Source organism: Ictidomys tridecemlineatus, unplaced genomic scaffold (genome assembly GCF_052094955.1).
Source record: "Ictidomys tridecemlineatus isolate mIctTri1 unplaced genomic scaffold, mIctTri1.hap1 Scaffold_46, whole genome shotgun sequence".
NCBI classification, from domain to species: domain Eukaryota; kingdom Metazoa; phylum Chordata; class Mammalia; order Rodentia; family Sciuridae; genus Ictidomys; species Ictidomys tridecemlineatus.
Genome location: NW_027522984.1, coordinates 857,510 through 929,598, shown reverse-complemented (window position 1 = coordinate 929,598; position 72,089 = coordinate 857,510). Strand labels below are relative to the sequence as shown.

The 72,089-nt window shown below is 35.2% G+C and overlaps 1 pseudogene; it reads left to right on the top strand.

Annotated features, from left to right (window-relative positions):
* Nucleotides 1-31,366: 31,366 nt before the first annotated feature.
* On the top strand, nt 31,367-65,016 carry LOC144373709 (gamma-butyrobetaine dioxygenase-like; annotated as a pseudogene).
* Nucleotides 65,017-72,089: the final 7,073 nt, after the last annotated feature.

Below are 72,089 nucleotides of genomic sequence, written 5' to 3'. Positions count from 1 at the left end.
TATTCATCAGATGATGTTTAGATTTTTTCCATTTCTTGGCTATTGTAAACATTGCTGTAATAATCATGGGAGCACAGGTGTCTCTTTAACATACTGATTTCATTTCATTTGATATACATACCCAGCAGTGGGATTTTAGTTCTACTTAACAATATTTTTGAGACACCCTAAGAAGTCTTCCATAAGGTTTATACTAATTACATTCTCACCAACAATGTACGAGAGTTCCCTTTTTCTCCACCAGTTCTCATCAGTACTTACTATCTTTAGTCTTTTTGATGAAAGCCATTTTTTTTTACCAGAGTAAGTTAATATCTTACTGTGGTTTTGATTTGTAGTTCCCTGATGATTAGTTCCCTGATGATTAGGTGTTTTTTTTTTTTAAAAATATGCCTGTTGGACTTTTTTTATATCATCTTTTGAGAAATGTCTATTTAGGTTTATTGCTCACTTAAAATTTTTTTTTTTTTGGCATTGAGTTTTTGTATTCCTTACACATTGCAGATGTCAACCATTGTCAGATATAATCCCATTTGCTAAAATATAGCAACTTTTAAAATGTTCTGTTGGGTTTGCAGTTATTGTTTTTTCTTCACCATGTTATTAAACTCCTTGAGTGTAAAGGTTCTCTTATATGTCTGTCTTTGTATCTCCAGTAGGCTTGTCACACTGTATGTCCTAAATAACTAACTGATAAAGAATGGAAAATGATATATTAATGGAATGCAATGCCTGAAGAACTGAAACTAAGAAGAATGAGATCAACTCAACTTACAGAATAAATCTGTATATCTTTCTTTTATTTTCAGACCTTGGTTTTCCTATCTTTAAAATCATGCCTCTTGACTAAATACTCTCAGAGCCCCCTTCAGCTTTCCAATGTTCTAAGCATGTCTGTTTGAAATTGAGTTATGTTAATTTAGTTCTATTTTTACTGCAAAGTCCCAAAGCATGCCAAATCCTCTAGCTACCTGAGAAAAGTCAATTGTTTTCCAAACAGTGAACAATTTATTTCCTAACCATTGGCTGAAACACTGCAATCTTTTATAAAAAGAAATCTTCCAGTAATATAAACATAATAGATTGAACCCAAAGATTGAGGTTTTTGGAAAATATAAACAGCTCTCTCATCTTCTTTGGAAAATGAGTAGATTTTGAGAGGTTTCATCTGAAGTCAGCTTATACATGAAAAATCCCACTTTGGATGTAAATGGCACGCATGCTTGGATTCATTCTACTTAATCTCTATATTCCTTTGCTAAGTTCAAAAATATTTAGCAATATAAAATTTTTTGACAGAATCTTTGTTTCTCTAATGGCATTTGAAACTAAGAAAGTCTTCTTGCTTATGCTTATGATACCCTGGGTGCGGTGGCGGTGTGGGGAGCTCGCCTCAACACCCAGGTTAGAGGGGCCTCCCCCAAAGGGGGGGGGTGTACCACTACCCTGGGTGCAGTGAGGAGCTCCCCCCCAACACCCAGGGTAGAGGGGCTTCACCCCTAGAGGGGAGAGTGCCCTCCTATGCTGGGTGTGGTGGATTGTTCCCCCAAACACCAGGGTAGAGGGGCCTGCACCCTAGAAGGGAGAATGCCCCCCTACCCTGGGTGCAGTGGGGAACTCCCCCGACACCCAGGAGGGGGGAGGGCCCCTCTAACCTGGGTGAGGTGTTGGTGTGGAGAGCTCACCCCCAACACCCAGGTTAGAGGGGCCTCCCCCTTCGAAGGTGGAGGGTGGAGTGCCCTTCTACCCTGGGTGCATTGGGGAGCTCTGCCAACACCCAGATTAGAGGGACATCCCCCTGGAGGGGGGAGTGCCCCTCCCCTTGGGTGCGGTGGGAGCTCCTCCTGACACCCAGGTTAGAGGCATCTCCCCTCTGGAAGGGGGAGTGCCCATCTGCCCTGTTCCCCCCTGGAGGGGGAAGGCCCATGGAACCTGGGCGTTGGGGGAAGCTACCCACACCACCACCACACCCAGAGTAGAGAGGCACTCCCCACTCGGAGTGGGAGGCCCCCAAACCTGGGTGTCAGGGGTAGCTCCCCACACCACTACAGCTTCCAGGGTAGAGGCCACTCCCTGGTCTAGTGGGAAGGTCCCTCTAACCTGTGTGTATGTGGGGAGTTCCCCACACCAATACCTCACCCAAGGTAGAGACCACCCCCTCTCCAGGGGGGAGGTCCCTCTAACTTGAATGTGTGGGGGAGCTCCAATGCAAAAGCAATTTAAAACTTGCTGTAATCCAGTATTTCTAAATGGTAGCTTTTATTTTTTTATTTTTTAAAGAGAGAGTGAGAGAGGAAAGAGAGAGAGAGAGAGAGAGAGAGAGAGAGAGAGAGAGAGAGAGAGAGAGAATTTTTAATATTTATTTTTTAGTTCTCGGCGGACACAACATCTTTGTTGGTATGTGGTGCTGAGGATCGAACCCGGGACGCACGCATGCCAGGCGAGCGTGCTACGGCTTGAGCTGAATCCCCAGCCCTAAATGGTAGCTTTTAAAAGAAAAGTTTAAGTAAAAAATATCCTAATGACCCCAATTTATTTGTGTAAAATTTGTATTTCATTTGTTTTAAAACAAGGATAGGTTTCAGTACAAATCCCCTTTATACACACATAAGAAGTTCGGGAGTTGATCAGTCTGTTTTTCTGGGAGGTATCCTTTATACTGGCACAAGGTAATAATTTGTCACAATGTTAAAATAAGTGCATAAATGGATGGAACTGGATAACATCCTGCTAAGTAAAATAAGACTCAAAAAGTCATAAATCAAATGTTTTCTCTCATATGCAGAAGCTAGACAGAAATAAGAAATTTGGGAAAAAAGGAAATGCCATTAAATAGAAGAGATAACAGTGTAGTAGAGAAAGGGAATTAAGGAGTAGGGAGGAGAGATGTGAAAGGGGAGGAACTACAGAATGAAATTGAGCAAGTTATTTATATTCATATATACCACAATTAATTCCAGTTTTACATATATCTATAATGTACCAATTAAAACTGACTAACTAAATAAATAAATATAAAGAAGACCAACAGAGTAGAATAAGGGGATTGGAGACAGAGATGTTGTAGGGCAAAGGAAGGTAATGTGGATTGAAATGCATACTTAACTTATAGGCATGTAACATGAACACTACTACCATGTATAGCTATAGTGCACTAATAAAAAACATTTTTTAAAAAGGATGCTTCTCCTAATGGGAAAAGGACAGGGAAAGAATGGCAGGTGTGAGAGGTGTCAAGAGATTCTTAAGAAAGGATAAGCAGACATGCAGACGTGAGGGAAAGCATTCTCATGCAAAAATAAGAATCAAGATTTTGGTTTGGGGTCTTCATTATTGTAATAAAGAATTCAGATATGACCCATGAAATAGTAAAGAAATCTAAGTGCTTTGCAGTCAAAGATGAAAATATTTGCAGCTATTATTTATTGATGTTGATGAGAAGACTATAGCTAAATCTCAACAAGGATAATAATGACCTGGCTAGGATAGGGATTAGCAAGGATAGATCAGATGTAAGCAACCACAGAAAAAGGGGCAGGTAGTGGATGGAATGATTTAGGATGTTACATTTGAGGTAGATTGAATTTGAATTACTGATAGCACATGTTTATATGATAAAATATGAGACCAAAATTTTGGAACCATTCCTATAAAAAAATGGACAGCTCAAAGAAAGTTCTGAGCTACAAAATAGACCTGAAGTTTACATTCAAGTCTAACCCCTTAACCTCCTTGCCTGAGACTCTTGTTTGATCTCTGTATTACTTTAGAGCTGCTCATGTGAGAAGCAATCTTTTTCTGGGGTGATGTCTGAAACTTTCATCAAGTTCTCAAATAAAGTCTGTGACCCCAAAAAGGTTAAAAACCACTGGTCTCAGCAATGTCAGTGGAATGAAAGAAATCAGGTTTGTTTAACCTTTTCATTCTTGCATCCAAACATCTGGCTTAAAAAAATTCATAGAAAAACTGTTTGGTCCCATTGTTGGCGTTTGATATCATATTCCAACTCCATTTTTTACATTTCAGCTTCAGTCTCATGCTTTAGGTTCCAGATAATTTGGGCCTTGGCTATTATGGTTTCTATCCAGAGATAAACATCTTTTTAAATGCTCTACTGGTTTATGTTTAATTATGAAGAATTATACTCAAAAGAATTTCTAATCTGGAACATTTATGTTCATTGCATGGACACAGCTAAGACCAGTTTTTCTGGTGGCAAAATATTCTTTAATACCCAGAATGTCATATAAAGTAAATAGATTGAAAGCTTTTTTTTAAAAAATTGCACCCAGGCAGTTATTGGTCTATGTTACTAGCATAGATATATAATGCAAATTAGCTGAGAAAACTTTAAAATATTTTGTTTTGCCAAGAAAGGAATCCAAATATATAAAACAGCTCAGATGCTTTCGTTGACATGGCTCATTTTTCTTTATTTCTCAGTCTTGCTTTCTTCTTGAAATTATATAAAAACCTAAAAAATAGTTATGTGTAAAAGTATTTAAATTAGGTTGAGTGGTACAAATCATGGATCTGTGAGAGAAACACAGATGTTGGGGAAGAGAAACATACCCAGTTTTATTGCTTTGTTAGCAACTGCTTCATTCTGTACTTGGAAGCTCTAGAATTAGGGCCAACTGGAAGAACTCAGCCTCAAATAATTATTTAAATTGCAGGTGTCACATAATTGAGAAAGGCAACTAACCAATAAATTCAGTCATTTCAATGCTTTTACAGATTCATCTGATAATGGTATTTATCTTTAAGACAGGCCAATTGTTTATTGCATCCAGTATTCAGTAAAGATGAACTGTGGAGTGCCCATTCCTTCACCTTAGACCTTCTAGCTCTGGTCTGCAACAGTTTTCTGCATTTCCTTCTTGGAATACCTACTTGACTTTTGGCTCATTAGTTCCCACTGTGCACCCTTTTGTTCTATTGATCAGAATTCTATTTCTCCATCATCAGTACTCAATGAGACATCCTTCCAAGAGAAAATCAGGTGAGTAGGACTTCATTTAATGAGGTCAGAGCTGAACTCAAGAGTAGGCCTTTAGGGATGGGGCTGAGCAAATCCTTTAGCCAAATTAAAACGAAGGCAAGTCTTGTCTTTGATGGTTGTGAACCTCCTCAGTTGGGCATGGTTTCTTACTCTTCTACACTCCTTGGCTTTTTTCACTATCTTCCTCATCTCCACCTTTCAAAATCATACCTGTTCTTTGACTTAGTTACCACCTTCCCTGCTTTCCCCTGATAGTCAGCTCCTTTAAATGTCTTTATTACTTTATACTTATCTTGGGTCATCAGAGCCTGTTTTGTTTTGCTGATATTTTATTCTATTTTCAACTGAAATGGAACCACATCTATTCATCTCTCTATTCTATAAAACCAGCAATGCAGACCTTTGTATGTAGAAGGTGCTTAATTATAATACTCTAAAATAGATTATCAAGTTAAGTGGGGTGGGGTTATTTCTGAATCTCAACACTGTCTTTTACAAGCAAACAATTCACCTGTCTCTGAGTCTTCATTTATTTGTCTCACCCAAAAACTAGAGTAACAACAGTGATTTTTTATAGAACTGTGAAGATAAAAAATACTATACATATGGAAACACTAAACTGGAATCCATTTTATGGGGGGTACTCATTAAAAACTGACTATCCTTCCTTCTATCAATGTGGTTTTAGTAAATTAAAATAGAATGAATTTTAAAATGGTAATATTGAGAGGTATTGACCAGACACATTTTCCCACATTCTGCTTTGGTTGCTATCATATAGTTCTATTATTTAGAGCAAGTGTCTGAATCTGTTACACAGCTGATAGGCCAAATCTGGCCCAACACTTGTGTATTGGACTGGATTCTCTAGGGAAGATAATCATCAGGAGATATATATATATATATATATATATATATATATATATATAGAGAGAGAGAGAGAGAGAGAGAGAGAGAGGATTTATTAGATTGGCTTAGACAACCAGAAGCTAAATAGTCCACAATGATTTTCTACAAACTGGAGGAACCATTAGTTGATGATGAAACCTCAGAACAAGGGGGATCCATGATGCTACCCATCAAAGGCTTCTGGAAACGCCCTGGAGAATGACTGGCAGCGTCCACTTTGGAAGAGAAAAAGAGGGAGTGTCTGATGTCCTCAGGAAATCGAAGCATCAATCAGCATCAATCAAGAACCCCTTCAAGAAGAATAGAGCTTGAATTTGCTAATGCTCCCTTGTTTTTCCAACTTTTATTCCATCCAAGACTCCCACCTATTGGGCAGTGCTGCCACACTTAGGGAGGATCCCTACTTCAGTTTGGTATTGCACATACTCATCATTCCTAGACATACTCCATTGACACACCTTAAAGCTTGTTAATCTTAGGCATCTCTTAATACAATCAAGTTGACAATTCAAATTAACCATTACAGCTTTTTTTGGTAAAATTTTATTAGAAAATACACCATGCCCCTTCATTTACACATTTAAAAAGGCTTCTTTCACATCACACTTGCAGAGTTTACTAGTGGCAATAGAGATTATATGGCCATGACCAGTAAAGTCTAACATACTTAAACCTTTACAGAAAAAAAAATTTCTTCCTACTCCATGATTTTCAGGTACATTAGAACTCTTTTCACATAAAACCACTATGAATCTTCAAGCACATGCCCTCCAACAGATAACATACCAGGCCACTTTCACTGTTCCATGTTTTCATAGATAAAACATCAGATGAGTGAGAATTGAAGGAAGAGTCTACGGCAATGCCAAAGGTGGAAGGGAAGTTCTAAGATAAAGTGTCTGGTTAAGAAAGTAGAAAAGAAGTTTTATTTTGTGAGTTAAAAGTTGATAATCAGCCACAGAAGCAATGGCTGGTGAACCTGAGAAAGAGTAATCTGATCATGGAAATAATAATACTAGTTACCTACCTTCCCCAGAGTTCCCCAAAGGATAGACTAGTCAAAAGCATAGGTATCAACTCCCAGAAAATGGAAGTGAAGGAAAAGGGGAAAGAAGAACAATTTTAATAGAATCTCTGTAACAAAGAGTACTGAGTGCTTAAACTCATGGGGCATCTTCAGAGACTAGCCTGAAACTATTGTTCTCTAAAACTGTCAGGGGGCAAAAAGAAAGGCTCCTATTAGTGATAGTGTTCTGCACAGGACATGAGCTCCTCCTTATCCCAGAATTGTTTCTCTCCAACTACAGGAAGTCAGAACCACAGGTGCAAGAGCAATATCTATAGACAAACTCTGGTGAAAGGATTGGGCTGGCTGGTGCTCATAAGTCTCATCTTCAGCCTGTCTGGCTGATCTGAACAAATGAACCAAGGAACAAGTGTGGGAACCTCAAGGTCTGGAGAGTCCCAGGAATATGAGAGCAACATTGGGACAGGAAGCAAAAAAAGAAGAGAGTAAAGGCACTACCAGATTATGACTGCCAGTGACACAAGAGACCAAGAAAATTATCAAAATGCACTTGGTTGTCCAAGAAATAGAGAACCCAATAGACATGGCCCCCACCATGGAGGGCTGCCATGTGGGTCAACAGAAAGTAAACTTTTCCTGTGTAGCCTGTAGAATAGTTCACACCAAGCAATCATCATAGAAAGCAAGCAGTCACAGAGACCAGAAACTCACAGAATATGGGGAGGCAGTTTAATTGGATCTGGCATACCATGGTTTATTGAGCACCTACTATATACACTAGGAATATTCTCACCATGAGGTTTAAACAATAATCTCTGCTTCATATATAAGTAAATCCAGACCCAGAATGGCTAAGTAATTTGACCAGATATCTTCACAAATTTGGGTCATTTGGAAAAAAAAAAGATTTAGTCCATCCTAGGTGGTCCTCAGGAACTGAACTTAGATCAATAGGAAGAACTTACTGAAAATAAGAGCTTAGAGTAGAAACTTTCTATAAGTCTGAATTAGTTCCTCCATGATGCTGTGAACTATCATACAAGAGAGTGAGGTGACCATAAATCACATACTGAGAACACAGTGTGTATTGTGGGAGAAAGAGGCAGTTCTCTTTTGTCTGGCCAAAGTTGAATTACATGAAGGAAAAAACCTTCTAGGGTTTCTCTCAATGAAGAAAAATTTGATACCAACATGTTTATACTATTTCTTTTGTGGTTTTAATGTCAATGCTGAAGAAAAGTAAAGAAAAGTAAAGGTTATGTTGCTTTAAAGTAACATAACCAGTATTTGTATCTTAATACATTCCAAGCACTTGAGAAAGAGATTTATACATATCACATGATCTTCCTGAAAAGTATGAGTTAATTATTATCACTATCCCTAATTTACAGAAGGCAATGGAGACTGTCAGAGATAAAGCACAGAAATTCCCCCCTCCCCAAGTCCCCAGCTAGTAAACATCAGTAGTGGACATCTGGGTGCTAAAGCCAATGCCCCTGCCTGGTTTGCTTGGCTGCCTCCATTAATTTATATTTGCTTGTAATAAACTTGAAACTTTGTGAGACTGAGCTCCTGGGGTAGAATAGCTGCATGTAAAGAGACTAGATGGGGTGTTTGGGATTGTGGCTCAGTGGAAGAGCTCATTTTGCACATGTGAGGCACTAGGTTTGATCCTAAGTACCACATAAAATAAATAAATAAAATAAAGGTATTATGTCTAAGTACAACTAAAAAAAAATAATTTTAAAAAAAGATACTACATGGGTCCCTCTGGAAGACAAAGCTATACTTTAAACAGTATTAACATTTCTTCTGTCCAAATACCCCCAAAAACCTTTCCTTATGAATCTCTTATTTTTCCATTGCACTTAAACACCTCCCAGACTGTTTGCTGACATTTAAAATGTTTCGCAAAGCATTTTTGCAGGTTGCTCCAAATGAAAAGTCAAGCAAACCATTAGAAGACAGACCTGTTCCCACCCTGTCCCTGGGAAAAAAATGATACTGGGGAGAAGGAAGCAATTTAAATAGGAGAAAAAATAGTTCTGGGAGCAAGATTTAGCACAAGAAGGGGCTAACGACTGGTAATAATTTTAGGTGATTCAGGCAGAGCTAAGTCTGCAAGAAATAAAAATAAAAAAAGGAACTTCAGCTTCTGAGGGGTGTGGCACGAAGAAGCTGCAGACAAGATAGCCCGAAACTGCATCTGTGGAAGATCAGAGCTGCAGAGAGCCAGGGGGTGATGGTGAAAAGCTTCCACCACAATTGCTTCCAACCTCTTCTGGAGACAGCAAACATTTGTCAGTGGTCTGCAAGGACTCACAGCAAAAATCTTTAAATGCTTAAACCTTATTTTGATTTTGAAAGGACACATCTTGCTACAGTTTACTTGATTTTTTTTTTCACCAAAAACTAAAATGTTTTGTCATGAGTTATAATCTAACACTCTCCTCGGTTTGGGGTCAAGAGTGTAAGTTCTGGAGTCAGAGTGCTGGGGTTTTAATATTGGCTACAATGCTACTTCAGAGGTGGGAGATTTGAATAAGTAATTTTCCCTCCCTATGCATCAGTGTTCTCTTGGGAGGCAGGGATCTTAGACAGTTATACACAAGTTCAATGAAATAATGTATGCCAAGTGTTTTAGTTTCCAGCACTTGGTAATCCTGAAACAAAAATTAGCAAATACAATTATTTTAGTCCCTTTATTGTAAATAAAAGAGAAGGTTATTTTTCTAAGTGAAAATCCAAGAATAGACTACTTATCAAACTGCTGAAAACCAGTGTTTAAAATGTTGCTATGCTAGTAAGTTGCAGAAAAGGTTGATTAACCACCACATTTTCTCCTGTCCCTTCCAACTAGTCATTTTAAGACACTCCATAGTCTCCTGTTGTTTCAGATTCTATTCTAAGTCCAACAAACCTGCCCTGTCTAGGGGGATACCTCTGAATGCTTTTTCCATTCTTCACTCAATTTTCACCCTTACTCTGTCTTACACAATGGAGCATCCCTTCTCAGTCTGTAACTTTGCCCCCCCAGTTTTTTTTCAGAAGGTTCTCATTCTCAAGACACTGACTAGCTAATAGGATTGTCAGAGGATTAAATGAGATGATAGATAAAGTTCTGAGACTAGCCTCTGGCATATAGTAAGACGATTACACAGAAATGCCTAAATAGTATGTTAATATTCCTCTTCTCTTGACAAAATAAATCCCCTATTTCTCTATGTCCTCATGGACTTTCTACTCTGTTACATCTGTAGGGTATTCTGTTCATGCAGGATATATCCATTTTAAAGCTCTTCAATTCTTGAGCCACAAAGAAATGAATGACTAATGGTGAGCACCTGGAATCAAGCCAGTATCACCTCATCCTGAAGACAAGTTCAATATCCCATCATATACCCCTATCATAGCTCTTTTTACTCTGAATGTCTTTTTATAAGTTATATCTTCATATCTCCCATCAGATTGTGTGCTCCTTGAGGGCAAACACTAATCTTTTTTCCCCCATAACCTTGCCTGGCATAGAGTAGGTATAAGACATACATTTACATTTTTAGATGACTTGGGACTTAGTTGAAATGACAGAGCAAAGATAGCTACATTCCTGGGCGCTGGAACCATATCCCAAATTCCCTTTTGGAGACATCATGCATGTGTGTATAATTTAGGCTTCTGAGCCTACTTTACTTTAAAAATCTGAACTCAAAAGATGTTATACACCCTACTGAGAAACTGCTTTGCCTTGAACTGGGTAACATTCTATCTTTCTTAACTGGAACCACTGAACAGAAAATCCAAAGATACCATAAAGAAAGAAGGCTGCAGTCTCCAGCTCATCCTCAATTAGACGCTTATGTGATGGTCCACTTGTGACCTCACTGGCAGTTCCTCATGACTGGTTGCTTAGAATATCAAGCAGTGTCCTAATGTTTGTATATGACATTGTCTATACATTTTTTCTGGCATCAAACATTTTGATTTTTGATTTTTAATAGAAAGTAGACATCATGTCATGGTTGTGTCATTGAAAGCAGCACCAGAGGGGCTGGGGATGTGGCTCAAGCGGTAGTGCTCTTGCCTGGCATGTGTGCGCCCAGGTTTGATCCTCAGCACCACATACAAAGATGTTGTGTCCGCCAAAAACTAAAAAATAAATATTAAAAAATTCTCTCTCCCCTCTCTCTCTCACACACACTCTCTTAAAAAAATAGAAAGCAACACCAGACTTCCTGTTCCTGAGAAGAATTCAATGCATAGTGAAAAGACATGGACTAGGTCACTCTGGAATTCAACTCCAGCACACACAGGACAGGAAACCACCAGATAGAAGGACCCAATATGTAAAATCAACTTTACTCAGAAAGCATGGGGGAAGCTTCTGAATAAAACTTCTAGGAAGCATCAGTTTTCCAGCATTGTTGCATTCTTTGGACAAACAGGGATTTGCCAAATATGTGCCAATGGCTGTGTTGTGTTAGAATCACAGAGGAGAAATATGGGTTCACACACACACACACACATAGATGGTGTGTTCAAGGGACAAATTCAGGAATGGCTCAATCTTCCAGAACTGATCAAATAATAATAGAGGTTAACTGATGAGTAATGAGGCATGAATTTGGGGATAACACAAAGACCATAGCATATAATCTGGCATGGTACCCATTTCGTGAACCTCTAATTACAAATGTCAAAAAACATAGCAAAACAAACTCTCTCTTGACTTGTTAGGATAATGTGTTAAGCATGGGGTAAAATTAATGGGAAGAAACTGGGGACATTAATATAAGAACCATTCAATGAAAACATCTTGAAGTATAAGCCAAAATCAGGGCACATTTTGACTCATTTTATGGTATAGTCCATAGGTCAAATAAAATTGCTGAGATACAAACAAACAATTTATATCTTAGGATATTATCTTTAGATCCTACAGACTATAGTTCTGGGGAAGAGAGAAGTAAACCACAACAAGAGATCTGGTAAACCACAAAAGTGATATATATGAACAGGTCAAAGAGAATATAATGGGTAATATTTGAGATTTGGGCTTTATCCAGTGACTTAGAAGGAGACACTAGCAGAATTAAAGTGATGAATTAATGGGTTGGAGAAGGCAAAGCTGGTGATTAGGAAGTACTTAAACCAAAAATGACAAGAGAAATGACAAGGAACTGAAGAAGGAAAGTTGCATTAAGGATGGGATTCAAGAGATACTAAGCTGGTAGATTTGACAAGACCATATTGGATGTGAGAGAAATAGAAAACAGAGAAGTTAAGGAGAACCTCAGGTTCTAACAATCAAGCCTTTGAATTAGCTTCCAATTCCAAAAAGCTCTTGGTTAGTTGAAAAGTAAGCTATTGTGTTTCATGCGATGAGTGATAAATTGTAGAAGAAGAGAAGATGTGGCAAATTTAAAGTTGCCATAAATCCACTTCACTGAATGTATTTAACCTAGCAACAGGTTAAGCTTAAAGTCATTTCAAGGGTAGTTTAACTAAAGTAAAATATTTTGAATAATACTTTCACTGCATAAAGAGAACAATCATTTAATTATCTCTGTAGTAAGATTGGTGCTTGTTCTCTTTATATCAAGGAAAGAAACTCCTGCAATATAAATCCATTTTTTATTATACTTTTTTTTTTTACCTTGGAGACAACAGATTGTATTAAATTAATTCCGGATTTTCAACATTCTCATCTAGTGAGTCCATATGTGATCTAGTTATTTATTTATGTAGTTAGGTAGATGCTTTAAATAGTCCACAATCCCAAAGCTAAAAATTGATATAACCTACATCTATAAATTAGTCTCACCCCAAGCCATTCCTTGCCTCCCTCAAATAAGATAATCATCGTCCTGAATTTTGTATTCATAATTTCATTGTGTGTTTTTGACACTGAATTTATATTGTACATATACATTTCTTATTAAAAATGTTTTTATTCCATCTCCAGTTAGGATATAGAAAGTTTTAAGTTGTTTTCATGCTAAGGATGAGGAAAAATCTAGATTATCTACAAAATCCTGAATTGTTCATAATCCCTGAAAAAGCCAAAGGTGCAAGCTGACCAAGCTAGCTGAATTCCAAAGAGTAGATGGTGGATCTCAGAAGTGATCCAGATTTCACATTTGACAGAGCCTAAGAGAAAGACAGAGAAATAATAAAAGTGTACAAAAGAAAACAACTACAACTTTTAAAAGCTTAACAGTCAAGTGAGGACTAGCGTAACAATCTAGAATAATTGGGAGCCCCAGAAACAAGGGTGTATTTTCCATGGACCCTGATTAGTAGGTAGTGAGAAACATGAAGATAGGGTGAGAGATTGTAGAGGACCACTGTCAGGGATACAGGCATGCAGAAGGTGATGCGGGAGCACAGGAAGAAAAATGTACTCTCTTTCTTGGAACTTTTTCTTCCATGAAGAAGTTGCCTTAGTATGAAAAGACTCCTAGCCTTAGAGTAAAATTTTCTGCTTTGAAGCTAGTGATTTAGTTAAAGCTCATTGAGAAGAAGATAATAATTCTTCAGAGGTCAAAGATCTGTTGTTTCTAACGAAAGGCCAAAATAATAATCTTCTGTTCTTGGAGAGACCTCTGCACTGACATAAAGCAGAGGTCAGCTGTAACTGAAAACCATTAGGACAATTTATGTGTATATTTATTGATATATTTACACAAAATATAATTAATGTATGTATATAAAATATATAAATCTTTATATATAGAAATGTATAAATACATAATATTTTAGACATGACAAGTAACATTGTTTGATGTTCAAATGTAAAAAGGAAATACATTTCTAGAATAATCACCTATGGTCATAATGAATTCTTTTTCTCACTAAAATTTATTTGTTGATGTTTATTTAACGATTTTTGCATCAGTGTTCAGGAGAAATGTTGGCATGTAGACTTCTTTTCACGCAGTGTCTTTGTCTAACTTTTGCATAAATAGACTGGCATCACACAAGAAATTGGAAGGTAGTTTCTCCTCTTCCATTGTCTGTATGAATGTGTATAGAGTTGATTTAATTTCTTCCTTAAATGTTTGGAAAACCTGGCCACCTTCCCCTGAAATTCTCTTTGTGGGGAACCATTTACACTTATTTTTGGAATAGAAATAAGTGCCTTTAGGTTATTTACTTATTCTTAAAGGAGTTTAGGCAGTTAGTTAGAAAAAATAGATGAATTTCTCTTTCAAGAAATTTATCTATTTTATCTAAGCTATAAATTTTATTGACAATATTTTCTTAATGTTCTTTATAGGACCTATAGAGTATCCTTCTTTCATTCTTAACTCTAAGTAATATCTTTTCTTTTGTCCCTTGATCAGCCCACTGATCAATCAACTTATTAATCTTTAAAAATTACTATTGCATTTTATTGATTTTTTTCTCTGCAGCATTTCTGGTTCTTTCTTTACTTGATATAAACTGTTGCCTGACAATTTTTTAGTACTTGAATGATGCTTTAAATTTCCTCTAGGATACATGGCTGCTGTATTTTTTTTAACTTTTTATTTTTCTACTTATGTCCACTATATTTTTTCCTTAAATCAATATTCTCAAGTATTGTTTATTTAGTTTCCAGTAGTTTAATTATGATGTACATAGGTGTGTGTGTGTGTGTGTGTGTGTGTGTGTGTGCGCGCGCGCACGCACGTGTGTTGGCACACATGTCCTAAAGATAATATAATGCATGGAGAGAAATAAATGCTTTCTCCCTGAGGATCAGAAGAAGGCTGATTGACTATCCTATTCTCATCACTTCAGTTAAATTTGGACAGGCAGCCACAGCAAGAGCAAAAACTGGGGAGGGAGCTGCAGATGAGATAGGAAGATAAATAATTTTTTATTGCAGATGAGATGATCAGATACATAGAAAATCACCTTCAAATGACCAGAAAATCAAATGCTAGAGCTCTAAGTGAGTTTACCTAGGTGACTAGGTGGCTAGAACACCAAATATAAAATTTAATTCTATGTCGACAGACTAACAACAAAAATTGAAATTTTTGTTTTCAGCCACAAAAAAACATGGAAATATTTGGAGACAGATTTAACAAAATATCATATTTATATATTAAAAACAGGAAGAATTCATACTTGAAATGCAATTTCACTTTGAGCAACGTGGGCAGAGATATCATTATAGAGGTAGAAAGGACAAGAGAATAACAGGTTTGGGAAGTACAAACAATAATTCAGATATGTACACTGTACAGTCAACATCAAAATAAACTATGGCCTTTTGGGACAATCTAGACAATCTATTTTTGTATGACCTAGGAGCTAAGAATGATTTTTTCATTCATATATGGTTTAAAATAATAATAAATTATTTAAAGTTGTATAAATGCAAATTCATATTTAATTCAAAATTCATATAAATTCATATTGTGACTATAAGTAAAGTTTACTAGAACACAATAACACTTATCATTTACATATTCTCTGTAGCTGATTTTACACTACAGTGACATGCTGGAGCAAATGTGACAGAAACATCTATGTACCACTAATCTGCTCACATTACTGCTTGGGAACTATAAACCCCAGAAATATAGTTACTACTCATCTTGTCATGCAGTGACATTTTATTAAATTTTAATTATCAGTGTATATGAATCATATCAATAATAGAAAAGAGAACAATGGACTTTAAGTGTCATGTTGCTAAGGCACAGTGGAGGGTAAATTATTTTGTTGCAAAATTAGGTAGTAAAGTATTGTGTTTATTACATAATGAAGCCCATGGATAAAGAATACAATAGGTATTGATATTACCAAGTTCAACATTTATCACAATATTCCCAACTTAAAGGACAATAGTGAAAAAAATACAGAAGTTTAAAGCTAAATATCTCATCACAGAATTTTTCACAAAAAATATAAAAATAAATAAATGTAAGCTAACAAGCAAATTAAATTTCCAAATTTTTCTTTTGTTATTCAACCAAACAAATAAAAGTACTCATTAGTGGTCACCTAATTAAATATTGGTTGCAGCAGCTAAAAGAAAAGAAAAATAAAGAAATTTTTTGGTCAAAGAATGAAGAAAAATATCAATCATCAATGAAAAATAAAATAATTTCAAGTAGTTTTCTTAGGCTCCTAATATATCAATACAGCTCAGATTTTGCTCACTGAAGGAATCTATGTTGATTTTGACAAAACTAAGAGATTGGTCTGTGTAGTATATATGGGAAAACTACAGGCAAGAAACATAAGATGAAGAACATATTTTAATATAACCTGAGTGAAATTTGATCCTACTTCCTGAAGTAAAATATTTTATTACAACTAATCTATATTATAAGTAATGAGTATTAAAAATGAATTAAACAGAAAAAACTTAGTTGAACAAATCTATAAAGCTTATGAAAAGTAAATTTTTTCTTTGCCCTATGATCTTATCCCTATGATAATTCATTGTATTATTCACCAACAGACACTGTGCAGAAAATGTTTAGACTATCTTTTAACATTGTCCCTTATGACATTGTCAGTAATGGACTTCATTTCTTCTCAAGGATTTAATAATCCTTAGTTCTGTAGTTTAAAACAAAACAAAACAAAAAAACACAAAACATTAGACCTGCGAATTTCTCTTAAATGTTATGATGTTATGATTTGGTAGTTCAATGATCTACCCCTAGCAAAATTTTATGGCTAGTTTTTGAAGCACAAACTTCAATAGAGGCACCTAGCATTAGTCTACTCCTTCATGGGACAAAAGCAAAGTAATAGGTGGACAACTGTTTGAGGAAGTAGGTGGCCATGAGTGACCACTGCACATGCAGAGCAGAAAAAAATGAAACCTGGTAAAATTCAAATCTAGGGAGGATACCCAAGCAAGAGAAGAAATGACTCACTTTTATGTTGTGGGAAGCACAGTATCAGAAGTTCCAGGGAATTTTCCCGCTATGACTGAGATAAATGCCAGTAGTGTGTGGTTTCACAAAACAAGGGCCAGATCAGAAGGTACCTGGATTGAGGGTAGCAGGTTGCTCAGTTCCTGCCACCCCCTTTCCCACACAGAACTCAGTGATTTATTGTTCCCCAAACTCTCAGAGGTTTTGCATTTGACACACCTCCAAGCATGCAGACAAAAAAAAAATTGCAGAGTAAAAATACATCTGGAATAAGACACATTCTACTGAAACCTGAATGTTGAGAGGGTCTAGACCCACTGCTGCCCCAGCATTTGCTATGTCCCTGGGTGTTCAGACTAAAAATCTCTGAAGATAATGTATAGTTGGGGCAGCCAAAACTCTGCCTTTACCAACTGAGTGAAAAATATCTGGAGCAGCCTGAATTCTGCTCCAATAATTTGGGAGAGTTGCAACCATAACCCACTACCCATCCCCCATTCCTGGCAGATTCTAACTTTAAACCTAGAGAGATTAGATCAGGATAGACAGTGATCACCCACCCTTGCTGGAATTTCTAAGCATCATGGCTAGAAGGGACAGGTTTTAACTAATTTTGTTGTTGTTGATTCTATCTTTAACTTTTCTTCTATTTTTATTGTCACTTTCAATGTTATTTCTTTTTTAATATTTTAATTTGATTTTTCTTCTCATTTTTCTTATTTTATTTAATTCCTATTTTTATTTTTTTTCTCTTCATTCTCCTTCTTTTTTATCAATTTTTATTTTTGCTTATTGTTATTTTTCTTTCCCTTTTTTGTTTTTCTTCTGATGGGGGATCAAGCCCAGGGATCCACGCACATTTGGGCAGGTTCTCTGTTCCTAGACTACACTCTAAGATCAGCTGATTAGAATTAAGTCCAAGTTGAGAAACAGCTCAACCCCACTCAAGTCCTGGTGGACACCTGTACTTAAAGAAAAGAGGGGGACATAAACTTGCAGCAGTTGACCTGTAAAAAGCAGGCATAACTACTTGGAGGTGAAGGTTCAGCCCCTGAACAAATAACCCCCAGAATAGCTGCACAGAGACAAAACACAATTGTTGCTAACACAACATCTATATGTGTCTTCGACATCTATTATATCCATACCCAATCTGATTATATAGAGTGCTGAGACTGAAGGTGACAATACCAGTCCCTCCCCATGAAGCACGTAAATGTGCACCAGTCTATAAGCAGGGGTCAAGAGCCTTTCAACATGAGTGGAGCGACTGGTACTATAAGTGCTTTCCAGTATCAGAGCTACTATTAATAACACCTGTGGAAATACCCAGCTTTAGTTTGGAGCCATAACTCCCATGATAGAAAAAAATCACATAAGATGCAACCACACAGTCTTCTGCATGCACTCTAGCTGCCTGAAATTGTCCCCACGCTTACAGAACTTGCAGAGATATTGGGTCTTTGTGATTCCAAAATGTTACACTGTGCCCAAACCTATAAATCATAACCAAAGAAGCTATATCAAGATTACACTCTAGAGTCCAGTTGGAATTAACTCAACAAACCAGAACTTCCAGTCACCTTGGCAGAAGAAAGCCACAGACTAAAAAGGACATCACATAAAAGTGGGAGAGATATTCTACCATCAATACAGAAGCACAAGAAATATAAAAAAATGAAACAAGTTAATGCTACCTCTTGGAGTTACTAACTTCAGAGTAACAGATCAAAAATACAAATAAAAAGTTGGATGAATTAGCAAATACAATGTAAATTATTAATCAGCAATTCAGTAAGGATACAAAAAATTGAAAAATAAACCAAACATAAGCCTTAAAAATGAAAAGCTCAATAAAAGAGGGAAAAAATCAGTTGAAAGCCTCAACTGTAGACTAGATCTAGCAGAATAAGGAATAGCAGACTTAGAAGTCAATTCTGCCATAATATTACAGGCATACAAAAAGAAAAACATTAAAAAATTGGGGAAGAGAACATACCAGATCACTGGAACACCAAGAAAGATTGAACTTCCTCATCATCGACATACTAGAAGGAGAAGAGCTACATGCCTTGGGCATAAAATACCCACTCAATAAAATAATAACAGAAAGTTTCCAAAATCTTGGAGAGAACATGGATATCCAGGTATAGAAAGACTTAGAACCCTAAATGGATATGTCTAGGAAAAAATATTTCTTTAACATAGTACAGTTAAATTGCCAAAAGTACAGAACAACAAAGAATATTAAAATCTGCAAGATGGACAAGTCAATTCTTAGGTAAACCCATTAGAATAACAGATTTCTGACAAGAAACTCTAAAGACAAAGGGGGTGTGAGATGATGTGTTCCAAGTTCTGGGAAAAAAATTACTGTCAACCAAGATTACTATACATAGGAAGGTCATTTTTTCAGAATCAATAGAGAAATGAAAACCTTCCAAGATCATCATTAAATAAGGGAATTCATGAACAATAGACAAACATGACAAAAGATTCTTAAGGTAATTTTACATCCAGAAGAAGAAGAATGATAAACTCTATCATTAGAATCTGTGAAACAATAAATCCTGTTAGAAGTATAAACCCACTAATGAGAAACAGGAGTCAAACATTACCAATATAGTAAAGCACCAGACTTCTAGAATGAATAAAAGATGAAAAATAAACAGAATATCTAAAAATCCAGAAGAAATTGAACAAAATGACATATAAAAGCATATGCCTTCCAATAATAATCTGAATATAAATGGTCTAAATTCTCCAATTAGAAGACACAACATGATAAATGCATTAAAATAAAGAAACAACAATGTGGGTCAAAACCCAACAAGAACTCATCTCATCTACAAATACATACTCAGGCCAAAAGGAGAAAGATTATATATATATGCACACACACACACACACACACAGACATACATACACACACACACACACACACACACACACACACATATATATACATTCATTCTAAGCAAATGAAATCAGAAAACCATCAGGAATATCTATACCTCCCAAATTGGATTTCAAGACAAAATCAATTAGAAGAAACAAAGTTGACTATATATATTGATGCAGTAAGCAATATGTCAAAAAGCTATGAAAACCATGAATATATATGCAGAGATCATCATAACACCCTATTTTATAAAACCAATAGTACTAGACATAAAGGGAAAGATAAGTCTCAATACAGTAATAATGAGTTCAGTATCTCACTTTTAACAGCAGACAGATCATCCAGACAAAAAATTCAGCAAAACACATCAGAATTCAACTATACTATAGATATAATGTACTTAATAGAATTATACAGAATGTTCCATAAAAACAATTGCAGAATTCACATTCTTTATATCAGCACAAGAAATTTTTTCAAAATAGACCACATATTAGGCCACAAAAAAGACCTAAGAGTTTTTCTAAACTGAAATATTTATTGCATCTTAATGGATCATAATGGATCCAATAAATAGCAAGAGAAACTGCAGAAGTTATACAAACATATGAAGATGGAACAGCGTGTTTTTGAGCAAACTGTGACTCATTGAAGAAATCCGGGGTAAATATTAAAATTTCTAGAATAAAACAAAAGAGAAAACACAGCATAGAACGAGTGCATACGTTCAAAGAAAGAGAGAAAATGAGTGCTTTCAAATAAATGATGTAATGAATGGTGCATCTCATGGTCTTTAGAAAACATAGACTGAACCAAACCTCGCAGAGGAGTTCTAAGACATTGAAAATAGGTGGAACAAAAGAATTGCAGCAGACTGTGTCTTTATTGTCTAAAGTTAAATCTGGCTTCTCACTGGCACTTTGTAAGTGTTCCCTGAAAAGGAGCAGGATGAACCAGAGGCAGACTTCTCCTTAATAACTTTGTCTCAGTGCCAGAACAACACAAAAAAGCCAAGCAAGAATTCCTAACCTGGTGTCCACAGATGGAATTATGTGATCAATGCACCCATAGAATGGTGAACACAGCATTAAGTATGAGTATGAGTTGAGCATGACCGAAAGTATATGTGTTCATTTGCACACCAGCACATTTGTCTGGAGAGAGTGTATATGTGTCTCAAGGAGAATCTGTTGCCAGAAAAAATATTCAGAAAAGCTGCAGAGGATGGATTCTGTAGAAAAAAAGAGGACTTATTTTTGAGCTAATAGACAAAATAAAATGAAATACCTAAAACAAAGAGAAAGATAATTTTAAAGTATAATTGTAGGAGATACAGAATAATAGAGCTAATGCAGAGGCATTCTTGAGGGTGGGAGGAGTGCATGACGTACTCTGCATCTTGAAGATTTGTTACACATGGGTTAAAGGCTAACTTTCGTGAACAGGGTGATTTTTGTGTATTTGACAGAACCTTGACTAATACGAACACACTAATGTGACAGGTTCCCTTAAACTTTTTCTGCTACTATTAACTAGACATATTGAAAGTCTACCCCTTTCAGCAACCTTGTAGAATTCTGTAACACTTCTGTGGGAACTCTTGAGTCAAACACTAAATAGAGATTTCACCTTACTCTTTCAAATTCTCAAAAATGTGGTAATTATCCATGCTAGACTTAGAATACATTACTGTGCATGTCACTAATTAATCACTGAACCAGATAGCTTTACCTTTTCCTGTAGTTATCAGTACTAGGATATGATAGTGTCCCCTTTTTCTTTAAGCATAGACCAATCTTGTCAAGAATTATTTTTCTCTGCTTCCTTAGTCTGACCATTCTGTAGCTGACAAGGTTTTGCTCTAGTGTTTTGTGTCTAAACCACCAGAAATCCATTTTTCCCTCTCTTCAATCCTGCTAGCTGGTTGAATACACATGAGTATCCAGGGAAAAATGTTTTTTTTCTGCTTTTTTCCAATGAGCGCATTACTAGATTCTTCAAGGAGTATCCAGTTACACAACTTTATAAAAATTGTCTGGGTCAAATTGTAGTATCTCAAATGCATTATCTTTTATTTATTTTAGATTTCTTCTGGTACTCAAAGTATTTTTTTCTTTACTGCCCTAATTTTGTAATCCAGTTGGATTTTACTTTCATTTCCTTCAAGTTCTTCTTCAGATTATTTCAGGAAATAAAAGCCAACATTTTATTATTACAGCTTAAGCTTTTAAGCACTGTAAAAGGATATGGTCACCCCCTATTAACATTTCTTGATTGCAGTTTTACAGCTTACATTTCTCAGTACTATCAGGCAGCAGCAAAGTAGAAATGATACAACACTCAGTTAAGTAGTGAAAAAAAACTGATCACAATGACAGGCTGCAATAATAAATAATATAAGGAGAACTGGCTGTAATGTAGACACTGGAAAATACTTTAATGATTTAAAACAAGATCAGATTTTCAAAATATGTCCCCAAGATGTGCAGTTGATGAGTAAAAAAAGACACTAATGGTTTATTTTGGGGATATTGGTTCTATGGCTTTTTGCCTACAAAATTTGAGACTCTATTTTATTGCCATTGCATATTTTCAAACATCAGTACTCCAGGACACCTAAAATTGAGTTACATTTGTGGAAGGATTTTGTTTTGAATCTCAATAGCAATGTCTCCTCCTCTGTTTTTCCTAAGAGTGAGGGCCACAGGATTTTTAAAATTCGGAGTCAAGATGCAGGGCACTGGCCTTGATCTTCTCCTGGAATGAGCTGTTGAATACAAAATTAAAAAGACAAATGATAATCAGCTGTGGGATGGATTGTGGGACAGTCATGGGACAGACTAATATGGAACAGTCACAGCTAAAAGGAAGATGTGGATAATAATCATTTTTCCTGAATTTCTGTTTAGTGGTGTGCCAATTTTGTGCTGGGGAATCTGCAAGAAAACACCAAAATAGAAAAAGAATTTGTGTCCATCCTTTAGGACTTATCATGTCTAGTACAGAACAAAGTCATGAAAACAAGTAAGCAGAGTACATTAAGTATATTGAAGCATGAAGTGAAGGTAAACAGTGACCCAGAAGAAGGAATTTGAGGAGATGAGGTAATGATACTTGAGCCAACTTCTGAAGAATTCATCAATTTTTTAGGCAAAGACAGAAAGTAAGGAAATTCTCTAAAGAGGGGAAAAAAGAAAACATGTAGAAGATCTTTGAAGTGTTAAATAGAAAGATGATTTGGGGAAACTGTTATAACTTTTGGTGAAGTTAAAGCTGCTAGGCAACCCAGGAGAGGGAATGGTCCAAACTAGAAAGGGGCTCAAGTGCCCTGCTTGGCCCTCCACCCACAGAAAAGAAAGATTCTTCCTAACATAGAGTCCAGATATCCCATTACATGAGCATCCCACAGATTCTCATCCTATGAGGTCAAAGAAATGAGCTGAAGATCTTTACAGGTTTAAGATCACTTTAATTTTTTTGGCTGAATTTTACATTTTTGGAGTTGTGTCAGTTGATTTTAATTAAATGAATATTATTTCTCAAATGCCTACAAGTCTGTGAATGGCTAAAATGCTTTGCTTTTGTTTCAGTCTCCCCTCCTGCAGTGTGTGTCTTTGTCCCTGGGTTTGCATTTTTCTTATGAAGAGAGTGAAAGGATCAAATTTGCATTGTAGTCCCAGCTGTGTGTTGCATGGACTGTATGTGGAGAGACAGGGAACAGGGACCCATAGCATGGCCTAGAAATGGTACCATCAGAGACAATGATGACTTAAAGGGAAGAAAGTTTGGGGAAGAATTTGTATTCAAAAAAACATATATTAACATATAGGGTGGGAAGTTGGTGGCCCCATTCTCATCTCTATCAAGTAAAAACTTGACTGAGAAAGCCTAGCCTATGAATATTTCCAAATACATGGATGAAAATTGAGTACTTTAATAGAATACTAAAAACAAAATTGTATTATGCAATTGTTTTAACTTCTATGCAAAATTTCAATATAATTATACACTCGTTTTTGTGACTGGTAAGCAAGATTGACAGAATTAAAATGAAAAAAAAATACTATATGAGGTAGATAAAATGACTGATATGCAAATACTTATTCTTTTATTAATACTCAGTGTCAAAATAAATGAATGTGTGCTTTTCTCTTTGATTTTAATCATCTCTTTGAACTGGTACTAAAATATATCAGACTCTGATTTTAATATTTGTTATGGAAAATTGAATTTTAAAAGTTATAATTTAGAGAAAATATCTTCCTTTTCAATTTGAGATTATAAGCTCAGATTTCTCAGGACTCCAGGACTAAGCCCTTTACACAGTCAAAAGAGAACATTTTCTCTCAATTCTGTATGCCTCTCTTATAGCAGAGCCAGCCTTGGCCATTTACTTAATCCAATGAAAACCTCTCAGTCTATAGCTATAATCCCTTCCTTTGTTTCAAAAGAACAAGCCACAAAAGTGAAAACTCTCAAGTTACTGTCCGGGCCCTCTAAAATCTATTTGCCTTGCCCACAGCAAGGAAAACAACAGAGCTTTCCTTTCTCAAAGAGAACTCTGTGTTTACTTGAAGATAAAGATTGTTATTATAGTGTAAAGAACAGGGCTGGTTTGGTTCAGAAGCCATTTTTACAGAACCTTGTCAAAAAGCAAAAATCATGTGTATATGTATTTAGTTGGAAACTAACACACACAATAAAAATTTCTAAGCCCATGTGTTATTTTATTCCATCTCTGAGCCTTGACCCATCCATTCTTGGGAGTCTGCGATGGAGCAAGGGGAGTGAGGGTATTTATTTCACCGATTACTGTCCTTGGGAAGTATAAACAGAGATGGAAGATTTTGTTTTTCATTTCTCAAGCAGCTTTAACATGTTCCAGGGTCTCCGAGTTGCCAGGTCACAATGGCTTCTGAACAACCTTGTCAAACAGCTGCAATTGAGCCACAAGGCCATCTCCCAAATATGCTTATCTCCCGCCAAAAAGATACCTAATAAAAAATTTTTCTGAGGTCTCCTTGGCTCATGAGCTGAGTCTCCATTCTGTTGAACCTGTTATATGTACAAAAGTCCTATTGACTTTTAGATCTTTGGGGTTTTGATAGAATATACCTACCTCAGTTATCTGTGAGATTACTCTGTTCCTTGTTGATGTCTTTTAATGTGTCCTATTTTTTTTCTAAATTAAATATTATTTTGTATTCCTACTTAATTTCCTCATTGCACTTGATAAACTTAGATAAAATATCTAAAGAATCCAATGTCCTTCTAAGAGACTGGATTGCCCTGTTCTGTCAGCCCAACAGGGAAGACAGAGCCTGGAGTGATCTACATTATTATAATAATAATCTAGAGGTTGTGCCCACAATTTCTAGATTAGTGGTCTCTTTCTTACAAGCTTAGCTTACTTTTTTTCTATACTCCTGGAATGAGTTTTATAACATTGGCATTTGGACTGAAAATTTAGAATTACGAATTTAAGAATTTATTCCTAAGGGTGAAAATTTCAAAAAGTAAAGTTGTATGTTAACTTCACATTTCCAAAACCTACAGATAAGGTATAAATTTAGCCTGGCATTTTTGCTAGAACCTACATATCAGGAAATTCACTAATCAAATAAATAAATAAATAGCAACTAATTAAAAATTATTTCTTCTTACTTCTGGTTTTACTTTGCTTCTTCAAGATGACAGACTATGAATTATACAATATTAGTATTGAAGTAGTAGGTATCTTTATCAGATTTAAATTTCTTCTTTTAAATTTCAAGCCCAGACTTTCAAATATGTCCATTGAATAGCTATGGGCTATCTTTTTTGGAAAAAAGAGACAGATTTTTTTTCCCATTTCATTCTGTGAATTTGCCTAATTTTTAGTTAAGCAAATTAGAAAAAGTTCTACTCCGACCAGTGAGTACTCTAACTTTACTAATTTTTTTATCTTGAAATTCTATGTTTGTATCAAGCCATAACTTTGCTCTTAATCAAAAGGGCACTAGAGCACTGAGGTTAAAGTACTGTGAGTCCTAGGCCTTGATGGATCTGTGACTTTAAGCAACTCATTCAACCTTTCTAAGCTCCAAAATCTTTATCTGCTTGATAGTATACAGCCACCTTCTTGATTAATGCAATGCTAAGTGAAGGGCAATGCTGCAGGGTAAGTAGTTACTCACTTAGTTTTCACAGGATTCCCTGACGTGGATATAAATGACCACAGAAAGTAGCCCTGAGAGTTTTCTTGATGCTCTAGACAGTATATAATTCTTTTTTGAATGCAGAGTCCTATCATAGAAATTCTTTCCTCCAGGTGGCTTTCAAGTTTCCATGAACACTGGTGGCACTGAGAAGAATGATATTTAACAGTTATAGAGGCAAATATTGCACAAGCTATATCTTATGACAGCTTAGTTGAAACCTTTATTTATCATTTCATGCCTGGATTCCTGAGTTAACGAGGCTGTCCACAGTAGGCTTGTACAACTCTGCAGAGTAATGTCCCTGATACACAAGATCATCTCCCCTCCCCATCTTTACTTTGGTGTCTGATTGCTTGAAGAATACAATCTAGCTGTCATTTGGGCTTTTAAGTCATTCTACAATCTGGCACCCCCTCCACAAGTGTGTGGACTTTAACTCCAGTTCTACCTGCTTCCTGGATTACTTGTTCTACTTTTTCTCTCTGGGCAAACTTCACCTATTCATCTTACAAGGTATACTCTCATCCCAATGAAGCCTTTTTACAAATTATATACTGGTAGCACTGAAATACAAAGTCATAATATAACAATGGAAACCTAGGGTGTTTTTTTAAATTTTGTTAGAAATTTAAAAAGAAGTGAAAATCTCTGCCCTAGTTTCAATGACTCTGAGTTTCTCTAGAAAGCTAGGAGATGCTCCATCTCTCCCTGTCTCTCCTGCTTGCACATTCTTCTCACTTTCCTTTGTATGAAGGTTTTCTCTTACTCCTAGGCATTTGGTTTAAATAATTGCTCTTCAACTTAGCTTTTCTTGACTGAACGTGTAAATAAGTTCCCCACCTCAACCCCAACAATTGTTTTTTATTTTTATTGACCCCACTGATTACACTCATAACACTTGCCAATTTTTTTTATTCTTTATGTTTTTCTATCTGCTTCTTTGTTTATAAACCCCTTTCCCCTTACAAAGGCAGCTATCACATTAACTTGTGTGTGTGTGCGTGTGTGTGTGTGTGTGTGTGTGCGCGTGCGTGTGTGCATTTGATCTCTTGCCCCAACAGGGCATTTGATAAATATGTATTCAGTATAATTTCCACATCATGAGGTAATCACTGGGACTGAGGTATGTACCAGTGCTGGGAGGCCAGAGGATACAGGCATCTTACCCACCTTTAGCAGACTCAAGAGATTTCCAGAAGCAGGGCATCGCAGAGGTTGTTGGTGCTCCTCAGCACTCATCCTACACAAGCCAGCACTTTCCAACTGCAAAATTGCCACTTGCCTTCCCTGTATGGGGGAGCATGTTCTGCTTGCACATTGGGAAGACCAGAAAGACCCAGGAGTGAAAAGTGGGTGTTTGGTCCTCTGCATCTCCTTGCACCATAGCTGGGACACCACTAGAGTATAATTCTACAGTCACTCTATAAGGTCCCACAGTACTGAACTCATTGCCAAAAGCCAGAAGCCACTCACTGAAACTCTTTCCACAGGCTTTCTACTCTCTTGCATCCCCATCTCTTATTAGTGCTTCCAGGACTAACTCTTTAATAAATTATTCATCTTTGCATCCTCCTCTCAGGAATACCTCTTAAGAGACAACAAGTAGCCAGAATTTTGAAAGACTCATAGAATTCCCTGAACAGGAGGTGAAAGAATATACAAAAGAAAGCAATCTCTCAAATAGTGCTGGAAAAGAGAATCAAAGCCCTATTTCCTTCCTTTCAGGTACCTTTTCTCTAACAGCAGTCAGACTTTGGTTTTCAAAGTATTCCTAGAAAAGACAGTACAAGATTGGCTGATGCTCTTGATGCCATTTCAGAGCCAGAAGCTGAATTCAGTGCAGGTAGACAGAAGGTCCTAAACTCCTGAAATAACACATTGCAAACCAACATGCTGTGCTCATAAATTTTTAGCTAAATAACTTCTTTGGGTCTTTTCCTTTTTGAAACATAACTCAGGCCCCTGGAATGTGGTGCTTAACCTTCAGAAGGAAACCTGTAAAAATGGTTCCTTGAAAGCCAGTATGTAGCCTGTTCATAAATTTTATGATGTATGAAGCACATGTTCAAGGAAGCATTTATTAATAAGACCATAAGTTAAATTAGGAAGAGTGGTTCATACCTTAAATATGCCATCATTTTCCATTCAGTTCATGTATTCATACCCAAGCATGAAACTTAAATTTGTTTTTAATGTATTCTCTTGGAAAATGATTTACTCTGGTCAGATGTATTTTCTTTTGGCTCCCCTGATAGTTAGGTTTTGCAGTTGGTAGGAAATAGGAAAATGTTCTTAAATTACTCTTTCAAGGTTAAAGTTTTAATATTGTGTGCAGATATCACAGAATAATTTTCCCATTAGAGTTAATGAAATAGAGTACTACTACTTCTCTCTGAAAATTGGCATTTTATATTCAAGAGAGCATGATGAATTTGGAAACTGGCTAGTCACAGGACTGTCTCTAAAAGTCACCTTTAGTATAACACAGTGTTTGAGAGGTTCATATTCAGTAATAGGTTCTTTTGTGGGCTGTGTCCCTCGGTTTTGGATGTTTGCAAAGCTCCTACAAGGGCATTCCAAAATGAGAGCTATGGTTAAAAACATTAAGTTCTACAGAACTTAAAAACTATTGCAACTGTATTCTTGACATTAACATTCTGAAAGCTGTAGGTTATTTATAATGTGGTCTGTGCTGTATATTTTATTGACAGGCTTGTTTCTTTCCAGAGTCTCTGATATGTGAATATGCTTAATTTTACATATCTAAAGAGTAACATTTATTACAAGAATCTAAATCTTTCCATATTGCTAAAATTAAAAATAGTAGATTTTTGTGTGCATGCATTATTTTTAATGGAAAAAATAACTCATATATAAACAAAAAAATCTTGCAAAGGTGTTATTAAAAAGTATATTCTCGAGAAAAGAAGAAAACATGCTATAAATATATATAGTATGTTCCTTAAACAGAGTTTTCTAAAATATACAAATAAGTCATAACACAAACTCAAAAGTTTTAAAAACAATTAGATCTTGTGAAAAAACTTTTAAATCTCTGTTTATTATAGCTTACTATCACACAGTCACTGAAACTCTCTGAAAGGCGATACTGGCCTTAAATAAAACCAAATAGGAATGGATCAGTGAAATACATTGGCATGAATTAAAGAAGCTAAAGTTAGCTGATTTTTAAATGTGCAAAACTTTGGCTCATTTCACAAAAGGTAAATAGTGATGTTGTTGCAGGGTTGTGCAATGAGCCCTATTCCTAATGTTTTCTCTGCATTTAAAACTCTGACAGGGAGCCAAAGTTTAACGTTAAATACCCATGCTCAAACAAGTTCAGACAAAGTGTTCCTCATTTAACTTGCCCTACTTTCTGTATTACCTAGTAGACTTCCTTTATAAAGATAGGACAAGGTATGGACATTTAGACATAGGATTCAAAAATGCCTATGATGACAGCACTTCGAGGTATCAAGTGTTTATGTACAATTTTTGAAATTACAGACCTGGGGACCTGTCACCTGGATTTGACCAGCTCTGCAAATCATTAGCTATGTGCCTTGGACACCTAGTTCCTTTGTTATAGCAAGGAAATTCTGAAAGCATCCACCCCGTGTATTTGTTGTGGAGCTAAAAAAAATGTTTTTAAAACTTGTAGCACTGGGATTACTCTTAGAAAGTATTCAGCAAATATTAAGTATTTTTATTGTTCTTATGGGTCTACTCTGTGCGAGGCACTATGTTAAATGCCTTGCATAATCTCATTGCATGGTCACAAAAAGACCTACAAGATAAATATAATTGTCCCTGATCTACAAATTAAAAAACTGAAACTCAGAGAAGAGCCCCAAAGACTTGCTGGTAAGAAGAACAATGAATAAAACCCATATTAGGACATCCAAGTTCTGCCCATGCCTATATGTCACCAGTCATATGTGTCAATTTAAATTTAAATTAATTAAAATTTAATAAGGTAAAAAATTAGTTTTTCCAATTCCGTTAGCTGGATATCAAGTCTCAGCAGCCATTGGTTGCTAATAGCTATGGCACTGGATGGTGCAGATAATAGAATATTCCCATGAATTCAGAAAGTTCTAATGAACATCACTATAATCTATACCAGTCTGTCTAGGCTGACTTACAATAACAAAAAAATGTGTTTTCTAAAAATTATAATAAATTTTCCTTAATAAGTTACAAAACCTTGGTGATAAAGACGATGAATTTGTTATAGATACACATACAGACGGTAGCTAATTTCATCAATAGGCTGCATAAGAATGGAAAACATGTATTTGCACAAATCAGCACAGTGCCAGAATACTAGAAAAATCCTCAGTGGTAGTATAGGCAAATTTTTACCCAATGATAAAAAATAATGGTGATGGGAAATCTAAAGCCAGTATGAAAATGCCAAATGATTCTCTAACATTCATCCAGCTCTAGTACTATGGGGATCCCTAATTTTCTTCTGAGACTCACTAAGGTAAAAATGTTCTCACATTTTCTTTTATGTTTCTGAATATAGTCTGTATAGAAATTAACTTTAGAAGAAAGATGGTTACTCCCATAACACTGATATTTGCCCCAGGAAATTTTTATCCTAGCTGGAAACCAAATGACCTTCCTAGACAGGCAGTCAATATGTAATACACATAACATTTATCATCTTCTTTTTGCAGACCTTTTGATTGACATTAGATATTATAATGTAGAGCTTAAAATGCAATGAGGAAATGGGAGTGGTAAAGTAAACAGCCACATAACTTAATATTCAAAACAAAGCCAAGTAGATTCCTCCTTTGAACAGAGTCTGTTTCATATAAAGCCAACTCTGTTTGACTTTAGAAGAAGAACTGCTTGATGCATGAAGGAACAGACCTGAGTAACATCATGCATGTAAAAGAATAGTTGGCATTATAGAGAGAGTTTTAGATAAAGATCAGAAGACCTGATACCTCTTAAACATTCATCAACTATGGTATCTATCCTATTGTGTTTTTTTTATTTATATATTTTTGTTGGAACGCTATAATGGTGGTATCTGTTCTTACATTCTCATATATACACACAGCATAACAATATAATCTGGTCAATTTAAATCCTCAGTGGCTCTCTTTTCTTTCCCTCCTCCTTTCCCCTGAACTCCTTCCTCTACTTCTACTGGTCATACTATGTTTTAATTGTTAGCTTCCATGTCTGATTCTCCCATAGACTGTGAGCTCCTTAAAACCTACTGCCTATCCATAGTTGATTGTGACATGGTAAAATGTTGGGTTTATTGAAAAGATGAGTTAACAAATAATTATTGGGTAGCTAATATGCTCAAGAGATGCCATCCTACTCTCAAAAAAAAACAATTAAGGTAATTTTCCTGAAACCTCCATACCTCATGGCTTCTATTGCCTCATCCAACCTTTTCTGTTATAATGCAACATGGCCCATGCTTTCCTTTGCCAAGGTAACTTGGTTACTATTTTGGTTAGTCCCACAGATAGTAAAGAGTTAAAGTGAAAAATTAGGAAACAGTAACTAGGTAACTCTTTGACTTGCTAAAATGATATAGTAAGTCACTTGAGCCTTTATAATCTCTTCAATACTAAAGAGAATTAATGCATCTGAATTAATGTATCTGCCAGGTAAGCTTAATTTGGAATTTAGATCTTGAAAATTCTAGTTTATTATGCAAGCTTTCATGATTAACAACCCAGAAACATTGGAAATATATGCATTAATCACTTAATTTGGACTTCCTGAATAAACTCACCTATTCATTCCTGCAAATGTCCTCATACAGCTAGCTGGAAGAAGAAGAAGAAGAAGAAGAAGAAGAAGAAGAAGAAGAAGAAGAAGAAGAAGAAGAAGAAGAAGAAGAAGAAGAAGAAGAAGAATGAAGAAGAAGAAGAAGAAGAAGAAGAAGAAGAAGAAGAAGAAGGAGGAGGAGGAGGAGGAGGAGGAGGAGGAGGAGGAGGAGGAGGAGGAAGAGGAGGAGAAGAAGAAGAAGAAGAAGAAAAAGAAGAAGAAGAAGCAGCTTAATAGCTGCCCATATCTTTGCACTACTGAAGCTACTGATTCCTGAAATAACTCCTATTTCTGAAGATCCAGCCATGATGACACCAAAGAGAAAATGATTTACAGTTCACAAGTACAAGTGGCACTGACCCATTCTCCATTCTGAAACTGAGGGCTCTGGAATTGGTTTCCATAATGTGGTATATTTCTCAGTTAGAAAAGGGAGTGCTGCCCAGGTTAATATTGAGATCATATGTTCTCATTCTATCACTTGTTAGGAAGGTTTGTCTTTCTAAGGCAATTTCCTTCCCAAGAAAGGAAAAATGATATGGATTAGCTAGCATTTGGTCCTTCCTGAATCAGTTGTTAGTATCTGAGTTGTTTCCCTTGGAAAAATTATATTTCCTCAGTGCTCCATTTCCTTTGGCAAAGCCTAGTTTGCAAATCAAATACTTTTTACATTTGTTTTTCATTATGTTTTCTCAGATCAACATTTTCATAAGTAATTAATCATCAGGAAGGTGAGGGTGAAGGAAAGGCATTTGACTTTTATATCCTGCATATCACCTCCAAAGCCATCTATGCCTCCAAGGAACACACCTTCATCTTTCCTTCACTATGACCAACTCTCACTGCTCTCACTGACTCCAAAGAACAACATGATCCCAGAGACAGTCTGATAGCTTTTAATCAGGTGAAATAAAAGAAAGAAAGAACTGTACCCACCTTTCTAACAGAATAAGCATATGATGTTCTAGTCCACCATTCTGATTTTATCATCCATCTGGAGTTAAAAATAAAACTTAGCTGTTAACACTCGCAGTGTCTCAGGGTCACTTCTAAGCAGTATCCTGGAAGGGGATTTCTAAGAACATAGTTAAACAACATTCCCTCAATAAATGTAGTATGCTAAATACTGATTATGTGCCAGACACAGTTGTAGCAAGAGGCATATCATAGAATGGCATGGCTCCCAGGAAGCAAGGCCTGGTGACAGGCGTTTCTGGTAAAACTAGCATTTAGTAATCTCCATGATCAATTAAAGACCAACTCTAGTGATCTAGTTCCTTCTCAAAGGTTCCTGTATTATACTAAACCAATGTAATCTCATATGATTTCGTTTCCTTAATTCACAGAACATCAATACTGGGGTTCAGAGCTCCAGCTACCTACTCTAAGTTTTGAAGATGTTTTAAAAAATAACGAACATGCATACAAGTGGCTCTCCAGCCTTAAGAAAGTAGGCATTGTGCGACTCACCAGAGCATGTAACAAGTGAGGAGAAGTAATAAAACTTGAGAAAAGGATTGGTTTCCTCTATCTCATATTTTATGGGTGAGTTACCAGATGTTTTATATTGTGCCATCACAAAGACAGTTTGATATATTTCCCAAAGTGGGTACTCGTTTGGTTGAAAATACAGTAATATCCATGTTGTCTTAGGAAGCCTCATGGAAAGAAGAATCTAAAAGAAGAATTTCTCTAAGAATGACTAGAATTTTTAAAGAGCCCAAAAGCTCAAAGACCTCAGGTAACAAAGACATCAGGCTAACTACAGGTGGTATATTACTCAATCTGCTGTAACAAAATACCACAGAGTGGGTGATGTAAACAACAGGAATTAATTTATCTCACAGCAACTGGAAGTCCAAGATGAAGGTAGTGACTGACTAGCTTAGTTTATGGTAAGGCTTCTTTTACTGGTTTTCACCTGATTCTCTTGTTTTTCTCCATGCGGCCTTTCCTCTGTGCACAGCATACTCCTACTGTTCCTTCCTCTTCTTATGTAGACAACAAGTCTTATTGGATTAGATACTACCCATAAAATCTTATTTAACCTTAATTACCTTGTTCAAGGCCCTATCTCCAAATGCATTGGATGTTTGGGTTCCACAGATGAATCTGGAGGACACAATTCAATTCAAAACAGGTAGGATGAAATATTGTGTTTCTCTAAGACTTTTAAAAAGCACTCAACTTCATAAATGTTAAAGTTGATTAAAGTTCTACCACTCAAGATTTGGCACAAAATAACGTTGGATCCTAGGGAATTGATATCAGCCACCAGATGTAAAAAGATAAAATTAACATCCAGAAAATTGAGCCTATGTGCTTTAATATAACAGGAAATATAATTAATTTTAACTATGGAATAAGAAGCTATTTTCAAAAGACTTTCCTACAAAGTAACATTAATTATGACATATCTGAAAAGCAGGGGAGTGGGTATAACTGAATTTCTAAAGTTAGGGTGAGCACCTCATGCAAGATGGATACAATTATTTTTGGACTCAGAGCATTGGAAGTAGGAGAGACCGTCAAAATCCAAAGGTCGCAAACTGGTAGCACAGAAGCTGTACTCAGATATGTTTGGTTTGGCGCACATGGTGTTGAAAAAAAATGGAATTAGTTGTCAACACTTAAAAAGTGGAAGTCTTTAAATTTATATGGATCTGCCTTTTTCTTGAGAAATCAAATCTAGCAAGAATTGAGTCCACAAGCCAGCATATGAACAGTCTTCCAGACACAAGCAGAGGCTGTGCCTGGAAGAGTTTGCCAAACACCACTCCATCCCAGGCCTTAAGGGCCTTGCTAATATTTGAATTTGCCACCCCAACCTAGAGTAAGACATTGTTTTATATTTTTAAAAAAAGGCATCAGAGGGGCTTGGGATGTGGCTCAAGCAGTTGCACACTCGCCTGGCATGTGTGCTGCCCGGGTTCCACCCTCAGCACCATATACAAAGATGTTGTGTTTGTCCGCTAATAACTAAATATATATAAATCTCTCTCTCTCTCTCAAAAAAAGGCATCAGAAAAATTTAATCAACTTCCTATAATAAATTATGCAAGTTTATTAATGGCAGAACACTCTATCTACCATGTTGAGAAATGAACAACCTAGTCTCCATCTCTTTCCTAAGAATTTGTTTATTCCATTAATATATTTACATCATATAAAATTTTTTTGCATCCCCTCCATCTGCAAGAATTTGGGCTGCCATAAAAATTTCATCACTAACAACAAAGGAAATAGAAGAAATATACTTGAAATCATTAACAACTTCAAGTGTATTATTTCTCTAATTCTTACAAGATCTCTGAAATAGATATTACCCACCAATTCACTGACAAGAAATCTGTAACCCAAAGAATTCATTTGTAACTCAAGTAATAATAAAGGAATGAAAAAGTGTAAATTTGGGCTTTCCTCTTAATGTTTCCAATATTAATATATAAAGAATGTACATGGAAAAGGTGTATTTGGTCACTATAATTAAACAAAACACTTCAAAATAAATTTATATCATTTAGTTTTTATTTGCTAATAACACTTTTGGATGTATTCCAACACATTGCACAATTTTAACAATGAGCAAATTCAGGGGCTCTTTTCTGGAGTTCCCTAACTCCACCCATCCATCCACCCATCTCACTAGAGCTCAGAATCTTAGTCCTGATTTATGATTTGTCTTTTGTTTTGTTTTGTTTCTACAGGTCCTATAAAAGGACTGAATAACTTGGCCACTATCTAATATTGTGAAACTTATTGGAATAAATATTAAAGGTCTGTTGTCAAAACAAATCAGACCTCCTACTACTATTCTGTTCCCTATATGCAGGGCTTTTCCATCTAACCAACAATGTTGATCTGCCCCAATTCATCTTCCACAGATGATCAGATTTCTTCCCAGAGTCTTTCAAACAATACACAAGCAGAAAAATGCCTTTTTTGCCACATGACTCCTAATTCCACCAAGGATTACCAAAATTTCTCTCTCTCTCTCTCTCTCTCTCTCTCTCTCTCTCTCTCTCTCTCTCTCTCTCTCTCTCTTCTCTCTCTCTCACTCTCTTCCCCCCCCACCATTTTTCTCTTTCACAATTTTTAATTCTCTACCTCAAGAACTTAGAAAAGAGTTTTGTTGTTACTGCTGTTGGGTTTTTTTGCTTATTTTTTGTTGTTGTTAAGATAATGAAATATGTAAATATTTTCTCCAAAGTCATCCATTTTTTCTTGTCCTCTTCACAGTAATGTGGCAAAGTGATATTGAGATTTGGGTAATATGCGATTTAAAAGAATATCAAGGAATATCCCTTAGCAAGCTAATGTCTCTTAATATTCTGAATTAGCTAAAAGAGGGAGTCTCAACCAGGACTGAACATTGGAATAACCAGTTTTTAAAAGTCACACATCTGGGTCCTATCTCCAAAATTTTTTTAACAGGGCTGATATTTGATGTAAGTAAATTTGATTTGATTAAAAACCAAGCAGATGAGCCATGAGCAATGGCATGTGCCTTTAATCTCAGATACTCAGGAGGCTGAGACACAAGAATCACATGTTCAAGACCAGCCTGAGCAATTTAGTGAGATCCTGTCTCAAAACAAAAAGTAAAAAAGGGGGCTAGAAATGTAACTCAGAGGTTCAATATTCGGTGATAAAAACAAAAATAACTCATCAAGTAATTCTCACGTGCAGCCAAAGTTGAAAACCTTCAAATGAAAGGAAGGTTTACTTCAAGGGTTACTTAAAGGCAGATCTCAATTGCAATAGAAGTTGGGTGTTTTATGTTCTCTGAACTCTCAACTCCATGCACTAAATAGCATGGATCAAGTTCTTCTTTCTATGTTGGTTATGTCTGGGCATGGCTTATCTTTATAACAGAATTGACACCTGCTTTAAACAAGATCACTATCTTTCAAATATTTGTTTCTCTATTGTAAATTGTTTTACTCTTGTTTGAAAAGAAACTGGCTGATGAGTGAGCGAAATGAACAAATAAATGAAGGCAATAAATAATGTAGAAGAGGGACTATCAAATATAGAAAAGGATCAGAGAAAGGAAAGTGAGAGCAAGTTCAATGAAAACTTTGCTTTTCATGCAAATTTGTCAAGGAACTTTCTGAGGGTTCTTGCTTAGATGCCAAAAACAATAGTAGCTTGATGTAGGGAAATGAATACTCATCTTCTACTGTTTCATTCAAATAGCTACTAGTTTGGGCTGGTGTTGTGACTCAGTGGTAGAGTGCTCCCCTAGCACTTGTGAGTGAGGCCCAAGGTTCTACCCTCAGCATCACATAAAAATAAATAAATAAAATAAAGATATTGTGTCCAACTAAAAAATAAATATATAAAAAAACAGCTACTAGTTTGGAGAATTTTAAATGCATGGGTCCAAAATGAGAATACCTATTTTTAGTTCTTGGCTGTCATCTCAATTGCTAAACGTTTGATTGGAAGAAAAAACAAATGTGATTCCATAATTTCAAATAGTATTCATGTAAAGGATGCAAGAAATAAGTGTTTTGTGAATAAATGCATTTCTAGACATTTTTAAAGAAACAATAAAAAAGCAGATTAATACAATAAGTATTAGAGCATTTCATAATCATAAACTTATGTTCAACTAGATCAAAATGGTAATAGATTAAGGGGAAAAAGCTCATGTAATTTTCCACATCTGCATTTTATCAGATGCTTGCCATTATTTTGTCATCACATCATCCAGGCAATATATTTTTTCATGCAACCATGTGAAATTCTTAGTAACCCTAATGCCTTGATGATGAAAGCTTTCCTGGAATAGAAGTAAAGAGTTAGTAAAAAAAATTCCACTCTCAATTTTGTTAAATATTGAACATGAGAGTAGTATGTATAAAAAAATACCTTTTTTAGAATAATTTAAACCTTTGGTTTGCAGTAATGTAGTTTTTACAGAGTGGAGTAAAAATTCTCATCCCATTTCTTTCCCTTCCCACTTAAAAAAAAAAAAAGATAACAAAAACTTTCTGAAGCCCTTTTGGGAAAGGTGATATTGGTGAAAAAAAAACTATCTGAATTTTGTAACATGATTTAACCCAATAAGTAGTCACCATAAGCTATCTTATATCTGTACACTGATATCTTCAATAACTACATCAAGTATGCATCCTACAAATTAAACACTCCCCCCACACACCAAAAAAAAAAAAACAAAACACTACAATTGCTCTCAAACAGAATTTTTAAAAAATACTTTATGTTTGGGATTTTGTTCTAAAATAGGACTGAGTCTGAAAATGGTGGTCTAATCCAGATCATGTCTTTATTCAGATCATCAATGCAGGGGGAGTTATCTGTCATGAAGTTTTAGTGAAAAGATAATGCATATATGCTGAGATACTGAAGACTTTCATTGGGGCAAAACAATAAAAATTCTTTTCTTAACATTGTTAACCTAAGTCCTCAGTTCAAAAATTAACCTTATCAGCAACTCAAAATGACTTCTTCATCAAAAATTGAGTGGATAAAAATCACCTTTCAACCTTAGCTAGAAAAACTGTTTTCTTCCTAGAATTGAGCTCAGAAGTTCAGATTTGCTTTTTTGTTTCTCTAAGAATGTATGATTGGCTGGTGCAAGCGATTTGCATTGTTAATACATGGGTAATATGTGTAGCACAGGGTTTGAGTGCTAAGAATAATGGGGGGAAAATGAAAATGTTCCTTCCGAAATGTTAACTTTAAGAATCATGTGAAGAAGGCAAGAGACAGTAACTTAAAGGGGTAAAAGAAAGTAAACATACAGATCTTGGTTATTGTCAAATTTTAACTTGTGGAGCATTACACAGAAACTGGACAATGGCTTATTACTTATAAGGCCACAAACTTTCGTAGAAAAATATAAATAAATACTTTGGAACTCTTCTTTCCAAAAGTTTGGGAAAGAATTCAGGACTGAACAGCCCACAGCATTTGCATTGCATTTCTACCCAGAGAGCTGTCTGCAGAACCAACAGGGAAACAAGTTTAATCATGGCTTTACTGAAAGCTATTTGTAGGTGAGAAGTAGACTTAAGCTCTTTATGTAATTTCCCAGATCACTCTGATTCTACTCCACTGAGGACTCTCCTCTTTCTAAGGGAGTGTGTTAATACCTATCTCGCCCTTTGAAGCTCTCAGAGGACAGAATACAACAGTCACTAATATGCCGTTATGTAAAAATGTGAGTGTGTAACCAATGTGATTCTGCAATTTTTATTTGGGGTAAAAAATGGGAGTTTTTAGACAGAAAAAAAATGTTTCTAGTGGGCTGTTTGTCAAGTAGCACAGCCAGATCAGTTACAAATTAACAATATTGAAATTGTCCCTGGGGAGGACAAGGATATAGGCTTTCCAGCATCTACTGGATTTTTGCTAGCATTTCTGAAAGATGTTTGAAAACCAGCCCAGCAGCATTTTACACATTAGGCTGAATTAGAGATCAAGGATGTCTAAGTGAAAAAGATTCTTAGTCCTTGGCACATGGCCCTTAGAAATTGCTCCCACCATTAGCACTGCCTCCAAATCAACTGAAATCGCTTCTTGCTTGTTATACATGTTACCAGAAAACATTTGTGAAGCATGGGGATAGAATGGGAAAAGAAAACCCAAGTTTACCCATTTTGTTGAATTTTCTAGCCAAGAAATTGCTTGAGAAACCACACAGCCCTCTTGAATAAAAATGGCCTGTTGGTTATGGAAAAAGAAAACAAACTTAGAAGCAATTCAGACTTGGGATGAAAACAAAAAAGACTTGTCTGAGTTCTGAATTTGGTTTCAGTCCAACCCAGCTTCGTGAAAGGTTTATACTGGGACATCTGAATGATTTGGTTTAAATATAGTACTGTAATATACTGTAAAATACTGTTTGAGTACTGTTTATTGTACCATAGTGTTTTAGTAGAGAGGAAATCTTTAAAATGTGTGTTCTAGTAAGTATTAGTGTTTCTTGAGCAGAGTAACAAGCCATGTTCTTATAGCTATCATGAACCCCAGTTTATGTTGTCAGCCAAGAGCCAGTCTCTGGGGTCCCCTTCATGGCATTAAGTTTCACAGTAATAAAGGCAGCTGCCAACAAAACTACTTAAGTATGAGGTCATCTCACGAATGGGAGGAAAAATAATTTGTCTCATACTTCTCTGGAAATCACTTATGGAGGTTTTTGAGACAACTGTTATGGTATAGATGTAAGGTATCCGCCAGAAGCTCATGTATGAGACAAGGCAAGAGATTTAGAGGTGAAATTTAGGGTTATGAGGGCCTAATTAGTGCATAAATCCAATGATAGGAATTAACAGGGTGTTAACTGTAGGCAGGTAGGAAGTGGCTGGAGGAGACGGGTTATTGAGGGCATGCCTTTGGGGTATATATTTTTTTCCATTGTGAGGGGAGTCTCTCTGCTTCCTGATGTGATGTCCCATGATGCATTCCTGTGCCACACACTTCCACATAATGTGCTGCTCCATCTCAGACTCCAAGCAATGGAATTGGCCATCTAAGGGCTGAGGCCTCTGAAACTGTGAGCCACAAAATAAACTTTTCCTCCTGTAATTGTTGTTGGCAGGTTTTTTGGTCACAGCAGTGGAAAAAGCTGATTAAAACAGTAACCAATTGAGGCAGTTCTCTAAAAGTCTACTCTGACTCCCATTATCTCCTTGATTTATATTCTGTGCAGCCAGGACAGGTCACTGTCTTTGGAATGGGAGAACTAATTTTCCATTAAGCACCTTTTCTCTACTAAGTATCAAGCTCAGCTCTTTATTTGTAGTCATTATCTTGAATCTTCAATTCTTTTAAGAATCATTATTCCCTTGCTGAGAAGCAGATTTTTAATTTAAATCCATTCCATTTATTGATTCTTGATTTTACTTCTTGCACTTTAGGAGTATTGTTAAGGAAGTCAGATCCTAGGCTGACATGGTGAACATTTGGGCCTATTTTTTTTCTTCTATTAGGCGCCTAAGTGTTTGATCCACTTTGAGTTAATTTTTGTGCAGGGTGAGAGATAGAGGTTTAATTTCACTTTGCTACATATGGATTTCCAGTTTTGCTAGCATCATTTGTTGAATAGGCTCTTTTCTCCAGTGAATGTTTTTGGCACCCTTGTCTAGTATGAGATAACTATATTTCTGTGGATTTGTCTCATTAATCTCTTGGATATATAAAGAACTCAAAAAACTTAACACCAAAAAAAACCAAATAACCCAATCAATAAATGGGCTTAGGAACTGAACAGGCACTTCATAAAAGAAGAAATATAATTGATCAACAAATATATGAAAAAGTGTTTAACATCTCTAGCAATTAGAGAAAAGCAAATTATCTCACTCCTAACAGAATGGCAATCATCAAGAATACAGGCAACAATAAATGTTGTCAAGGATGTGGTGAAAATGGTACACTTATACATTGCTGGTAGAACTGCAAATTGGTGGAATCATTATGGAAAACATTATGGAGGAGATTCCTCTGAAAACTGGGAATGGAATCACAATTTGTCCCGGCTATCCCACTCCTTGGTATATACCCCAAAGACTTAAAATCAACATACAATAGTAATGTAGCCACATCAATGTTTATAGCATCTCAATTCATAATAGGTAGACTATGGAACTAACCTAGATTATAGATGAATGAATAAAGAAAACGTGGTATATGTACTCAATGGAATATTACTCAGCTTTAAAGAAGAGTGAATTATGGCATTTGGGGGGGGACTAGGGAAGAATAGAGTCACCTTAGATTAGGTAGAGGGAAGTGATGCAAGGCAAGGAGAGGGGATGTGAGGATAGGAAAGATAGTAGAATGAAACAGACATTATTACTGTATGTATATATGTGACAGCATGTCCAATATGATTCTGCAACATGTACACTCAGAAAAATGGGAAATTATATCCCATTTTATGTATGCTATATCAAAGTGCATAAATGTATTCTACTGTCATATATCACTAATTACAACAAATTTTTAAAATTTAAATTAAAAAAGAAAGAATCATTATTTTCTTTTTATCATGAGGCAGAAGAATCAGGCAAACCTGATTATAATCCTAGGGTTACATGACTCAACAGGCTGAAGTCTTTCCCTTAGACCATGCTACCATGGTGGTTTCTCATTAAACATTTTCTTAATAAAAATGCCATAATATTTTCTGACTTGTCAAATGTGACTTGGACTCATGTTTATGGCTCAAATGAAAAGAAAAATTAGATGGAATTATATTGAAGAATTGCAAACTAAGTCACAATGACAAAACCAGAATATCCATTTCCCTCCACTCATTTAAGTTCAAATGATAGCCAACTATTTATGCAAAGAAAAAAATGACAATGGATGCAAATAAATAATCACAAGAAAAAACATTTGTTTTCATCATTTTACATATAAATCTAAGCTAGAATCCAACTCTTGTTCTAATCAAGTAAATTAAGCATAATTCGACATGCCCAACATACACACACACACACACACACACACACACACACACACACACACACACCTACCTATTAAATATGCCTAATGTAGAATTCTCATAAATTATTCATTTTTTTGAAATGCTCTGAATTCTTATTTTTTCATAATAAAAGCCTTTGGGACTTCCCTTGGAACAAATTATAAGCATTTCTGTATGCTTTTAGAGATGGTTGACATCTTTCTCTTATTGCCTGTGTTTATTAAATACATTCTTTAAAAACAACTTTTATGGAATTTTATTTTTTTCTACCTTTATTTAGATATGATTGACAAAAAGTGTGTATATTTAGGATTATATTACAATGATGTTTTGAGAACTATATATACCATAAAATGGTTATCACAAAAAGCTAACGTACATATCTATCACTTCACATAGCTACCTTATGTGTGTGTCAATATTACTCTCTTAGCAAATTTTAAGTATACACTATTATTAACTATGTTTCAAGAATATTAACTATAGTCACCATGTTTTACATAAGGTCTTTAATATTCATAAGAGATTTGTGCTTTTTAACTATTATCTCTCCTTTTCTTCCACCTCTAATTCATGGTAAACACCATTCTATTCTTTATTACTATGCCTTCTATTGTCAAAATGTAATATAGTACAGGAAAAATCACACAACACAAATGCATAGCTTAACTATTATAAGGCAAACACTCTTTTATATTTACTTATATATGCCAGTGGAATGCATTACTGTTGTGGGCCACAGCCCAGTTGGGATGATGCATGGCATTTTGCCAGAAGGGAGTGGTTGAGAGGTGACACCAGAGAGCCATTGAGATGATGATGGTTAAGTTAAGCTGTGTATTCAATTGGATATAGACACCTGCTCTCCGCCTCGGGCTGTCCACTACTTTGGAGTTCTCCAGGGATTCCTGGGGAGTTTGCATTGATTGGTGAAGTTCTGGTGGGGGGAGTTCCCATTGGTGTGTGGTGTCCTTGAGAGCCTTGTGACATATACTGTCAGTAAATATGCTATTTTGTTACTTGTTTGTTTTATCCTTAAAATATTTTTATTTTAAGGCTTAATTACATTTGGTTCTTAATTTTACATGAAATTAGTTTTCTTTTTTTTTACTATTAAAGGGAGATATGATTCAGAAACTTTTTTTAAAACATATGATTTTAAGCTCTTTTTCAAAACTACAGCTGATAACTTTCTGAGACCTGATTTCCTCTCCTTCATGTTTATATGGCCCTTCTTTTTTTTTCATCTTTATTGACAATGCATTGCTCAATTTGGAGGGCTTCCCCCTCCTCAGATAAAAGAAGACTTGCTATGAAAAAGAGGTTTGTCTTGTTAGTTTCTAGAATTCACAAGGCCCAGATTACACTGATCCATAACCCTGGACCTCCCATACTCAGCTATACTGGAATGTAGAAATGTTCCCAATCCCACCTCAATGCATTTACTTTCCATCCTCAAATTGTTCTACTGAACTTACTAGTGAATATCTGTGAGTGATATGAGAATGTTTTAGATATGTCATGTACCCCAGTGCTTCCTTCTGTTTCTTCTTGCATTGTTGCTGATCTCACTTGGGTCTTATGACTTTGGAAGGTTTATCTCTATCCACTTTAATTTTGGGTTTATGGGAGTATCTTGTCACCTAATTTTGGTTTAGATATTGTTCATGAGTTTTAAATTTTTCATTCTAAATATTCTGCAAGAGGAATTCAGAGAGATGTAAAAAAAAAAAGTATATCACTCTCATAACTCCAGAATCCCCCTTCTTTTCATCTTTGTTTTATGGAGATTTCAACATTCATTTAATGGGTTGAATCAAGCAACACTAAACATCAGAAACGTTATTTTTGTGTTTGTACCTTTTATTTGAGGATACTAACTCTCAGCCTAAAATTGTATAAAGCTGTTTTTTTTCTGATATGAATCAATGTAAAATATTATCTTTAATATAAGTACAACTGAAATCTTTTAAAACAGAACTCTAGAAATTTTGCCATGTATTGATATAAAAACAACAACAACAAAAATCTAAAATACTTCCTTAGAATGAAGACAATAACAATTATTGATATAAGAAATTATTTGTGACTTCCATATACTCAAAATATATCATTGACTAAGATTATAGTTTATAAACAATCAGTAAAATAATGTAAAATAATGCAATTTACAATTATAGCATGCATGTCTTCAATCAACAGATTTTGGCAGTGGGTTAAATACTACCAGATAAAGAAAATGTTTGAACTTAATCCCCTAAAGTAATGAGTTTTTTGTAAGATTTTATAGCACAACAAGGGAAACAGAAATTTGAATAGAAGCCAAGAATAGTCATAGAACAAACCCTGACCACACTCTATAGGACTTCTCTCATTTGCTTTCATAGGCAGTAGGCCTTCCTACTTTCTATATCTCCTGCGGAGGTAAATCTACTCCATCTTCAGAACGCCATTTATTCTTTATTTCTTCACTCATACAACACTTGGTTCTTTAGCTTGGGAAGATAAATTACATCAACTTGTCTTCCAAGTAGATTTCCAAGTAATTTCTAGATATTGTGATCACTGTGTCTCTACTATTTATTTCTGGATCCCTAGTTTCTAGCTCATTGTAGGTGCGTAATAAATTATAATGGAAAAAAAATAGATACCTGGAGCTCTGGTGAATGACTGACTATATTTGGAAGTTCAGATGTGAATGTTAAAACTATAATCTGCAATATAATATTTCCACATGTAGCTTTAAAATTAGTTTTTAAACTTTAGCCAGAGAATCATTATCCATTTTGAAATTGAAAAATAGCATATGGGCATTCTGTTTTCGATCCAATGGAATAACAATGTTCAAAATAAGGAATCTTGCATAATCTGATAAGAGTTTGCAGTAGGTTCATTGGAGGTTGTGTTTGCTGGTAATAATAAATCCAGGTTTGCATAGATAGAGCATCATGTCACATAAAATTTATTATAAAAAATGTTTACAAATTAATTCAACATGATTTTCCAAGTGCAAAGTATAACCAAAAGACTGTAAAAAGATATAAAGAACAAATCCAGTAAAAAACAATATTAAAATATTCCAGAAGCACTAAAGAATTCAAACTTGTCCCAAAACACTATTGATATCATGAATATCTATGACCAGACATCTGTGTTTGAGTAAATCTAGTAGATTAGCATTCAAGAAAACCCAACAACATATTCTCTCAAAATCAATAAAGTACAAGAGGTTTTAATAGAATTCTTGAATAAATAAATGTCACTAAAAAAACAAAAGCAAATGTTTTAATAAAATGTTGGGAATGACAAGAACCACTTAGGCATCTTTAGTTAAAGCAGGAATACTTGCAAATAAAACATGCAATTACCACATTAGCACAATAGCAACCAAGTCTATACCACTGGATTATAATGTCATATTGAGTTTTCTCTTCAGTTTTAAAACTGCTCTAATAATGGCAATTCTCACATCTTCTTGGGATCTTGCTTTACCTAGAACAACATCCCTATGATTAACAAAAAAGAGTGTAGGTGGACTGAAGCAAAACCATCATCACTTTTGTAAAGAAAGTCTGAATAGTCATTTTCTGCTGATATTGTCAACAGCATTGTCAACTTAGTCAAAAGATATTATACATTTTGTAATTTGATGAAGTTACGTTTTTGATCTCTTTAAATCCTTTGCTACATGTTGGTAATTCTAAAAAATGCCAATGTTGACAACAGTCGGGAGCTGTGTTTTATATGGGCTATAGAATTACATGAACCTCATAGAGAACATGTATTTCTTGGCTACAGTCACTGCAATATAATGGATTCCCTGACTCCTACTTAAAATGGGTTGTAACTGACTATATACACTCCTCTTTCCCTCCACTTAGTCTCATTATAGTTTATGGCGACATATGGATGGCCATTTGATCTTTGGTGAAACATATAATAAGTTATCATTTCTAATTTTAAATGAGTAAAGCAGAACAAAATAGCCAGTTTCATTCTCAGACCTGGATAACAGGGAAGAAGCCCTACTTTTGCTCATTAAGATAAATAGTTCCATATGTAGGAGGACATTTTAGGTTGTGTCCCTGGAGGAAGAAGGAGGAAGGTGTCAACTTGACTGTTTTATCTCTTCCCACCCTCCTGTGGTCATCCTTAACCTACCCTTACCCTTTACCCTAGGAGAATGAAGGCTCAGAAAAGTCACCCTGTGCCCCTTCTTATGCTCATTCTGTCAATATTTATTGGTTCCCTGTTTTAGCATAGGGACTGGATTAGGTAACAGGAGAAGAGCAAAACTTGGTTTTGCACTTAGTGAATTTAAAACCCAGAAAACAAAGGAGAATTATGTTATTATACATCAAAATATAATCAGAGTGATAACTCTTTTACAATTGAAACTATTGTCACAGAACACCAACCAACTTCAGTTCCAATAAATGAGTCAAATAAACATACATGGAGAATCCCAAGGAGTGAGAGGTAAATGTTAAGTAGACAGGAAATGAAAAAAGGCAGAAAGTCCTAAAGAGTATCTCTTATGTTTCAAACATAGACCTTGTCTATTTGCTGTAGCAACCCTTTGAAGTTTGTAACTATTTTACTATACAAATATATAAACTGAAGTTCAGAAATTATAAATTGTCTAAGACAATTTGAAGCTAGTCCAGGTTAAATTTAAAAACTGAGTTTCTAGAATCTAGACTATGAAGCAGTTGGCACTTAAGCTGTGATTTGACTAGTGGGTCTAGGTAGATAGGAAATTAAGGAAAGAAAAGGCAGCAAAGCTTAAGGCAAGCATTGAAATGAGATCAACAGGATCAGAACAGAAAACTCAAATATGGCAGTAGTTGGCAAGCCTAGAACTTGCATTGGATGTTTCAATTCTGGAGAATCAATATGAACTCTGACAGGAAAAGGCAGAGTAAACATGCAGGGTTAAGGAGATTTGCCAGGTTGGGGATATAGGTGGAATACTAGGCAAGGGTACCTGCCCTTGGGTGACATGCACCAAAACCAAGGGGAACAGGTGTCCATCTGTGAATGATTTTTTTTTGTTTTTGTTTTTTTTTAGTTCTGGGGATTGAACTCAGGGGTTCTCAACCACTGAGCCACATCCCCAAATCTGTTTTGTATTTATTTAGAGATGAGGTCTCACTGAGTTGTTCAGTGTCATGCTTTTTACTGAGGCTGGCTTTGAACTCGAGATTCTCCTTTCTCAGCTTCTGGAGCTGCTAGGATTATAGGCATGCACCTCTGCACTTGGCCTGAATAAAAAAATTTTTTTCATATATATATATATATATATATATATATATATATATATATATATATGAATAAAGAATTTTTTTCATATATATATATGAATAAAGATTTTTTTTCATATATATATATATATATATATATATATATATGACAGTGGAATGTATTACAATTCTTATTATACATATAAAGCACAATTTCTCATATCTCTGGTGAATAAAGAATTTTTTAAAGCACCAAAAAAAGTCATTTAAATTATGTGAATCAAACTTCCTATGATAGGATGTTCTTCATTTCTGTCTTCTGTAACTCTGAAAAAAGAATAAGAATAGAAATGGATTTCACCAACCTGATGGTGTGTTTTTACAGAGTCAGTCTCAGTAAATGGGACCACTCTCTAGCTGGTTCCTCAAACTGAAAACCTGGGCATCATTTTGGACTCCATTTTCCTCTCATCCTACCTCCAATTTGTAAAAGAACCCTATTAATTCTAACTTCAAAATTCAAACCTTGCCATTCTTTCCTATGATGGCTTCTACTCTAGTCTTGGTCACCATCATCTCTTTTTTGGCAGCTTTTTCCCAGTACCATCTACTTCCCCCTCAACAACAAAGCAATTCTGTAAAACAACTACTCAGTATAATTTTCACAGTGGAGAAACTTGGAGTCTTCCATCACAAATTCTTAGCCTAGTCCACCAGCCCTTCAGGATCTGGCTTCCCCCGTGCTTCTGATGAATTTCTCCCTCCTGATTCCCTGGCAGCTCTGCTGCAGCCACACTCTCCTTGTTCTCCCACAGACATGCCAGGCACATTCCAAACTCAGCTCCTTTTCACTTAGGGTCCCTCCACCTAACATACAGCTCCCAGGATTTCACATTTCTCCATCTCTTAATATATTTGGGTTTCTGCATTAAAAAAATGTCAATTATTCACCATGTACTTACCAAAGCATCATCTCTGCAACCCCCTATAACCACATCTTCTCTTTACCTTGGCTTACTTTCTTTTTTAAAAATTTTTATTTATTATTATTTTTTAGTCATACATGACAGTAGAATGCATTTTGATATATAATACATACATGAAATGTACATACATTAATCATATTGTTTATTCTATTCTGCTGCCCTTCCTATCCTCCCTGCTCCTCCTCTCCTCTCCCATCATTTCTCTCTATCCAATCTAGTGTGACACACTTTTTTTTCTTTTTCTCATTACAACATCATATATGTATTCTGTATAACAATGAGGTTCTCCTTCCAACTTCTGTGCAACTCCCCTTCTCCCTCTTTTTCCCTCCCACCTCTCTTTCCTATTTAGTGTTAATCTTCTTCTCATGTTCTTCCTCCCTATCCTATTTTGAGTCACCCCCCTTATATCAGAGAAGACATCTGGCATTTGTTTTTTAGGGATTGGCTAACTTCACTTAGCATCATCTGCTAATAATGCCATCCATTTTGGCTTACTTTCATTATAGTGCTTATCTCTAAAATTTTATAATTATATATTTGTCTTTTTTCTTCCTTAAGTTGCACGCCTCTCTCTCTCTCTCTCTCTCTCTCTCTCTCTCTCTCTCTCTCTCTCTCTCTCTCTCTTTTGTAGTACTGTGGATTAAACCCAGGAGTGTTCTCATACTGGGTTACATCCCAATCCTTCTTTACTTTTTATTCTGAGACAGGGTCTTTCCAAGTTACCCAGGTTGACCTTGAACTTGTGATCCTCAAGTCACTGAGATTACAGGTGTGGAGGATTGTACCTGCCTTGTGCTGTTGCTAATGCAGAATCCATGCCAGGAATAGCATAGCTGTTAAATATATTTATTCAAAAATGATTTGATGACCACGAACATAAGTTAATAAGTAGACATTATACAGAAATAAAATGGCATATCTATGTAGCAACTCTTTATAAGCTATATTTTAAAACACAGCTTCCTCTCAAGTACCCATTGTCTCAATCTTCAAAAAGAAATACCTTGCAAAGTCTGAATAATGATTTACTTCTCTTGCCACGAAATTGCAAGTAACCCTTGGTTATTTTTATAATTACCTAGTTTTTATACTTTTAAGACTATGCATTTTTTCTTAATTTGTGACTATTCTGTGTCATTTAGTACATTCACAATTTTATGAAACATTACCTCAATTTAGTTTTAATACATGTTTATCAATAATATTACATTTTAAAGAACTTATTGTTTAATTTGGCATGGTAGGAAGCAAACTAATTACATTGCAAATGGTAAATAAAGAGATGGCATCGAGTTTTTATCTAATCATATTTATATAAGGCATTATATAGTGTCACCAAACAGCAGGTTAAAGAAAAGCAGATATTTTTAAAAGTAATCCACCTAATAAATAAAAATAAATTATCAGTTTGTTACTTCATAATTTGGAACCTGGATTAATTAGTGAATATAGCCATTGAGCATGAACGTGTACAAACATCACAAAAAGGAATACAGACATTACAACTTTTAGAAAACACACACACACACACACACACAAACACACACACACATGCCACCTACAATTTTACCAAAGAGAGAGAGTAGAGTCTGTCAAAGCCTCTTCTTCCAACTGCCAATTCTTCAGGAACACAGAAGACAGGAGAAACGGTCAAATATCAGCATGGGTGTGCAGCCAGCAAAGTCCAGACAGGGGCATCTATAGGTCAAATTCCCTTTGATCTTCAAACAATAAATTGGAAGAATAGCTTGGAAGGAAAAGTTGTAGATTAAGGGATTTAAAATGTATAACAGTTGTTTTCTGAGCAAGCTTAAGCTGTGTTGAGAGATGCACATTTGGGTGATAAAACTCTAAGAAAGTGCAAAGAAATTGCAACAATAGAAGTCACAGCTGTGGTTCCCTTGGAGAAGAGAGAAGGGATTGTAACTGGGACAGGGAGGTGCTGGGACAGCTGAATATCCACATGCAAGAGAACAAAGCTGGACTCTGCTTCACATCATCTACAAAAATTAACTCAAAATTAATCCATAACAGAAATATAAGACTTAAAATCATAAAAATCTTAGAGGAAAATCTCCATGACATCAAATAGGCAATGAATTCAGAGATACAACATCAAAAACAAAAGCAACAACAAGAATAGAAAAATCGAGCTTCATCACATTTTAAAGCTTCGGAGCATCAAAGGACATTAGTAAAAAAAATAAAAATCACCCACAGAAGAGGTGAAAATATTCACAAATCACATGTATGATAGGATTCAATATCCAGCCTATATAAAGAACTCTTACAACTAAATAAAGAGTTCAATTAAAAAATGAGCAAAGGGCTGGGCATGTTTGCACATACCTGTAATCCCAGGTGAGACAAGAGGATCACAAATTTGAGGCCAGCCTGGGCAACTTGGTGACACCTTGTTTTAAAATAGGAAATGAAAAGGCCTTGGGACGTAGCTCAGTGTCAAAGTACCCCAAGACTCAATCCCCAGTACCAAAATAAATGCAAAGACTTGAATAAACAGCTCTACAAAAGGCCTAGAAGAACATGAAAAGATATTCAACATGTTTACTCATCAGGAAAAAGCAAATGAAAACCACAATGAGATGCAATTTCACACCCATTAGAAAGATTATAATAAGTTTTTATCCTCTGATACTCGGGATTGAAAGTAGGAGTGCTTTACTACTGAGCTACATCCCAGTCCTATTTGTTTATTCATTCACTCATTCACTCATTCATTCATTTTTTTAAAGAGAGAGCGGAGGGAGAGAGAGAAAGAATTTTGTTAATATTTATTATTTAGTTTTTGGCAGACACAACATATTTGTTTGTATGTGGTGCTGAGGATCAAACCCATGCCAGGCAAGCGCGCTACCACTTGAGCTACATCCCCAGCCCTCATTCATTCATTTTTAACTTTGAGACCATGTTTCACTAAGTGACTAAGGATCTCACTAAGTGGCTGAGGCTAAAGTCAAACTCTCCATCCTCCTGAATTAGCCTCACAAGTTACTGGGATTTCAGGTGGGTACCACCATGCCTGACAACAATTTTTTTTTTAATACAGAGAATAAAAATTATAGGTGAAGATGTAGATAAAATGAGACTCTCACACATTGCTATTTGGAATATAAAAATGATATGAATGCTATGAAGAACAATTTGGCAGTTCCTCAAACTGTTAAGCACTGAATTATGATATGATCTCAGAATTCTATTCTTAATACATATCCAAAAAATTGAAAACTCAAATAAGTATTTGCATATACATGATCTGTGCTCCATTAGCACTATTTAAAATAACTAGAAAGGAGAAGCAGCCCAAATATCCATCAGTAAGTGAATGGATAAACAAATTGTGATTATCTGTACAATAATGTATTAAGTCATAAACAGAAATTATATACTAATACATTCTACAATTTGAGAAATCTGGAAAATATGCTAAGTGAAAGAAGTCAGACATATCACATACTATATTATTCCATATATATTAAATTTTAAAAATAAGTATGAACTGAAAAAGCAGATTAATGGCTGCCAAGGACCTCGGGAAGAGTAAGAAACTTCTTACTGAAAAATTGGTTTTATTTAAGAATGATAGAAATGCTTTAAACCTGAAAGATATAGGGAATGTGGATGCAGATCAATGATATAGCACTCATGTAGCATGCATGGGGCCCTGGGTTCAATCCCAAGCATGCTCCCACCAAAAGCCAAACAAAACAACCAGATATATAATAATTATAGTAGTGATGGTTGCCACTTGTAAATGTACTAAATCCAACTGATTTACTTACTTTAAAAAGTTTCATTTTTTGCTGGGTGTGGTGGTATACACCTGTAATCCCAGCAGCTTGAGAGGTTGACACAGGAGGATCTTGAGTTCAAAGCCAGCCTCAGCAAAGGTGAGGTGGTAAGCAACCCAGTGAGACCCTGACTCTAAATAAAATACAAAATAGGGCTAGGGATGTGGCTTAGTGGTCAAGTGCCCCTTAGTTCAATCCTCAGTAACCCCCCACCAAAAAAGCTTCATTTTTTTATATGCGTCAAGCTATTAAAAAAAAAAAAGATGACATACAATCCCACATTCACTTCTTTATGAACTCTCTAGGATAGACTAGTGTAAAGATGTGGTTGGTTTTGTTGAGGGGAGAAATGAGGAATGTTAATTATATTACTTCAGCTATAGGAATGTTACACTATCTTTTTGGTTATGTTAATTATTTATGTTAATTATTTCATAAAATGAAAAGTTATCATCCCCTTCCATATCTAATTCATTCTAACACAGTCTGCTTAAACATATGTTTCTTGTATTTTACAGGCATACTTGGCAAGTGCAAGACAAAATTGATGCAATCAATGTGGCTTACACAACTGGGAAGCTAAGCTTTCACACATATTATCCAGCCCTCCACCATCCACCTGGGGTAAGGTGAGCTTCAACATATTTTCTACAAAGACCAAGGACCAAATCCTCCTATATTTTGAGTGTATAAGATTACATATTTCACCAGCTAATTTGTCATATGTAATTTTTTTTTCTTCAAACACAATCCAAAAACAACATTTATGTGCCTAAATTCTGAATATCAGAATTGCTGAGGGATAAGACATTTTCATGAATCTTTTAAAAAATATTTATTTGTTCTCCCTGGAAATAATTATTGGCACTTTTTGCTTTGCCATAACAGATTTTTTTAAGACAGTAGTATAACCTGGTGTCTTTTTGTATATATATCCCCAGTAAGAGAGTTAAAATAGAAAATGAAATCAGGGAACACAAGATGGTGTTCTTCCACAGTGTGACATGACTGTCATTTTTATCAGTTATTGCTACATGAAAACCCACTCCCTAACTTAATGGCTAAAAGGAGCACCCACATACTTAGCCCATTCTTGCTATTCAAGCTGTTCTGCTGAGAAGTTCTTATTTGCAGATTAACTCAGCTGATGAGTTGGCTAAGGGCTGGTGACTTCATCTAGGATGGCTTGTCTGGTCGACTTGATCTACTATCCTCCACAAGCTAGCCCAGGCTTCTGCCCATGGCAACTGACACAATGTTCAGAGAAAGAGTCAAAGTATGCAAGGCTTCCTGAGGCCTGGGCTATTATTTGTGCAGTGTTTCTTCTGCTGTGTTTTATTGGTCTAAGAAAACCACAAGTCTTGCCCAGATTCAAGAAATGAGGAAGTAGTCAATTCAAGGAAGGAGCTGTGAACATGCATAATAATGGGATTCAAGGATAAGGAACAGAATACTCATGCTATTTTTGGAAACCATCTCCTATCTCACTAAAAAAATTCCCTCTCAAAGAAGGAGGTGCTCAATGTAGTCCCACGAAGGCACCAGAGGAATTTCTGAGCAGACACTCATCCTTTACATCTTCACAAAAATTATCATTTTAGTAAACCAAATACATTTTTACAAAATCACCATTTACTAAGTTAAAACACAAATGGTCAGGACAATATGTTTTTTTAAAAAAATATATGTTCTTTGCCTATTTTTAAAGCTAAACTGGACTAAATGAAATAACCACACAGAAATCTGTATCTTCAAAGATAAATAAAAATCTGGACAATTCTCAAGTTAATAAAGGAGAAATGGGCCAAAACCAAAATTAATCCCTTTTTTTCATCATCTTGACTGAACATATTTTCTTGGTGCCCTGGTTGCTACCCATTGTTCTTGCCAATATTAGCTAAGTGAGTATAGAATTTAACCACATGTTTTAAATTATTTTGTATATTGGAAAAATAAATCCACATGATTTCATTGAACTAAATGATGACAGAAAAATGACTCCTATAGTCACCTTTTTGAGTTGACGGAGGAGACACAATGTGATTTATTCAAAATATGGTTCTGAGTTATTTTTCTGAAACCCTGTTATTAAAAGCCAAACTAATAAGCTCAATTCACCTTTCAGAGATCAGTTAGAGAGGTTGGATAGAATAAAACTTGAAGAATGAGACGAGAAAACTAAAGATTCTATTTCAAATTTTTAAATTAACTTCTGTATTTTATGACTTGATGTTTTGTTTCTGGATTAAAATAGAAAGCCTAAGAAAAACTGATTAAATGATGTCATAAATTTTTCTGAAGTACAATGGAATTTTTGACATTTTCATAGAAAGTTATGCTTTACAAAGCATTTTGACTTGTCTTTCTTTATATGATCACTCTTAATATTCCTTTAAGGTAAACATGATTGTGACTTTTATGTAAAATGGGGAAATGAAGTACAAGGGTAAAAACTTTTATAGGGTTATTCATGGGGAATTTGAACTTGAACCTAGAATTCCATCTAGTTTATCATTACATCATAAAGCTCCTGAGTTGGAATTTCTAATTATCATAATTGTATAATGTGATATAATGTAATGTGATAGATTATTTGTATATATTGTCACACTTTACAAACTCTTCAAAGACAAGGACTGAATCATAACTTTCTCTATCTCAAAACTTCATACATCATCTTGCACATAATATAGACATAACAGATACTCCATATATAAGCAAAGTGCAACAAAGGTCTAACATTACATAAATGACTTGAAAGATTTTTACTATAATTACAATACTAGGAATTAAACCCAAGGATGCTCTATCACAGTGCTGTTTTCCCAACTTTTATTTTATTTTTTGAATAGAGCCTGAGTTTCCCAGGCTCTGCTCAAACTTGTGATTCTGATGAAAGAAAAAATATGGATACCTGCTTATACTATTGTTCAAACTTCCATTATGAATGTTTATTTTTTTCTTTTTTATTTGAGCTTTTCCATAACAATTAGAAAAGAAATTAGAAAAGAAAATTAAATGATTTATAGTAAAATGTTTATCAAATAAAAGTTTATTAAAATGTCATTTTAATTACAGATAAAATGACTTGGATAATTAGTTTCCTCTTGAGTATGCAGTTTGATGGATTTTAATCCAATGGGGTGGGGATAAGAAGACACATCTTTAATGAAACACAGATATTACTTTGCTCACTATTTTTCTCTGGGCCAAAAGTCACATGCTGCCATAAAGAAACACTTTAAAAGAAAATATTTTTTAATTCTGAATGATTCACATGAAATAAAATTTGGCTTTCTACAAATTTGAATTAGTGTTGAGGGTATCAGGTTCCATCATCATTTTCCTGTCATAAGATTGTATTAAAAATTTAACTACATGAAAGAAGATGTTAGTTGGCCTTGCCTTGTGTAAAAACATCTGCTAACCTTTTAAAAAACTGATATTGGAAATATTCTGTGAGTTCATTTATGATGAAATTGAAAAGAATTTCAAGAACCCTCCAATTCTCTCCAAAATATAATTATGCTATCATTTTGCCATTAAGAGTTTGATGGACTTTTCCATTTTATTTTCTTTTTCATCATACTGCATTGTCCCTCATGGCCCTTGTGAGATGATTTTCTTAAGCAACTTGATCAGCTTATGCATGTATTTTTTTAAAAAGAGAGAGTGAAAGAAAGAGAAAGGGAGAGAGAGAATATATATATATATATATATATATATATATATATATATATATTAGTTTTTGGTGGACACAACATCTTTGTTTGTATATGGTGCTGAGGATTGAAACTAGGCCGCACACATGCCAGGCGAGTGCACTATCACTTGAGCCACATCCCCAGCCCCATGCATGTATTTTTCAAGCATAAAAATGGCATAAAGTTGGCTGTGGTGGCACACTCCTGTAATCCCAGTGGCTCAGGAGCCTGAGGCAGGAGGATCACTAGTTCTAAGCCAGCCTCAGGAACTTAGCAAGGCCCTAAGTAACTCAGCAAGGCCTAGTCTCTAAATTATATATATATATTAATAAAAGGGCTGAGTATGTGGCTCAGTAGTATAGTTCCCTGGGGTTAAGCCCCCAAGTACTAAAAAATAAAAAAAAATGCCATCAATTTAAAGAGTGAACCATTATTAATTTAGACCAGTTATCTTCCAACATCAATAAATAAGGATGGATATTTTAAATTGGCAAAGCACAGATATATCTACATACCACACAATACTGAATAACTAAGAGTATAATATAAAGGGATTTTTCTCTTTGTAAACAAAAGACTTGCTGTATACATGTTTTTAGGCAAATAGGCCAAATTTTGAATACCAGCTTTTCCACATTTTAGCCAAATTCTTATGAGCTAGCCAGTTTTGACACCTTTATATCTCAGTCTCTCCATCTGCAAAATGAAGATAAAACTATCAAATTCTAGGATTCTTATGTGTCATAATATATATGATACAATTTCAATTTTAGAATAAATTATATATAAAATTATAAAAACTGGGGAAACTTGTATATTAGGTTTGGAAGAGAAGCAGTATTTATGTTCTAGATCAGCATTATCCAATAGTAGTCACTAGTCATAAGTGACTATTCACACTTTAATTAAAATTAGACTAAATAAAATTCAAAATTCAATTCCTCAGTCACACTACATTTCAAGCACACAATATCCAGATGAAGTTAGAGATTGCTGTATTAGACAGCAAATAAGAATATTCCATTGTTGCAAATCTTCTTATGGGCATCATTATTTCAAGCCAGCTAGGGAACAAACCAAACTAAGTGCTAAATGATTTTTTTAACTAATACTGGTATATCTCTCCATGATCATATTTGTCTCTTCCATTCTATAAGCACTCCATTAGACAATGTTTTTAATTTATTTCACTCAGTGAGAATGAGGATTTGCAATTCAATGCAATTAGTTTCTTTCAACAGAAAACCAGGGTCTAAATTTAAATACTCAAAATCACCCATCCATGCTGACTTACCAAAAGGCAGCACAAAACCAATGAAAAGATCCACTCAAAAGTATCTTTAAATTTTTACTATGATTTAGTTTTCAAAATGAAATAATATTGAACATTTTCCCAAAAATCTTAATAAAATTTATTAGTACTTAATAGCATGGCTTTCTCATTCTCAGTGTATTGGAGCTTATCCATCTCTCAGACTCCCACCCCACTTCCTTCCCTTCTTATCCTTACATCTGAATTATGGCCTTAGACTCTCAAGTAGCTACTATTGGCCTGTTTCCTCCTCAAAAATAATTCATTTACTGTAACATCACTGGGCTAATTTTTTCAGGTCAGTTCTATATTGCATCCATATTCAATAATTCCCAACAGAAAGAACAGAAATTTTTTATCTAACATTTAAGACTCTCCATGAATCTCCAAATAATGTTTCAACCTGATCTTCTCTTTCCATTTATAACCCTGTGCTACTGCAAAACTCTTTGTTACTGAGTGGACTGTGCACTTTTGCACGCACGTCATCTCTGTTCCTATTTGCACTCTCAAGTCTAGTTTGCACATACCAAATCTTATCTATTGCCCTTTGCCCAGCTAAAATACCACCTCTTCTGCTGACCTTTCCTGCCTGCTCCAGGATCGAGTTCACTCTCTACAGCTCTTATGACCTGTTCCTTTTGCTTACTAGTGAACATTATCATTTCTATGTCCATGTCTTCAAATATAACAGGTTGGAACTATACAGTATTTATCATAACCATTCTTTTTGTCCCCACCCCCTTTCTCTGCTGATGTCAGAGAACAGATATAAAAACAAATTTCATTGATTTTAATTTGTGCATATCTTTTTGAATATTTAAATCAAAAATAGTAAAATGCTATGATTTTAAACTCTATTTCTCCATTTCTTCTTTCAGGTTCAGCTTCTGCACTACATAAAACAAACTGTCACAGAGGGTGATTCAGAAATTGTAGATGGGTTTAATGTGTGCCAAAAGCTCAAGGAAAAAAATCCTCGGGCATTCCAGATTTTGTCGTCCATTTTTGTGGACTTACAGACATTGGAGTGGATTGCTGTGATTTCTCTGTAAGATCTAAACACAAAATTATAGAGTGAGTATTATTTATGAATTTCTCATTTCAATAAAACAATTGACAGCAAACTCTCCATTAATCTAATGCTTAAACAGTAGAATGCTTTAACTGCAAAGCTATTTTGTGTTTAATCTATCTTTTAAGCCAAAAGGGAAAAAAGAATCTTTGCACAGTTGAATGAATTTTTAATCAAATTACCTTAAATAGTCTATTAATATTAGAGGAAATGTAAGACTTAATGTGCACTTCATTTTAAAAGCGTTAGTTCTACATAGTCTCAGTCAATGTGATTGTAGTAACCAAAAGTGAAAGGACGTAACTTAAAATAGGAAGATCCAGGAGTTACACATTGTCATCTGGAATTTTCCTCTATCCTTCCCCACCCCATATTGACTCCTTTTTAAAGATGATCCTCAGAAGCTCCAGGTGTGCATTACCCTTGGATCTGACAATCATAGCACAAGGAGTGTATTTTTTTCTGAACAATTGTGACAAAGGTAGATGACTCCTTGTCCAGCTTATGTCTATATCTGTCCTTGAAGCAAGTGCCATGGCCAAAGTTGGAGAATTCCAGGTGGCCGTGCCAGGACCACATGCTCATCTGTAGAGCAGGGTCAGCCTTGTTTGAACTTCATGGACTGAGAATGAAACAGACTCTCCCTCAAAAGATGCTAAGTCGACAAAGATCATATATTCCTTACAGAGAATATTTGTGTCTTTGTTCTTTTAAAATGATTTTATCATGATTTTTCCATGTACCCACTAAGGCTATAATTTATCATTTTATTTGAGAATTATCTTAGATTGTGTCTCTAGGACATTATGTATTCAAAGAGACTTCAGTTAATTTGGGGGTATTTATGATTTTAAAATTAAATTTGTATTCTTTTTAAAGTAATAGCCACTTACGGAAATAAATTCATTTAGTAGATAATCAAATCTATAGCACACAGTTTCACTTTCGTATTTTTATGTACAGCCTTCATTTATTCATCAACAAATAGTTACTGAGGCCAGACATTCTTCTTAGTACTTGGGATATGCTAGTGGACAAAATAAAGATTCCTGCTCTCACACAGCTTGAGTTCCAGTGGGGAAGGGGAAAATTTGAAATTTTGAAATAAACAAGCAAATCATAATGAATATTAAAAACTGTTATAGGCTTAAGAGGGGGGAAAAAGGAAAAGTAGATCAAAATTAAGGGAATCTGTAGAACCAAAGACTTAGCATGGATAAAATTTTCATCATTCAATAATGTAGTAAGAAAAAGATTTGAGCAAAGACTTAAAGAAGTGAAGGAGTTCTCTAGAAATTGCTAAAGCAAGAGTCCTAAGAAATCTTCAAGAACATGCTTAGAGAGTTCCAAGAAACAACCAGAGCTGAGAGAAGGGAAGTGTGTTAGAAGAGGAAGTCAGATGGGGTCAGCTCATCTATAGTGTTGTTAATAACTATAAACACCTAGGTTCTTATTCTGAGTGAAGTAAATAGGGAGCTGTCATAAGATTTTGACCAAAGGAAAGACATTTGAATTTAGTTATGTGTTATGTAGATCCTCTGGCTATGGTGTTGAACATAGTATAAAATAGAGCAAGAACAGGAGAAGAAAGATGAGGTAGGAACTACTGCTAGGGCTCCCTGTAGAGATGATGGCACCCTGAACATGAGTGGTCCAAGTGACAGTAATGGCCATGTTGAAAAGTATATATTTTTCATGGAAAAAGATTATTTTCCTGATAGTTTGGATAAGAATTATGAAGGAAAGACAATCCTCAGGAATATATTCTAGATCACAGTGAAGCTGAGGTGTTTTCTGAGAACTCAGCCATTGAGGGGAGAAAGAGAAGAAATAATTCAAGCTTCTTAGTCATACTATGACAATTTTAATTGTCTAAACAGCCCCTTTAAAATGAGAACTTTTATCATCAGGAGATAGATGACCTTAATATACACATTACACATGTATATAAATGTATCAAAACATTGTTACCCTATTAGTGTATAATTTTTAATTTTTATGTTTTATGTATGAGTTGAAATAAACTTAAATTTTAAAAATCCATGAAAATAAAATTTTTGTTAAGACCTAAAATAATTGCAGATTCTCTAAGAGAAGTGAAGCAAGAAACTTAGTTATTGAATGAGATTAACTGAATGTCCATCAACCAAATCATGACTTGGCTTTGCTATATTTTGTAATACAATCCAAAATTTGGCCATTTGAAAGGGCTCAGGGATATCCATAGAGAGAATAAAGTTTTTATCATTAATCCATTTAAAAATACATTTTTTAACAACAAGAGAGAAGATAAGAGTTTTAATTAATGAGGTCTTCCGAGATATCTCCTGAATGTTTGGGTTAATTGAATTTTCTTGTAGTTAAACTTTTAAATTCTTTTGAAATTTTCATATCCTTCCTAGTTCAAAAGAGTTTCTAAGGCTGCTAAAAGAATCAGTAACAATTCAATACAATAAAAATAAATTAATGAAGAAACTGGTGCAAAAAAATAATAGTGGAATTAATCAATCCTATTAATTGCAAGTTTACTCATGTGAATACAAGTCTTTTATTTGCCATCTATGCAACCACTTATTCAATGACTTCCCCTTGCTGATTCAGTTACTTTTCTTAAAAAAAAGAATACCTGCCATTTATCAATAATTTATGATGAAGTAGGAAGTCTAGAGTTAATAAATGGAAGCACTTACCAAAATGCCTATCAATGAAAATGCAAAGTATATTTGAGCTTGCTATAATTTTCATTTTATAAAAGCCAACAATTTAATGTTAGTAGTTTTCTATTTCAGATCCAACCTAGAAACCAAAGCGAAGAAACAATATCATCAATTATAAGAGTCAAATTGCTTCTAAAGTCTGAAATAATTTTTTTCTGCAGATTCTCTCATAAAATGTGATACAATAGATAATACCGTAGAGACACTCCTCCAGTAAAAGCAAGAAGTTCCATAAAACATCCCATCTCCCTGCAAGAGTAATGGGAAATATTCATAGTGGCAACTGGGACTGTGGGAGATATCTATGGTCCTTTTTTCGGGTTCTTGTTGGCATCACTCATGATGATTTGCCTAGATTGGTTCACTGTCATATTGTTGCTGGTTTATTTTTAAACATTTGTCCTTTGTTCACAGCTAAATATATAGGTAATTATTCTTATCTTTTATGACATTTTACCCTTCCTCTGCATGACAGTTTGCATTAGATGCTTCCTTTTAGTCTATTGTTCTGTAAAAGAATTTCCTGCTTATTAAGAACCAATTTTGCATTTTAGGTTGATCTTTAAGGTTTCAGCCCACCACTTCCTCTAACTCTTCAATCCTGAGATTAATGTCTTCTCTAGTAGTCAATTGCATCCTTCCTTCTGTATCCTGACATTGAAAATGGTTCACTCTCTGTGTAACCAGTCAGCTAAGTGCAGCTCAGACCCAACACAAGTTCTCTATGTCCAAGCAAATGGAACAATTTGTTTGGTCTGATCCGCCAGGTGTGGGCTTCACTCAGCTGTTGGATACCATTACTAGCCCCTGGGTTTGTCCCCTGGGGACACTTCTTTAGAAAGTAATACTAAGCAATATGTCACCATCCTGGACCACTTTCTCTCCTATTTTCATTCATACTTACTGTATCTACCTAAAGGAAAAATAAAAGTTGGGAGTTGCTTGGTACTGAAGGTCTGGCTGAAAGTCCACCTTCCCAATAAGCCAAAAACAAAAACTGTATACACACACACACACACACATGGAAAAATAATCTCCGCTTTTTGCCTCTGTATGTAAGTGATGTCCATGTCTTGCTAATTATAACCAGCATAGTCCAAACTTCAGAAAGTTTGTTATCTTTTTTTACATTGAAAGTTGTATTATCTTGCATTGTCATGATCACAGTCCATATTATAAGAAAGGGTAGAGAAATCACAACATTAGAATCTTCCAAGGTACTAAAGAGACTTCAGTACTCCTCCAAAGCATGAAAAATATACAGACTCAACAAATGTTTATTTACCAACTCTTATGTCCAGGCTTTATGTTGAGAGCTGGGAACAAAACATTGAGTGAGACACAGTACCAATCTTCTAAAGGTCTCCAGACTAAGACATGTGGTATAGAGAGGTAGATAGGAAGAATGTTCTCAGGCTAGTCTCTTCTTTCCTCTATTCTTCACTTTCCCCCATCTCCAAACTAGGCATTAAATAAGAACCATATATGTCAAGCTTTTAAAGAATAAAACTTTCTTCCTGCCCCACTCCCCCAATGAAATATTAGGACCCCAATTAGATAAAATACAAAAAGTAACTGACCTGTAAACTCATTGCCTGAGATTTTAATATGTAAAGCCTATTTTAAAGAACAACAATTAAATTTCACTAAGCATATCAAAATGTTGACTTGAATATATCAGTAACATTTTAATTTTAGTATAATCCCTCCTAGCATTTTTGCAGTGAGATTTCTAAAAACACTTATTAAATGAATGAATGAAAAACATGAAGGAATACATTATACCACAGGTAAATTGAATATCTTCACCCTTTCAAATGTAAATAGATATGTCATGAATTACGTTAATTTTTTCTCTTCAACAGGTTAGATGAAAAAGGCCAAGTGGTTCACATCAACTTCAACAATGCAACTGGAGACACGATATTTGATGTACCTGTTGAGAGAGTTCAGCCTTTTTATGCTGCTCTAAAAGAGGTTGTTGATCTCATGAACAGCAAAGAAAACAAGTTTGTCTTCAAGATGAATCCAGGTCAGTAGGGACATTTTTTCAAAGAAGTAAAAAATTGTATTTTTCTCCAACTTTACCCATGAAGAATGATATCCAGAATATTTTTACAGTAGAATCTTGGTGAACAGCTGACTTGCTTAAACAGCAGCCTCCTGGCTACCACCTCTGCTATTTGAAAGAAACTCTGGGCCAAATGAAACCTTCTGTCTGATATTAAGTCTGGTGTTTTCTATTTTCTGTCCTAATAGCCTATCAATACAAGCTGAACCCTCTACTTTATTTACCTATCCTGGTAGATAAATATGTCCTCATAATGCTGATAATAAAACACTTAAGTAAAGTTTATTTCTAAAACTTATGGTCAGAGATAGTATTGCCTGGAATAAAATAGTACTTGGAGTACTCTAGCTACTTGAAATAAAGGCACAAAAAACACTGATTTTTTTTTTCTAGACCATCTCTGCTAAGTGAAGTGCCTCCACAATTTGGTCTTTTTTATTTATTTGTATTTAATTGACAAACAAAATTGTGTATATTTGTCATATACTTGTTGCTTTTAAGCATGTATATATTATGGAATGGCTAAATCATTTTAATGAATATATGCATTATCTCACATAGGTATGATTTTTTTTTTTACAGTAGAAACACAAAGTCTACTTTCTTGGCAACTTTCAAGAATGTAGTACATTATTATTAGCTATAGATACCATATTGTACAATGACTCTCTTGAACTTAAGGCTTTTGTTATCTATAGTGAAAGGCATAATTTTTCTCTGCTCTTGATTTGGCCAAATGGAAGATTCATTTTACTGTAATTGTTTTTATTTCTTTTCTTGTTTCTTTATCTGTCTTTCTTATTTTTTCTCAGAACAGTGTCTTGCTATATTTCCCAAGATGGGTCTGAAACTCCTGAACTCAAGTGAGCCTCCTATCTCTGTCCTCCAAGAAGCTGAGACTACCTGAGTGCACCTCCATGCATGGTGTAACTTATTTTTAAAATTGAACTTTGGCACAATAAAAGACTAGAAATCACCATAAACCCATGCAGTAAAAACAGGTTGATTTTAAGAGTGGCAACATGTAAACTGAAACACTATGGGGGAAAATAGTTGGAATCCACTTTTACCATGTGAAGGCAATGCAGCTTTGAGCAAATCCCTCAACTTGTTGAAGCTTTGATGTTCTCACGTATGAAAGGGTAATTCTCTTTTTAGAGTTCTTATGAAACTTAAAAATAATGTCCATAAAAGACTGGGAATATAAAAGACCAAATAAGAATATCACTGTCTTTATAATGATTTGAAACTGTTCAACTAGGTGAACAATTTCCTAATTAAGAGATAAGTGACAAACAGTAAAAAAAAAAAAAAAAAAAAAAAAAAAACAATAAAAAGCTTTACACAGAGCAAATCTTCCAAGTAAGAATTATTAAGGTGTCTACAGGAGCCTACCAGGCTATGTGATTTAAGTGTCAAGGCATAAAGCAGTTTGCATCTAGAGGTTGATTAGTGTGACCAGAAATGTGCAGTTTTTGGTAAAGAAATAAATGTGCTGTTTATTGATATGAACTGAGTAGCAGTGGGGTTTTGCCTGTTATATTTGCCTGCTTTGTCAATCATTTAAACACAAATTATTCATAATGGGAAAAAATCATTTCGTTTAGGTGATGTGATTACTTATAATTGGTGCTTACTTCACGGCGGACGCAGTATGAATTAGGAACTGAGATAACACTCCATCTGGAGGGAGCCTATGCTGATTGGGATGTGGTGATGTCAAGGCTTCAATGCAAATGGGAACTGAATCTTGTGTCTCTAATTTTAATAAGATTTTGGTGACTGTATTTATAAGATATGTCATGGTTATTCAAAGATCACAATCTGTATGGTTCACATATCAATTTAGCACTGAACATGTAACACCCTCACAACAATACACTGTTGCTTGTAATTCTATTCAATGTCAGCCTTTTCAATGGTATAGTAATATAACTTCTTCTCCAAATAAATCATTCTTCTGTCTTATTGAATGTTTAGACCCTAATTTCTTTTGCCCACATAAGAGTGTTTCCAGAATGCCTACAAATAGTTTTTAAAGCAAATGAAATATTTCTTCTACAGTTTTTTTAACAGAGTTTTTGCTTCAAATAAAACTTGAGCTTCAGATAAAATTTCTTAAAACATGCTTCTGCTCTGTTGCCTAGGGAGTCTCATTTTTCATGACTTCATATGACTGTCTTGGGAAAAAGATATTTTCAAAGAACGTTTTTATTCACTTTTGTTATAGAATTCCATTAGCCAAATTTCCAACGTGGTGACCTCAACATTGGTTTGTAATACCTAAATTATGATAGCAAAACCAAGTATACCAAACTAAGAAAAAAATAATCTTATCTCCCTAAATTTCTCTTACCCCAAATAAAACTCCCAGGGACCACCAGCATTGCTTACCCCTGTGCATGGATCCATTCTTATTCCTTGTCTCCCAGTAACAACTGGGAAGAGAAAACCAAGACACAAGCAACACTCATGAATGGGCTACATGTCTGCCATCTTCTGCTCTCTTCAGGGCCAATGCCTTGCTCTAGTGGTGGAACACAGCAATGGAATTATCAGTCTTACTGAGCCCAGTTCCTCACCTCTGTCACAAGGGGAGCCTTATCATTAGCATTTGCTGAAATCCCAGTAATACAGACATCTTATAGTCCATAGTATTTGGACCCAACCAAGCCTCCTGTTCTAAAAGTCTTAAACACCACTGCAACCCTGGCAGGGACTCCCTGTTGCCTGAAGACCACATGTAAACATTGCTTTCATTCATATTTTAATTTTGCTTCACACAGTTTCCATGACACTTGGAGTGTGGATCAAGAGTACCTTTATCCCATGTCAGAACGTTCCTCTGATGCTCTGAACTCTGGTATTGAGTCTACATCACCAGCCCAGACTCCTCCTTATTATAATATTGTTCATTGATGGGACTTTCATGTCCTTTTGTATTATCTGGTCTTGACGAGGGCCACTGCAGTGTGTAACATATGCTTCATTTCTTTGAACTTGAAAAGGAATGGGCTGGATTCCCAATGTCTCCTCAAATACTCCTAAAATGAAAATAGGTGAGTTCAATAGGAGAATGACCTAGTTCGAAAGTGCAGCATTCAATACCACAAAACAAATAATTTACTGGAGTGAGCCCAGATTCATCTATTTAAAGCATCTAAATTCCATGCACTTTCCAAATGACACTACATTTTTTATTCATTTAGCAGATATTTATCCCACACTGTGATATATGCAGAATAAAGATGCAGAAGGTCCTGAAATAAGCCATTTTATAGCCTATTAAGGAATCAGATAAGGATTAGACAATGATGTGTCACATTAACAGGATGATTCATAGGAAGGCAACCAAGCCAGAATGAGAAGGCTCCAGGAAAGTTGCAATCTGAGTTAATTATGATAACTAATGATAATTTTCCAAGTAAAATTATTATCTGTGTCTCTTATGCTCTCCAATTAAAGCATAAGAGGCACAGATAGTTGAGAGTAAACACAGAACACGTGTTGACTCTTAAATGAGAAAAGCAGAAAGCATACTATAGCAGCAGTGTAAATGCTGGGATTGGATGTCTAGGCTCAAATCATAATGATGGCAATCATTTAACCATGTCTCTTTCCCCCTAAGCCTCATTTCTTTCTACCTATAAGTGAGACTAATAACAGTTATTATTTCATATATTTTTAAATAAAATTTTTTAAATAAAATGAAGCTGTGTTTTCCCAAATTTCTGAGATGATGAGTCACACCCACGGGGCCTTTTCTTTTTAAGAAAAAAAGACAGCATCCCAGATCATTCCCTGAAGATTATGATTCAATAAGTCCGGGACAATGACCACCAGCTATATTTTTAGCAAGTATCCCAGGTGATATGCATCACTAGTAAAGTTTGGAAAATACTGATATATACATATTACTATAGTTCTAGCTCAGGATAAGTTTTCAATTGATGTTAACTGTTATTACTTATAATAATAGAGGTTGTAGAGGGAGAGGGTGGGTTAGGGTGAGAAGAGATATATGAGACTGAAGACAGAGACAAGGCCAAATCATAAAGTGTTTAAATGCATGCTGCATTACAGAGTTGGTATTTTATCTTGAAAGAGTAAGAAAAAGCGATTTAAAGGAATCAAGCAGTGAAATGCCTTAATCAGTTATTCATTTTTTAAAGACCCATCTGGCTTCATTGTAGAGGAAATTGTATGTGAGCAAAACTAAAACCCATAAATTTACTTAGGAGATTACTGCAGGGAGCCTTATAAAAAATGAAGAAAGATTGCACTAGAACACTGGGAAGGTGGGATACAAGGATACTTAGAAGGCCAGATCTAAAAGGCTTGACCCACGAAATATAAAAAAGAAAAGAGATGGCTAGGGTCTCTCTTAGTTTTCTCATTAGGAAAATGCTTTACACAGAGAAGTGACAGCTGTCCATTTGGCAGTTGGATATATGTGCACATAGAGCTCTGAACCGAGATCTGGATTAGAAATCTACATTTGGAAAGTGTAAAGACTGTAGTTAAAAATCATCACTTGCTTCCTTGGAGATATAGTGACTAAAGACACAGCCATAACGAGTTGATGATAAACTAATGATATTTTTCTAATCAGTTTTATGAAAAATATAGGCTTATATTCAAAATCATATAAACTTCTCACATATTGTATTTTTGTCTCCAGAAGACAATGTCCCAAGCCACCACTCCACAGCCTTCCTGTTTCTTTCTCTTCAGCAAATATTATTTCTGTCCTGGAAAGGAGATACAGAGAACTGGATGCAATTGCAACAATTTCTTAAGTGTTATATATGACATGACATATATTGGGCAAAGCAGCTGATGCTGAATAAAAATGATTGGGATTCCTGGATATAATTGTCTGAAGAATTGACTTACTCCAAACTCATAACAGACCTGATGTAACTTGGATTAGGAAATACCCCTATTGGCGGTATAGATGCTACTTCCTTCCATTTCTCTGATTTGTCTTGGAGCATGTTAGCTCCTTGCTAGTTAATTGGAATAACTCCACAGTTCACCAGAATGACATGTCACACAGTGTCCTGATGATCTCTATCTCTTCTTTTAGCCAACCATTAAAAGGCAAGCAAATGAATACTGGTAGAAGGAATTTATGCAAGAAAAGAAATTCTATATCTAAGTAACACTGAGGATAATTTCTCTTCAGAAGTTTAGACTATGAAATGGGAGAAGTCTTTTAGACAAAAGTATTCCTGTGTGCTAAACATCACTGGGGATACATTTGAAGCAAAAGTTCTTGCAATGAATATGTGATAGAGTTGGATGTAACAGTTTAATGTATACCTGAATCTGTGCACATTTTTTCCCAGTTGTCTAAAATACCCTTCTCTATAGACAGCCTTTTAGCTCAAAAACTCCCCTTTCTTCTTCAAAATTCAATTCAATTGGCCAACAGGATGGTAGAAAGGAAGGTTCTACACTCATATCCCCCAAAGCAACAATAATTTTGACAGCCACCAACAGAAAATGCATTTTTAGAAGGAATTTTGAGAATCCGGCAGGAAGTGACAAAATCCCAGTGACACAAGACTAAAAAGGCCTGTTTTGACAAGGCAGATCTATACTTTGGTAGCAGACCCAGAATCAGCCCTACCTCCTGTGGTCTTAGATATAGCTCTGTTTGGCCTTCATCTTGCCACCAGGATCATGTGGGACCAAGGGTGAGTCATTCCCTTTCTTCCCATGCCCTAGGTAATAGGGCTGCCAAATTTGATTTTAGCTGAGGACCCTAAAATGAGTTGTGACCTAGCTCTCTCTGCTCCAAGCCATATGGAAACATTCCTGCCTGCATAGAGACCCAATAGGAGACACATTTGTCCATGACCTTGGAAGCCAATTTGCCTAGATCCTGAAAAAGTGCTGCAACCCTCCAGCCCCTCTCAGCTGCAGGCTAGGGATCCACCATGAGACATGCCCATTTCATGCCCCTGAATTCTGCTTGCTGTCTCATTCAGATTGCAGATCCTAAAGCAACTCTAGAAAATAGATCCCAGGATCCTAGCAAGAAGCACCATGTACCATGTACCTGGAGGTAGACTTATAGACTACAGTCTCAACTATAAGCACAGAAGTATCCTTCTGACTCTCTTTTGTCAAAAGTGTCCTTTAGAAATCAAGAAAGGATTTCCAGATAAGCAAGTGCTGAGGACATTTATCACCACTAGACCTAGAACAAGTCCCAAAGAGATTTCTTCAAATAGAAGTGAAAGGACATAAAGTAACAACATAACATTAGAAAATATAAAACTCATTGGTAATGGCAAATATATAGTCAAATTCAGAATTCACTAATTCTGTCTGTAATTGTAGTGTATAAATTGTGTGGTGGAGGGAAGCAAAAGTTCAGAATTTTTATATGTAATAGAAGTGATCAGTTTAACATAGACTACTACACCTGTAAAATATTTCAGACAAGTCTGATGGTAACCACAAAGAGAAAACCTCTAGAATCAAACATACCCCTACAAATAACCATCAAATCACAAAGGAAGACAACAAGAGAGAAATAAAGGAACTAAGAAGGAGAGTCAGAAAACAATTTAACAATATGGTAATAGTGATTGAATATATTAGTAAAAGCAGGATCCAACAGTATATGTTACCTATAAGAGACCCACTTCAGCTTTAAAAGCACAGAAGTGAAGTGAAGAAACAGAAAGATATTCTGTGCAAGTGATAACCAAACTAGAGCATGGTTGACTCTACTTAAACTAAAGGAAGACATTAAACTGTCTCTGTTAGCAGATGTCTCTGTTACACAGAAAACCCTAAATGATCCACTTAAAATGGGTAAATCAATTCAACAACTTCAGTAAAGTTACAAGATACCAAGGAAACACAGGAGAAATAGCCTCTTCACTGAATCAGATATGGCAAGATTATGAAATAATTAGGATAGAAAAATTTTAAACTATGATTAATATAATCTCATAATGGGAAAAAGTAGACAATATGTAAGTGTATATTCCAGATGGACAAAACAAGCAGAAAAAAAGTAAACTCATGGAAAAATAAAAAAGAATTCTAGGGATTGAAACTACTATACTATACTATACTATAAAAAAAATTATGCATGCCTTTGACAGGCTCATTAGTAGACCAGACATGATTGAAGAAAGAATTTCTGAGAGGACATGAAAATAGAAATTCCCAAAATGAAAATCAAAGGAAAAAAAGACTACAAGAGAAAACAACAGAATATACAAGAACTGTGGGACAACTATAAAAGGTGTAATATAGACATTATAGAAACACCAGAAGGAGAACAAAAGCAAACAGCGGTAATATTTGAAGTGATAATGACTAATTTACCTAAAACTAATGTTAGACACTAAACCACAGATCCAAAAATGTCAGATAACACAAAGCAGGCTAATGCCAAAATAAATAACAAACATTAAAAAAAAAACATTAGGCATACGATGTTCAAATTTCAGACAATTAAAGATGTTTTGTTAGAAACCAGAGGAAAATAGCTTATCTACAGAGAAGCAATGATAAGAATTATATTATACCTATCTTCAGACACCATACAGGAAATCAAAAAGATAGTGAAGTGAAATAATTAAAGTGTTGTGAAAAAAACATCTGCCACCCTAAAATTCTAGACCCTGAAAAGGAATTTTCAAAAATGAAAAAGAAGCAGAAATTTTCTCAAACAAAAACTGAATATGTTGCCATTATATCTGCTTTGCATGAAATATTAAAAGAAGCTCAGAGAGAAACAAATTGATATGTGTCAGAAACTCAGACTGACATAAAGAAGAGCACCAGAGAATGAATAAGTGAAGGTAAAATAAAATGCCACGTTACCTAAAACTAAGTGGTTGCATTCTCAAGTATTTGATTACATTAACTAATCAGTGTCTCTGATCAGAATCACCTTTTTATTTGTTTATTTTAGTTGAAACATAAAATAATTTGACCAAATCATGAGACTCTTTGCTTTTATTTAATCTTAGTAGTAGCATACTAAGTGTTTTAACTCTTGAGTATTTTCTACATTAATAATGTTGATACAAAGGTACAGTACAGCATGTTAATATCTGACTCCAGTTATTATTAAACCCCCAAAGGATTTTGCTCTCTCTTTGATGGAATTTAAAGCTCAAGGGTTTGACATAAGGAGTTTCATAAATAGAAAATTATTATGTATTTGTGCATGTGTAGCATGCATACTTTACTAAATCAAAATCATAAGTTAATCATATATTAAAAGTAACTGACATCACCTAAAAGAAAATTAAGAAACCATTCTTGCAAATTGCCTATTAAGTACTGGAAGGAGGAAATACACACACACACACACACACACACACACACACACACACACACTTTCATTCCATTATCTTCGTCATCCTCATAAAAAGATTGATTTACCATTTTCCCAGTAGAGGGGACAATTTTCTTTCTTGTTGAATAGAACATCATATCTAAATGGGATGAGTTTGTGCCCATCTATACTTCAGTACTGCCAATGAACAAAGAGATAAATCAGTCTCATAATGTTTTAGTCAGCTTTTTCTCTGTTGCAACCAAAAGACCTGACAAGAACAATTAGAATAGGAAACAATTAGAGGAGGAAAAGTTGGGGCTCACGGTTTCAGAGGTCCATAGATGGCCAACTTCATTTTCTGGGGCTCGAGGTGAGGCAGAACATCATAGGAGAAGAGTGTGGTGAAGGGAAACAACTCAAGATGTGGCCCCAGGAAGCAGAGAGAGGGAACTCTTCACAACAAGGACAAAATGTATACCACAGAGACCATAACACAGAGACAATTGTTATTATTTGTACTAGTTTTTATTATCCTTTTTTCCCCTACTGAATGAACCAACTATGTTGATGTTGCGTGCACAGAACCACAACAAATTCCTTTGATAATAATCACTGTGACAGATCTTAAGGGCAACTGTGACCACTTACTTCAAAG